The following is a 72,089-nucleotide window of genomic DNA, read 5'->3' as shown; positions in this document are numbered from 1 at the left end:
CTCAATTATTTTCTCATCTGAACACAGCACCTTCTCACAATCACTGTCAGAATCATCCAGTTGTTCATTGGCAAACTTCAGATGGGCCTGCACATGGGCCTTTTTGAGCAGTGCGACTTTGTGGACACTGCAGGATTTTAATCCATTAAGGTGTAATGTGCTACCAATGGTTTTCTTGGTGACAGTGGTCCGAGCTGCCTTGAGATTATTAAAAAGTACTCCCTGTGAAGTTTTAGGCTGATCTCTCACCTTCCTCATGATCCTAGATACCCCACAAGGTGAGATTTTTCATGGTGCCCCTGATCGATGACGAATGGCAGTCATTTTGTATTTCTTCCATTTTCTTACTATTACACCAACAGTTGTCTCCTTCTCACCCAATGTCTTACTTATGGTTTTGTAGCCCTACAAAAAGCTGTTTGGCCTTGCCCATGTTGTAGAGGTTAGATTCTGACTGATTGAGTCTGTGGACAGGAGTAATTTATACAGGCGACAATTTAAGACAGCTGTCGTTAATGCAGATAAAGAGTTGATAAGTAGCGTCTAAAGCTGGGTTTACACACTGAGACTTTCTAGCGATCCAACCTGCGATCTCAACCTAGCTGGGATCGCTACAAAGTCTCTGGTGAGCTGTCAAACAGGCAGACCTGGCCAACGACCTAACAGCGATCCAGACCTGCAGAGCGACTAGCTGGTCGTTGGGGACGTGTCAAAAAAGCAGGTGAACTTCACCCGACTTCATTTAATGCCGCACGGCTCTGTGTGCCGTGTAAATAAATAAATAATTTAAAAATCCGGCGTGCGGTCCCCCCCTATTTTAATACCAGCCAGATAAAGCAATACGGCTGCAGGCTGGTATTCTCAGGATGGGGAGCCCCACGTTATGGGGAGCCCCCAGCCTAACAATATCAGCCAGCAGACGCCCAGAATTGCCGCATACATTAGATGCGACAGATCTGGGACTGTACCCGGCTCTTCCCGATTTGCCCTGGTGCGTTGGCAAATCGGGGTAATAAGGAGTTATTGGCAGCCCATAGCTGCCAATAAGTCCAAGATTAATCATGTCAGGCGTCACCCCGAGATACCTTCCATGATTAATCTGTAAATTACAGTTAAAAAACACACACCCGAAAAATCCTTTATTAGAAATAAAAAACACTAACAAATTCCCTCATTACCAATTTATTACCCACAACAAAGCCCTCCTTGTCCGGCGTAATCCACAGTCCTCCAGCGTCGCATCCAGCTCTGCTGCATGCAGGTGACAGGAGCAGCAGAAGACACAGCCGCTCCTGTCACCTCCATGCAGCTAATGAAGAGAGCCGTGTGATCGGCTGAGCTGTCACTGAGGTTACCTGGATCCAGCGGTTGATGCAGCGGTGGCCGCGGGTAACCTCAGTGACAGTTCAGCTGATCGCATTACTCACCTCATTTGCTGGTGATTTCCCCCCCTCTCTCATACTCACCGATCCCCGATCACCGGCGCTGCACGGCGTTCACACTGCTCCGGCGGCTTTTCCTTTTTTGAAAAAGCCGGCCGCTCATTAAACAATCTCGTATTCCCTGCTTTCCCCGCCCACCGGCAAATGTGATTGGTTGCAGTGAGACACGCCCACACGCTGAGTGACAGCTGTGTCACTGCACCCAATCACAGCAGCCGGTGAGCGTGTCTATACTGTGCAGTAAAATAAATAAATAAATAATTAAAAAATCCGGCGTGCGGTTCCCCCTATTTTAATACCAGCCAGATAAAGCCATACGGCTGCAGGCTGGTATTCTCAGGATGGGGAGCCCCACGTTATGGGGAGCCCCCCAGCCTAACAATATCAGTCAGCAGCCGCCCAGAATTGCCGCATACATTAGATGTGACAGTTCTGGGACTGTACCCGGCTCTTCCCGATTTGCCCTGGTGCGTTGGCAAATCGGGGTAATAAGGAGTTATTGGCAGCCAATAGCTGCCAATAAGTCCTAGATTAATCATGTCAGGCGTCTATGAGATACCCTCAATGATTAATCTGTAAGTGACAATAAATAAACACACACACACCCGAAAAAATCCTTTATTAGAAATTAAAAACACAAACACATTCCCTCATTACCAATTTATTACCCACAACAAAGCCCTCCTTGTCCGGCGTAATCCACGGTCCTCCAGCGTCGCATCCAGCTCTGCTGCATGCAGGTGACAGGAGCAGCAGAAGACACAGCCGCTCCTGTCACCTGCACGCAGCTAATGAAGAGAGCCGTGTGATCGGCTGAGCTGTCACTGAGGTTACCTGGATCCAGCGGTGGATGCAGCGGTGGCCGCGGGTAACCTCAGTGACAGCTCAGCTGATCGCGCTACTCACCGCAGCTAATGAAGAGAGTAGCGCGATCAGCTGAGCTGTCACTGAGGTTACCCGCGGCCACCGCTGCATCCACCGCTGGATCCAGGTAACCTCAGTGACAGCTCAGCCGATCACACGGCTCTCTTCATTAGCTGCGTGGAGGTGACAGGAGCGGCTGTGTCTTCTGCTGCTCCTGTCACCTGCATGCAGCAGAGCTGGATGCGACGCTGGAGGACCGTGGATTATGCCGGACATGGAGGGCTTTGTTGTGGGTAATAAATTGGTAATGAGGGAATTTGTTAGTGTTTTTTATTTCTAATAAAGGATTTTTCGGGTGTGTGTTTTTTAACTGTAATTTACAGATTAATCATGGAAGGTATCTCGGGGAGACGCCTGACATGATTAATCTAGGAGTTATTGGCAGCTATGGGCTGCCAATAACTCCTTATTACCCCGATTTGCCAACGCACCAGGGCAAATCGGGAAGAGCCGGGTACAGTCCCAGAACTGTCGCATCTAATGTATGCGGCAATTCTGGGCGGCTGCTGGCTGATATTGTTAGGCTGGGGGGCTCCCCATAACATGGAGCTCCCCATCCTAAGAATACCAGCCTTTAGCCGTATGGCTTTATCTGGCTGGTATTAAAATTGGGGGGGACCTCACGCCGGATTTTTTAATTATTTATTTATTTATTTTACTGCACAGTATAGACACGCCCACCGGCTGCTGTGATTGGGTGCAGTGACACAGCTGTCACTCAGCGTGTGGGCGTGTCTCACTGCAACCAATCATATTTGCCGGTGGGCGGGGAAAAGCAGGGAATACGACATTGTTTAATGAGTGGCCGGCTTTTTCAAAAAAGGAAAAGCCGCTGGAGCAGAGTGAACGCCGTGCAGCGCCGGTGATCGGGGATCGGTGAGTATGAGAGAGGGGGGGACACTTCAGTCACTCGGGGGATTAGCGGTCACCGGTGAATCCTTCACAGGTGACCGCTAATCAGGACGCTACACAGACAGAGCCGCGGAGTCGCTGTAAAGTCCCCTTTACACACTGAAACTTGCTAGCGATGCATGCTGCACAGCGGGAAACAAAGGACCTAGGAATGGTCCTGAACGATTTGTAGCGATCACAACTTCACAGCAGGGGCCAGGTCGCTGATAGGTTTCACACACTGCAATGTCGCTGGGGAGGTCGCTGTAACGTCACAAAACCGGTGACGTTACAGCGATGTCGTTTGCGATGTTGCAGTGTGTAAACCCAGCTTAAGTGTCTGTAGGAGCCAGAACTCTTAATGGTTGGTAGGGGATCAAATACTTATTTCTCTCTGCAAAATGCAAATAAATTTGGACAAACGTACAAAATCAGCTAGGGATCAAATACTTATTTCCCTCACTGTACATACATACTCAAACAACGGAATCATAATAGCACCCTCAAAACATAGAGCTAAACATGAGGATATAATTATTTTATTTGTAATATTTTAAAAACAAAATTTATTAGAATTAGGAGAGGATGCTACAGAAAACATGAAGAATCTGACAAGAAACTAAAATAGTACACCAAGGTAAGTATACAAAATACTATTAAATCACAAAGCACAATCACATATACTGTATGTCATTATTGTATCAAGATATGTAAATACACCATATAAAGAACTAGAGTATTACACAAAGTAAATCTCAATGACACAATAGGTGCATATACTGTATATATAAAGTGCATTGCATATACATTTGCCCAATATAATTGCTAGTATACACAAAGATTCAAACATGACTCAATAATAGTAAAAAATAGTAAATAGTAACAATAAAAGTTGTTTCAAACATGGCCACTAGATGGCACCAACAATCAATCTAAACGGAAAAGTACCAAGTAAATTCAAGAAATATATAATTTCATAACAACAGACTGTGATCAAAGTGCCCATTATTGTAATCAGTATAAACTGATGAATGCGGTCGAGCAATTACCTTAGTGTATAGTGTCTGAGGCCCCGCCACTGCTAGGATTTTTTCGGTGTTTGTGTTTATTTCATTTCACTTACAGTATTAGTAATGGGGGGGGGGTCTTATAGATGCCTTCCATTAATAATCTAGGGCTTAGTGGCAGTTGTGAGCTGTCATTAAACCCTTATATTACCATGATTGCTACCAAACCAGAGCAATCGAGATAAGCAGGGTAAAGTGTCGGGATTGTCGCATCTAATGGATGCAACAATTTTGGGGGACTGAGGGCTGCTAATTTCAGACTGGGGGGCCAATAACCCCAAGCCTCTCAGTCTGAGTGCGGGGGAAGCAGTGAATAAGTATGAGGGTTAATGAATGGACCCAGAAGTAGTGTTACAGCTGCGCGGGAGACTCGGTAAGAATAATGCTCCTGCTTTAATCCCCCTAGCCCTTTCTACCACCATTTTACAGAACAATGTTTTGGGTCCCCATGGACTTATATGGGTTAGGCAGATATTTTAGTTCAAGTCCGGTCCCAAACATGATTTTTTGAAAAAATCCATCCAGACTCGCCAAACCCAAATATCTGTGGCTTCGCCCAGCTCTACAGATAAACTCCCACAAGGGTGTACGTTCCAAAATGGTGTTACTTGAAGGGCGATTCTGCTTTTCTGGCCCTTAGGGGCTCTGTATGGAGTCCACAAACTATTTTATGAACATTTGTGCTCCAAGAGTAAAACAGCACTCCTTCCCTTCAGACTCTCTCCATGTAGCTAAACAGTATAGGATAGGGTATTGTCAGCAGAAACAGTGAAATAAATTTCGGTGACATTTTTACCCATTTCGGTGACAAAATGTAAAATCTTGGGCAAAAACTAAATTTTGTAAAACATAAGATTATAATTATTTTTTTTCTTCAGTCCCCAATGGTATAAAGTTGTGTGACACATTTTGTGGTGTCAGTATGATCACTGCACCCTTGAAGTATGGTTTGTAAAATGGGGTCACTTATAGATGTGTTCTGCTGATCTGGCACTTGCAAACCATAACACCAAAATTTACACTATAATATGGCGCTCTTTCCCTTCAGTGCCTGAAAAGTAGTTTTTGACCAAATATATGGGGTATTGCCGTACACAGTAGAATTTGCAGAACAAATTGTGCCATTCATTTTCTTCTAGTACCTCTTTTGAGAGTTAAAACTTGGGGCCGAAGCAACATTTTAATGGAAAAAAATTGTCAATTTTCATTTCCTCAGGGGGGCGGGGCGATGTAGCCGACCAGAGAGGATACATGGGAAGAGAGCTCCTATAATCCTGATCTTATCCTGGCCATTTACACCCGGTTATCTGACCCATTTACTCACTGACCTGCTGCTGTGACAGGAGACACCATCTGGAGGCTGGCAATTCCCACTGGAGCTATTCCCTGACTCTTGCACGGCGTTGTTGGATCTCCTGAGGCTGGAGAGTATGGAGCGGCAGCCATCTTCCCTACAGCCTGCATTTTCACAGTGTGCAGCAGAGCATGACTCCGGAGAGCAGTGAGGAGTGACAGATTTATGGCCAGAGGTGAAGACCCGGGAGTGGTGAGCACAGGGAGTTAATCCCTTAGCTGTGTAACTGGCAGTCAGTGAGCAGCAGGGGCCGGTGGCTGTGTAGGAGACTTTAACCCTTAAGCTGGTGTCACACATAACGACAACGACATCGCTGTTACATCACCATTTTATGTGACGTAACAGCGACCTTGTAAGTCGCTGTTATGATCGCTACTTAGCTGTCAAACACGGCAACGCAGCAGCGGTCATAACGTCGCTACATGTGCAGAGAGCAGGGAGCCGCGCACACTGCTTAGCGCTGGCTCCTTGCTCTCCTAGCTACAGTACACATCGGGTTAATTAACGACGACGAAAAAATGAAGCAGGACATTCAGCAACGAGCAACGACCTCACAGCAGGGGCCAGCTCATTGCTGGATGTCACACACAGCGACATCGACGGGACGTCGCTACAACGTCACAGAAAATGGTGACGTAGCAGCGACGTCGTTGTCGTCGTCGCTGTGTGTGACACCACCTTTAGAGTGCTGGAGGGTCTGGAGTGTGTGCCTTGAAACACAGGCCCTGCAGATTCTTCCTGACACATGAAAACAAATAAGTGGCACATATTGAAGTCCCCACGCTGCGCAGGCCTGTATCATCCTGATAAATACACCCTGAATGCTGTGCTGCCCTTTGACTCCCTTCATTCTTATTATCCACCATATAAGTGGCTGTTTTCCGGCTCTCTGGACGTGGTGAAGAAGGGGAGACAGACATATTACTAAATATACATTATAAAGGCACAGATTCAGACGCACGGGGGCACGATAAGAAAAGGGTGCAGAATCAGCAAATCCCCAGTGTCAACATGAGTCCTCCTAAACAAAGTGGAGCTATTGACAAACTTAAGGAGTTTGCAAGGGGTGGTCAGGCAGATGCCCCTAAAGCCAAGAGAAATGCCACCCCAAAAGGTCAGGCACTATTGGATGACGGGTCAGAGGATCAAGATGATTTAACCCTGAGGCAGGTGTATGGACAGCTTCTACAAGCAATTTATACAAGCAACAGCTCCCTCACAGGGAAGATTGAGGAGGTACATTCAGAGGTGGGCCTCCTGCGTCATGACATGCAATCCCTGAGGGCCCGGACAGCGGAAGTCAAGACGCGAGTGTCTGAACTGGAGGATCAAACTGTAACACTCAAAACAAAAATGACCACAATGGCCGGATCGGCAAATGCATGGCGCCAGAAAGCAGACGATCTGGAGAACCGCATGCGTCGAAACAATATACGAATCATAGGACTGCCAGAGCGCTCGGAAGGTCAGCATCCGGAACAATTCCTGGAGGAGTGGCTGAAATCTAATCTCGGAGATGAGTTCTCCTCGACATTTGCGGTGGAGAGGGCGCACAGAGTTCCAACGAGGCCTCCTATTCCAGGCGCGCCACCATGTCCCTTTTTAGCAAGGATGCTCAACTGCAGAGATAGAGGCACAGCACTCCGTCTGGCCCGACAGAAGAGCCCACTCAAGTTCAATAATTAATATGCAAGAGGAACAAACAGTCAAATAGATAAACAGTCAAAAAGCTATAAACAAATAAACAGGTTTAGCCACCATGAGGTGCTAATTAGATGCCAATGAACAGTCAGATTAAGTACAAAGACATGAATGCATGAATAAAATCCCAGCCGGTTAAGTAAACATACCCATAAGTGCACAAAGCAGGCCTGATAAGCAGCAGAGCAGACCCCCCGGAGAGAGCCCCCACATATATGTTTCACAATCTCAGCTATAAGATTATTTCATCAGGGGGAGGTGGCCTCCCCCTGATGAAATAATCTTATAGCTGAGATTGTGAAATGTATATGTTGGGGCTGATATTGATAGAGCTGATATTTATGACCTGGAATGTCAGAGGCCTTAAATCGCCCAAAAAACGTATTAAGGTATTCTCCCAAATTAAGCAAGTCAAGGCCCAACTGGTGGTACTGGTAGAGACTCACCTCACACGGGACACAGCCAGACTAGTAAACAAACCGTGGGTACAATGGTCGGCACATGCGTTCCACACCAGCTACTCCAGGGGTGTCTCTCTATTGGTCCATAAACATATCCGTTGGGAAGTGAAGGTGGTGAGGCGTGACCTGACCCGGAGGGGCGATTTGTGTTTATATATGCGTCTATAAACTCTAGAGATTATGTGCTGTTATGTATTTACAACCCCCCGCCAGCTCGTATCTCCATTCTTAAGCAAGCAATGAGCTTTGCCCTCAATTATCCAGATGCGTATGTGTTATGTATGGGGGATTTTAATTTTGTTATGAATGAGGAGCAGGACAGGTTTCGGATGGATGGAGGGGGACAACATTCGACCACACACTTGACTGATTTGCAGCAATGTGCGGAGGGAGGTGGGTGGATTGACCTTTGGCGACTCCGGCATCCTAATACCCGAGAATATACATGTCATTCTTCTACTAGACGCACGCTGTCCCGACTGGATTTTATTTTTGGGTCGAGCAATATCGCAACCTGGGTGGATGACGTGGTACACGGGGTCAGGGGCATATCAGATCACAGCCCAGTGATTCTTACTATGAAGACTAACCAAGGTGTTGGTAAACCCTTTTGGAGGTTAAACCCCTTTTGGCTGAAACTAATAGATCAAAGTGATAGAACTCTGACCCAAATAGAGGATTTCCTGGAAGCCCACCCTGAACCCCGGAATATTAACTTGGTGTGGGACACTCTTAAAGCGTACCTTAGAGGGTGTTTGTCTTCAACCATAACATATCTTAAAAGACTGACTAAAACTGAGGATGATATAGTAGAGGGGAGACTTCGGGACTCATAGACAATATATATATCGTCCCCAACCGATGGAAATAGGGCGGCCTGGATGCAATCATATAGGTTATATATGCAACACTCTGAAACCAAGTCCAAACGCAAATTGTTCTTTACCCGACAATCATATTTTGAGCTTGGAAATCAATCCAGTAAATTATTGGCATATATGGTTAGGCAACACAACACTTCAAATACAATGTTGGGTATACGGAGGGTGGATGGCTCAATAGCTACATCCCCTGAAGATATTTTCGAGTGCTTTTGTGAATACTATAAAACCCTATACACTTCTAGAAATCCTCATGGAGTTCAAAGTTGCGTGACATATTTGTCGGATTTAGAGTTTCCCACTTTGAGTGGATCACAACGGGAGTCTCTGGAGGCGGACATCACACTGGATGAAGTGATTACTGCCATCTCGGATATGGCTAGGGGGAAATCTCTGGGTCCAGATGGCCTTCCCATAGAATTCTATCGTAAATTTTGTGACGTATTGGCCCCAATTCTTTTAGAGGTTTTCTCACATTTTTCAGCCGGCGACTACCTGCCTCCTTGTACGAAGCACATATAGTCGTGCTGAGGAAGGAGGGTAAAGACCCACTAGACTGCGGTTCATACCGTCCTATATCCCTAGTTAACGTGGATTACAAGATCTTTACCAAAATACTGGCGTCCAGGCTTAACTCAGTCATATTGAGTATAGTTCACCCAGATCAAACCGGATTTATGCCTGGGAAAAACACCTCTATAAATATAAGACGGGTCCAGTCCATAGTGCAATATAGTACACTGGTCCAGGAGAACGAGTGGGCCTTGGCCTCGCTGGACGCAGCCAAGGCGTTTGACTCGGTAGAACGGCCATTTTTATTTGCCTGCCTCCAGAGATTCGCCTTTGGGCCTAAATTCAGTAATTGGATTCATATGTTGTATAGGTCCCCGACAGCCAGGATACTAGTCAATGGTGCTATGTCTACACCCTTCTCATTGAATTGGGGCACAAGACAGGGATGCCCTCTGTCTCCAGCATTGTTTGCACTAGTTATTGAAGCTTTGGCAATTAGAATCCGCTCTCATGCACAGATCACTGGAATCACTATAGCCGACTGAACAGATCAAATAGGATTGTATGTGGATGACATGGTTGTCTTCTTAGATCGAGTGCAAGAGACTCTACCGGTGGTTATAGACACTATAGATAAATTTGGGGAGTTTTCGGGACTACGCATCAACTGGGATAAGTCGGCTTTGATGCCATTAATGCATGGGTCTGGAATTTCAATGGAGGGTAGGTCACCTCTGCAAGTGGTAACTAGCTTTAGATACCTGGGAATACACATGCAGAAAGACCACACACTAGACCTACAGACGAGTATAACACCACTTCTGGAGCTCATTAAACTTAAATATAACTTGTGGAGCAAGCTACCCCTGTCAGTGGTTGGCAGAATAAATTTAATCAAAATGATATTACTTCCAAAGCTTAGCTATACACTACAACATAGTGCAGTATCAGTACCCAAATCCTTCTTCTCAATGTTGAACTCGCTTACTACCTCTTTTATATGGGGGAAATCCAGACCCAAACTTCGGTTATCCATTTTACAGAGATCCAAAAGACTGGGAGAGATGGCTTTACCGGAGTTCTTCCTCTACTACCTTGCGGGACAGATTAGGGCACTAGAGACTTGGATGCCTGGATGTCAGCTGCCAAACTCTGAGAGTCACTTGGGCACACGCGGCTGGGACTGATTGTTTAGTGGGTTTTCTGGAATCAGATGGACTTAGAACACCACCGTAATTACCCCTCCTCAGGTTGGCAAGATTAGTCTGGTGACAAGCCAAGAGGGTGGTACACTTCGAAGGGGTGGTGGCGGAACTCCCATTATGGGGGAATAGCCACTTCCATACTCTGAGAGACCACCCCTCGGCGCAATTCTGGGCCACTCACAGCGTCAGTGCATTAGGTGATCTTTTTGTCCCGGGAACCACAACCTTCAAGTCCTTTGAACAAGTCCAAATTGAATATAATGTTCCAAGATCACAGTTTTTTAGATACCTGCAGATTCGCACAGCGATTCAATCCCACAAACAGAAAATTGGAGCGAGGAAATTGATATCATCACTTCCTATGATAGGTATGCTAAAATCACAAGGACCTCGAGGCCTAATCTCAGCTATATATACTTACCTGTTGTTGGTGGGGGTGGAGTCGGACCCCTTGCCAGCCCAGGATAGATGGAAATCTCAAATTCCCTCTCTACAGGAAGAGGAATGGGAAGAGATATTGGAATCTCCGACTGCGGTATCCCCTTCGGTTAATAATAAGTTGATTCAATGCTACATTGTCCACCAGGCATACCTTACTCCAACTCGATTATTTAGTATGGGCCGTTCTCGTACATCGGAGTGTCCGAGGTGTCATCTCTCAGGGGCAAATTTCATACATATGATCTGGAGCTGTCCCAATATATCTTCGTACTGGCGAGGAGTGACATCTCTGCTGACATCGATTGTGTCGATTCCTGTTTTGTGTGACCCTTTTTTTTTTTTTTAATCCAATCAATTTTTATTGTAGGAAGTTACATTACAAAAAAGAGAAATTCAGGTATCATTGGCAATAATACACAAAGAGGACAACGCTGTAACACGTGGTAGTATCACCTTTGATTATGATTCACATTTCCTGTCACACCACCACCAATCATGTCTGATGCAAATTGCAACTTTTTTTAGGTTAATCAATACCCAATACGTATAGAGTCAACCTACCAATTTACTCTTTAATCCTCAAAACGAGGGATCCAAACAACCAGAACCAGAGAGTAAGAAAGGAAGATAAGAAAAGGGAGGGGAGAGAGAGGTGGGGGAGAGGGGGAGAACCATGGATGGTTGCAAGGAAGCAACCAGGGAGGGGGAGGGGGGAGGGAGGGAATTGGATGGCGTTTCGGGGTAGCCCGAGCAGTAACAACAACAGAAATTTAAACACCTTGAATATTGACATGTGGTATGGGTGAACTCCCTGCGTACCACTCTCTTTGACCCTATTTGACCCATTTTTAATTATCAACAGTTTGCCCTGGAGACAGATGGCTGACAGGGGATGCATATACAGAGTTTAGCCACGTGTCCCAAATCTGAAGTATTTTGTTTTTGGCGCGGATGGAGTGAGCCAGACAGAACTCGTATTGGCATTGGAGATTAATTCGGTTATATAGTTCAACTAATGTAGGCGTCTTTGGGGATTTCCAGTGCAAACTTATGCAATATCTGGCAGCTACTAGAATGTGAACTAATAAACCCCTGGATTCCCAAGAGAACTCCTCTATACCCACGTTTAGCACTGCCAGACCTGGATTCGGATTAATAGGATTGCCTGTCAGCTCACCCATCAGGCCAAACACCTCCAACCAGAACGAGAAAACCTTGGGACAAGCCCACCAGCAGTGACCAAGAGTACCCTTTGGAGGCAGCCCTTCCAACAATGTGGCGAATAATTTGGGAGGAACTGTGCTAAGTTGGCTGGGGACCGATACCATCGCAGGTGTACTTTTTTCAGTTGCTCCAGATGATTTATACACTTGGAATATTTTTGGATATTTGCTGATGCCGAGTGCCAGTTTGAAGGAGAGGTAGAGACACTCAACTCCACATCCCATTTATTCATATAAGGAGATTTTTGCTCTTCGGGGGGGTTATTGAGCCATTTGTATATCGAGGAGATACCTTTGGATTTAATTATCTTTTTAAATACCAAAGCCTTTGTTGTAGGTAACAGAGGATTCGACTTTGGAGGAAATTTAGAGGCCAGAAAATGACTAATTTGGATGTGTTGATAGAAACAGCCCTTTAAAGAGGGGTGTTCCCGTACTATTTCATTAAAGGGGTTAACACCCAAATCAGAGTATAGATCCGCCAGCACTGTAATGCCCGATCCCTCCCACCTGGCCAGATTCAAAAAGGGGATTTGAGATTCCAACGACTTGAGGGAAATCTCTGAAAGAGGAATCTGAATCTTATGAATCAAGTCATTTCGCCAGACCTCCAGGGAGGCTGACATGGTGGGAACACACGGGGAGAACCGTGAACGGCTCAAATATTCTGCTTCCATCATTCTTCTGACCGAGCCCTGGCGGGACAGGAAATTTTCAATCTGAGCCCATCTATGTGAATTACCTGGACGCCACCATTCCTTTAGTGATTCAATTAGTAAGGCTTTATAATATGCCGATATGTTTGGGGTGCCCAATCCCCCTAAGTCATATGGGGGGTATAACACTTTACCTGCGACCCTAGCCCTTTTATTACCCCAGACAAATTTGTTAGTCAACGATTGAAGTTTCATCAGGGTTTTGTGAGAAATTTTGATGGGAAGGCATCTGAGCACATACAATATTTTGGGTAAGAAAACCATTTTAAAGGACTGTATCCTGGCCATCCAGGACAATGATATTTTTTCATACCTTCCCAATTCCTTTTCTAAATTTTGGATCAGAGGTTCCAAATTTTCTTTAATTAACATCTGCAATGGTGTCAGCTTAATACCCAAATAAGGTATCCCCCTGTCGCACCATTTGAATTGAAAGGCCCCCTCCAGCGCACTCCTGGCCTCCACTGGTACATTAAACGGCAGTATCAAAGACTTTGCCGCATTAAGCTTATAATACGACACTTTAGAAAAGTTTGATAATGTGTTCACCACTGCTGGAATCGACACTGCAAGGTTAGAACAGGAAATTATCACATCGTCTGCGTATAAACCAAGTTTATGTTCAAATTCCCCAACTCTTATACCAGAAATGGCTATGTTTTTTCGTATAGCTTCCGCCAGAGGTTCTACCACTAAAGCAAAAATAGCGGGAGACAATGGACACCCCTGGCGGGTGCCATTGCTTATTTGAAATTTAGATGACAGAAACCCCGATGCCAACACTGACGCATTTGGGTAAGAGTAGAGGGCTAGAATGGATGACTTGATTTTCCCCAAGAACCCGAATTTTGTTAGAACTCTCTCCAGATATCACCAGTGCACCCTGTCAAAGGCTTTTTCAGCATCAAGAGACAGGAATGCACTGGGTTCACCCGATATCTCCACCAGTCCAATCAAGTCAAGCATCCGTCTGGTGCTATCCTTAGATTGCCTCCCTGTCACAAACCCAACTTGGTCTGGAGCCACTAAGGTCAGGATCACTTTATGAAGTCTATCTGCCACTAGTTTGGCATAAATTTTAACATCACAATTTAGGAGTGAAATGGGCCTAAAATTACCCGGGGTGTCTGCAGGTTTCCCTGGCTTGGGTAGCGTGATAATAATCGCTTCTAAGTTGTCTGGGGAAATTGACCCTTTATTTTGCCAAAAATTTAAGGTTTTTGAGATAAAGGGGGACAGAGTGGATGTAAATTGTTTGTAATATTCATATGGCAGCCCATCGGGGCCCGGGGCAGAGTTAGACTTAGTCATTTTGATGGCATCTAGGATTTCATGTGTAGTAAAGGGAAGATTAAGTTCCTCTAATTGCTCATCTGAGACCCGGGGAAGATCCAGGGTGTCTAGGAAACCCTGTATATCCACTTGAGTCGGCTGTGACGTATTGGAATCATATTTTAGATTATACAGGGCCTCATAGTATTTCGCAAATGCTTCTGCTATTTCAATGGGATGTCTAGTGATTGTTCCGTTTGGGTCCCTCAGGAATTCTATTTTAGATTGGATCTCACGTTTTTTCGTCCTTCTTGCCAATAAGGACCTATCCCCCATAGCATAAAATGTCGATCTATTTTTTTTAAGATTATGTTCGTATTTTTGCAGGAGTAGGGATCTTAGTTGGAATCTATGGGTTACAATTTCTTTAGTCAAGTTAGGGGATGCTTTGGCTTTATTCAGGGATTCAAGGTGATGAATACGGGTTAATATATATTTAATATCTGCGTCTTTTTTCCTTTTTTGGATGGAGGCTATTTTTATGAGCTGCCCTCTGACTACTGCTTTATGAGCAGCCCACAGGGTCTCGTCAGAAATTTCCCCATTATTATTAAGTTTAAAATATTCTGTTAACACTGACTCTACTTCATCATGTACCTTCTGCCTACCAAGCAAGCTGGTATTCAGTCTCCACCTAGGAGAATTTTGAACATTAAAGCTACCCTGAACAGACAAAGAGATCGGCGCATGATCTGTCCAAGTAATTAAACCAATATCAGCTGCCACACAATTACTTATAGATTTGCTGTCGACCAAAAAAAAAATCAATTCTACTGTATGAGCGATGCCTGGAAGAGAAGAATGTATAGTCTCTTTCTGATGCGTGCAAATATCTCCAGATGTCATGAAAATGGAATTCATTGATGAGATGCTTAAGTTCCTTAGCATGTGGGATGCTGGTGTTGGAGCAATCCATGGAGCGTATTACAGGTATATTAAAGTCTCCACAGATGATTTCCGCCCCTGTGGCAGTATCTTTGAATGCTTGGAAAAATTTCCTAGCAAAGGTCAATTGTGATGAATTTGGGGAGTAGACCGTTGCCAAGGTATAAGGGACGCTGTTGATATAACAAGATAAAATAATATATCTTCCATCCGCTCCATAACTGACATTTATCAATTTAAAGGCCACTGAGTTCTTTATTAAAATGGCCACTCCTCCTCTTTTTTTTGAGTCATTAGCAAAAAAGGTGTGTTGGAACCTTGGATGAAGTAGCCGTTTATTATCTGTGGAAAGAAGGTGGGTCTCCTGAATGCACGCTATATCACAGTTAGATGCCTTCACCTCTCTCCACATCATTGACCTTTTTGCTGGGGAGTTGAGTCCGTTCACATTAATAGACAATATCTTAATTCTCATATTGGAGCCGCAGGGGGGTTTGAATTCCTAGGAACGCCATCAGGGATGAGAGGGGCTAGACCAGCAAGGAATTGAGAGAAATTTCCAGAAAAAATTAAGGAACATTTGTGAGAAGAGGAACAAAAACAAAAAAATTCCAACAACACCAGTTTGCCCCGAGTAGGGTGCCCGGTGTATAACCGCTCGCCATAGGCGAGAACATCAGGGGGGCTACGTGACATCCCGTGTCACAGGAGCAGGGACAGCAGGTGCCATAAGCAGGAAGGAGTCCCAGCTAAGCTACTGACCATTCAGGGTTAATCCTGTCTGGAGGGCCTCTATGATTCTCCTGCCCACCAGGGTTTGGTGGGTGGGCTATTCCCCAGTCATCCAGCAATTTGCCCAGCTGAGAAGGAGTATGACATATGTGAGTGCCTCCATCTTTGAAAATTATCATCTTCACCGGAAAACCCCACTTGTACTTGATGTCTTGATCTCTAAGGAGTTTAGAAAGGTGGGCAAATTCTCTTCTTTTATTAAGAGTTGCAGCAGAAAGATCTGGGAAGATTTTTAGTCCCATGAAAGTGTCTGGCAGGGCTGGATTTCCCCTCAGTGTGTGCAGCACAGCTTCTTTTGTTTTATAGAAATGAAGTCTAGCCAGGACATCTTTAGGCAGAGCTGGATCTATGCCTTTGGATTTAGGGACTCTATGAATCCTGTCCACTATCAGGTCTCTGGTGTCCCATCCAGGGAGTATAAGCTGCAGAAACTTGTGGAAGTATTCCTGGAGGTCTTTATCTGCTACTGATGAGGGAATCCCTCTGATTTTTAGGTTATTTCTTCGGGATCTGTCCTCTATATCACTGATTTTACGTTTTAGTGCCTCCACCTCCTTTTCCAAAGCTGTGTTAGCATCTATCAGATTGTTATGTGATGTTGCAAATTCAGCCATTTTAGTTTCTACATGCTCTGTGCGATCACCAGAGACCTGATCTCTTCCTTCAGCTCTCTTACTATTTCTCTGAGATCAGCCTGCAGGGAAGCCCTCAGCGTTTTCAGCAGAGATTGCATTGTTTCCTCTGTCAGAGGAATGCCTGTGCTGCCTCTCAAGCAGCTTGTATCTCCTTGTGAGGAGTGGGAGGAAGCTGAGTGGGAAGCCAGCGCCATCTTGCTTGGTGAGGAGAGATCCCTATCCCAGGGGTAGAAGTCTGTCAGTTTGGCTGGAGTGCCAGTTTTTTTAGGTCTCCCCTTAGGCATAGCTGGGGGCTGGGGTTACTCACTCCTCCTGTAGCTGGTAATCCTGTTATCTGTGAGCTGATAAGAGCCGGTTTATCCTGCTGTCAGCACAGAGCTCTCCTTCAAGCAGCTGTGGCCATCAGCGTGCAGGCCACGCCCCCCTTGTGTGACCCTTTGATATGCCTGTTTGGGGTGGTGGAGGAAGAGTCCTGGGATCATTACATGACAATCCTCAGAGAGGCATTGTTTCTGGCTATGAAATTAATAGCTCTGAGGTGGATGGGAGATTCGAATCCAACTGTGCGGTCCTGGGTTAAACTAGTCAATGCAACCATAGTCTATGAGCGGGTGGTATATTATAATAGGGGGTGCCCGGGAAAATTTAACAAAATCTGGGGTTTGTGGAATTCTTCTCCAGACACAATTGCGGAGGTTTGATGGAGATTATGCGGATAATGGTGGTTCCCGTTAAATGTTGGGATATAAAACACTGTCCAAAGGTATATTGAGATATAATAATGCAATGTGGCTGTTGTTGTTCTTTCTTCCTTTTTCTATTCCTCTTTCTATCTTGTTTTCAAAATATGGTCATGCTGATAGTTAGAGCTGTTCTTATGCTCAATATAAAATTAGATATTTATGCAAATGATAAGAAGTATGGATAATAACATTGTTCTATCTTAAGTGCTAAAGATATTATGGACTTTATATGACTGTTCATTGTTATATTCAAATATTACGATCTATATACTGAGCTATCTTTATATGGCAAATGTCAGTTGTACCATGTTTGAAATTGTTAATAAAACGAAGTTAAAAAAAAAATAAAAATTTAATTTCCTCAGCCCATTAGGTGTAGTTTCCAAAATCGAGCCACTTATCAGGATTTTCCACTGTTTAGGCACATCAGAGGCTCTGAAACCGCAACATGGCATCCACTATCTCAGCCAGTTTTGCATTCCTAAATTAAAATGGCGCTCCTTCCCTTCAGAGCCCTGCTATGTGTCAAAAACTGACGTTTACCACCATATATGAGATATTCGTGTACCCAGGAGAAATTGCACAACAAATTGGACGGTCTATTTTCTTCTGTTACCCTTGTGAAAATGAAAAAGTTGGTGCTAAAGGAATATTTTTGTGTGAAAATTTTAATTTTTTCTTTCCACATTGCTTTAGTTCCTGTGAAGCACCTAAAGGGTTAATAAACTTTTTGACTGTGGTTTTGAGAACTTTGATGGGTTAGATTTTAAAATTATGTCACTTTTGGGTATTTCTGTCACATCAGTCTCTCAAAGTCATTTCAAATGTGATGTGGTCCCTAAAAAATGGTTTTGTAAATTTTGCTGGAAAACTGAGAAAATGCTGATAAACCTTTAACACTTATAATTTCCTAAGAAAAAAAAATTGTTTAAAAAATGCTGATGTAATGTAGGTGTGTCGTAAATGTTATTTATTATCTATTTTGTGTGGTATTACTACAGTGCCTTGTGAAAGTATTCGGCCCCCTTGAATTTTTCAACCTTTTTCCCACATTTCAGGCTTCAAACATAAAAGATAAAAAAAAATTAATTTTATGGTGAAGAATCAACAACAAGTGGGACACAATTGTAAAGTTGAACAAAATTTATTTTTTATTTTAAACATTTATAAAAAAATAATAAACGGAAAAGTGGGGAGTGCAATATTATTCGGCTTCTTTAAGTTAATACTTACTCACTTGGGGTATGTGTCTATCAGTTTTGCACATGGAGAGACTGAAATTCTTGCCCATTCTTCCTTTGCAAACAGCTCGAGCTGAGTGAGGTTGGATGGAGAGCGTTTGTGAACAGCAGTTTTCAGCTCTTTCCTTTGCAGACTCCAACAGGTTTTCTTCAAGATTGGTCCTGTATTTGGCTCCAACCATCTTCTCATCAATTTTAACCATCTTCCCTGTCCCTGCTGAAGAAAAGCAGGCCCAAACCATGATGCTGCCGCTACCATGTTTGACAGTGGGGATGGTGTGTTCAGGGTGATGAGCTGTGTTGCTTTTACGCCAAACATATAATTTGGCATTGTGCCCAAAAAGTTCGATTTTGGTTTCATCTGACCAGAGCACCTTCTTCCACATGTTTGGTGTGTTTCCCAGGTGGCTTGTGGCAAACTTTAAATTACACTTTTTATGGATATCTTTGAGGAATGGCTTTCTTATTGCCATTCTTCCATAAAGGCCAGATTTGTGCAGTGTACGATTTGATTGTTGTTCTATGGACAGACTCGCCAACCTCAGCTGTAGATCTCTGCAGTTCATCCAGAGTGATCATGGGCCTCTTGGCTGCATCTCTGATCAGTTTTCTCCTTCTTTGAGATTACATTTTTGAGGGACGGCCGGATCTTGGTAGATTTGCATTGGTATGATACTCCTTCCATTTCAATATGATCGCTTGACCAGTGCTTCTTGGGATGTTTTTTTTTTATAACTGAATATTTTATTGAATTTTTCAAAACAAACAAAAGAGAAAATACTTGAATATGGCATGCAAACATGGGAGCAGTAATTTTAAACTATAAATCAGGACCCACATCATATTATTCATTGATACAGTGCCTACAAGTAGTATTCAACCCCCTGCAGATTTAGCAGGTTTACACATTCGGAATTAACTTGGCATTGTGACATTTGGACTGTAGATCAGCCTGGAAGTGTGAAATGCACTGCAGCAAAAAAGAATGTTATTTCTTTTTTTTTTTTTTTTAAATTGTGAAACGTTTATTCAGAGGGTCATTTATTATTCAACCCCTCAAACCACCAGAATTCTGTTTGGTTCCCCTAAAGTATTAAGAAGTATTTCAGGCACAAAGAACAATGAGCTTCACATGTTTGGATTAATTATCTCTTTTTCCAGCCTTTTCTGAATAATTAAGACCCTCCCCAAACTTGTGAACAGCACTCATACTTGGTCAACATGGGAAAGACAAAGGAGCATTCCAAGGCCATCAGAGACAAGATCGTGGAGGGTCACAAGGCTGGCAAGGGGTACAAAACCCTTTCCAAGGAGTTGGGCCTACCTGTCTCCACTGTTGGGAGCATCATCCGGAAGTGGAAGGCTTATGGAACTACTGTTAGCCTTCCACAGCCTGGACAGCCTTTGAAAGTTTCCACCCGTGCCGAGGCCAGGCTTGTCCGAAGAGTCAAGGCTAACCCAAGGACAACAAGGAAGGAGATCCGGGAAGATCTCATGGCAGTGGGGACATTCGTTTCAGTCAATACCATAAGTAACGTACTCCACCACAATGGTCTCCGTTCCAGACGAGCCCGTAAGGTACCTTTGGTTTCAAAGCGTCATGTCAAGGCTCGTCTACAGTTTGCTCATGATCACTTGGAGGACTCTGAGACAGACTGGTTCAAGGTTCTCTGGTCTGATAAGACCAAGATCGAGATCTTTGGTGCCAACCACACACGTGACGTTTGGAGACTGGATGGCACTGCATACGACCCCAAGAATACCATCCCTACAGTCAAGCATGGTGGTGGCAGCATCATGCTGTGGGGCTGTTTCTCAGCCAAGGGGCCTGGCCATCTGGTCCGCATCCATGGGAAGATGGATAGCACGGCCTACCTGGAGAATTTGGCCAAGAACCTCCGCTCCTCCATCAAGGATCTTAAGATGGGTCGTCATTTCATCTTCCAACAAGACAACGACCTAAAGCACACAGCCAAGAAAACCAAGGCCTGGTTCAAGAGGAAAAAAATCAAGGTGTTGCAGTGGCCTAGTCAGTCTCCTGACCTTAACCCAATTGAAAAGTGGAAGGAGCTCAAGATTAAAGTCCACATGAAACACCCAAAGAACCTAGATAACTTGGAGAAGATCTGCATGGAGGAGTGGGCCAAGATAACTCCAGAGACCTGTGCCGGCCTGATCAGGTCTTATAAAAGACGATTATTAGCTGTAATTGCAAACAAGGGTTATTCCACAAAATATTAAACCTAGGGGTTGAATAATAATTGACCCACACTTTTATGTTGAAAATTTATTAAAATTTAACTGAGCAACATAACTTGTTGGTTTGTAAGATTTATGCATCTGTTAATAAATCCTGCTCTTGTTTGAAGTTTGCAGGCTCTAACTTATTTGCATCTTATCAAACCTGCTAAATCTGCAGGGGGTTGAATACTACTTGTAGGCACTGTATATTAGAAACAAAGAATGTGACAAGACAGACAATAACAATACAATACTAGACAAGGAGACATAGGGAAGGAGGGGACGGAATAGGGAGGATGAGTATATCAAACTTCCATCAGGACCATGTCGAGCTATCATTCTTTATTGGCCCTAGTAAGTATTCCAAAGGGACCAAACACTCTCAAAATTATCCACCGTATTATTTGACATTGCGGATAGATATTCCATCCTCCTCACATCTTGGATCCCAGAATGGAGATCATTAAGTGAGGGCGGATGGGCTAACCTCCAGTTACGGGCAATCAGACATCTGGCTGCTGTGGTTATATGTAACAGTAACCGCTTCACTCTCCTCCCCAACTGGACAGGTGGAATATTCAATAGATAGAATTTAGGATCTAAGGGTAGCTTAAGATCAGCTACTTTGTAAATAAGAGCTTGTACCAACTTCCAGAAGCATTGGATATTTGGGCATACCCAGAATATGTGCGGTATATCTCCCCCTGTAGTACCACATCTCCAGCAGTTATCTGGAATAGCTGGATTTAGTTTATGTAGTAGTGCTGGGGTGTGATACCAATACATGAGTAATTTATACTGGTTTTCCTTATAGACATAGCACGAGGATGTTTTTGAGGTAGTATCCCAGATCTGTTTCCACATACATAAAGGAATGGTCTCACCAAGGAAAACCTCCCATTTACTCATATATGTATGATTTGGCTTGTCTTCTGGGTAGGGAGTAATTAAAATGCGATATATGTCCGAAATAAGACCCTTGGTGGAGACCCCAGCTCTGCATAATCTTTCAAAGAGTTTAGGGGTAGAGACTTCTAGGGAGGAAAAAAGGGAGCGCATCAGGTGTCTAACTTGTAGGTACCGATATTGGGAGTTGCCAGGGTGATTAAGTTTAGCAGCTATGGTGGCGTAGGGGAGAAGGACCCTGGAGTGTGCGTCTACTATGTCAGCAAAACAAAAGAGCTTCCTGTCGAACCATGTCTTAGTCACAGCACCTTGCATACCATCTGGCATCTTGGGGTTAAAAAGAAAAGAAGTCAAAGGAGAGCGTTCAGATTTAAGTGGAAATTTTTTAACACAGCAATCCCAGATCTTCTTAGTGAAGGCTATAGGGCCCAGCGTATGTGGGTCACGCTTATTAGATGAGGTGCCCCAGAGATAAGAGTTGGGATGCGTTGGGGCTAGCCATAGCTTCTCTATTTCCATCCATCTAGAGAAGGCACAGTGATTAGACCATGCAGGGATGTGACGTAGGTGTACTGCCCAGTAATATTTAGTGATATCAGGGACACCCAGTCCTCCCCTCAGTCTACTGTCAAGCAAAGTCATTTTTTTAATTCTATGTCTTTTATGGGCCCAAATAAATTGAAGTATAATGGACTGTATATTGCGCAACTCTTTGTATGGTACACACACTGGAAGGGTCTCAAATAAATAAAGCAGCTTTGGCACAACAGACATTTTGACAGCAGAGATTCTTCCAAATAAAGACAGTGGGAGCTTGTTCCAATTGAGTAGGAGTCTTTTTAGTTCAGTAAATAATCTAGGATAGTTATGTTGATATAAGAGCTTATACTTAGATGTTAGTTGTATACCCAAGTAAGTCAAGGATGTATCTTTCCATTTATAGTTGTAATTTTCTCGCAAGGAGGACACCCACACCAGCGGAATATTATGGGGTAGAGCCTCCGTTTTGCTCTGGTTAACCTTTACCCTGACAACCTTCTAATTTCTTGGGATGTTTAAAGTTGTGGATATCTATTTGTAACCAAATTCAGCTCTAAACGTCTCCACAACAGTATCACGGACCTGCCTGTTGTGTTCATTGGTCTTCATGATGCTCTCTGCGCTTTAAACAGAACACTGAGACTATCACAGAGCAGGTGCATTTATACGGAGACTTGATTACACACAGGTGGCTTATATTTATCATCATCAGTCATTTAGGACAACATTGGATCATTCAGAGATCCTCAATGAACTTCTGGAGTGAGTTGCTGCACTGAAAGTAAAGGGGCCAAATAATATTGCATACCCCACTTTTCAGTTTATTCTTTTTTACAAAAGATTAAAGGGAACCTGTCAGCAGAAATTTCGCCCAAAACCTAAAAGATTCCCCCTCTGCAGCTCCTGGGCTGCATTCTAGAAAGGTCCCTGTTATTATTGTGCCCCATGTGAGACCAAAATAAAGACTTTATAAAGTGGTACCTTTTTGTATTCAGATACTGTAAATGTGACACGGGGGCGGGCTCTCTAGCGTCCGTTATTCTGCCTCCTGGTCCTGTATGCCGCCCCCATCGCTCCTTTCCATAGCTGATGCACCGCCCACTGCTCCAGCCATCCCCACGCATGCCCAGTGCCAGTCTCACGGGACTTAGCAGTGTGACCACTGGTGACGTGTGCGCAGGCAAGTGATTATGGGCGGGGCTGTGATTGTTATCAGCAAGTACCCGCCCATAATCTCGTGAGCGCGCAAACCTCACCAGCGGTCACACTGTGCTCAGGGTAGTGCTAGACTGTATGGGCTGCTTCCAGGGATGACGTCCCTTTTGTCACGTGATAGTATTTTTAACACGCCCCTATCACGTGACAAAAGGGACGTCATCCCTGCAGTGGGCGGTGCATCAGCTATGGAAAGGAGCGATGGGGCGGCATACAGGACCAGGAGGCAGAATAACGGACGCCAGAGAGCCCGCCCCCGTGTCACATTTACAGTAAGTATCTGAATACAAAAAGGTACCACTTTATAAAGTCTTTATTTTGGTCTCACATGGGGCACAATAATAACAGGGACCTTTCTAGAATGCAGCCCAGGAGCTGCAGAGGGGGAATCTTTTAGGTTTCGGGCGAAATTTCTGCTGACAGGTTCCCTTTAAAATAAGCAATACATTTCATGCAACTTCACAATTGCGTCCCACTTGTTGTTGATTCTTCACCATAACATTAAATTTTTTTATCTTTATGTATGAAGCCTGAAATATGGGAAAAGGTTGAAAAATTCAAGGGGGCCAAATACTTTCGCAAGGCACTGTATCTGGTAATAGGGCATAAAAATTCAAGGGTTGAAATTTGCTACATTTTCACATTTTTTCAAGTGTTTGATATTTTTAATTAAAAAAACGCAAATCATAAGAACCTACATTTACAACTAAGATAAAGTTGTAAAACCCATGCCAGCATCCCTGCGCTATCCTGCCCCCCCCTTCTCTTGTGGGGACTGCCGTCCCTCTCACCTTCCCGGCTGCCCAGAGGCACCATCCCCGTTCCATGCTGCTCTCTATCAGGGACCGCACATTGCGCTCAGGCCTCCTGTGAATGCCCATAAGGTTCGCACACGGCCACACCCCTTTTCTTAAAGGGGCAGTACACCCTAACCCAGAAGTGCCTCTTAAGTTGGCTGAGAGGCTTCAGGTATTTACGGCACCTTCCCCTTAAGGCAGGTGCCTGGGCAACAAGACAGTTGCATTGCTATTTATTAATAATAATAATAATAATAATATTTATTCATTTATATAGCGCTATTAATTCCATAGCACTTTACATACATTGGCACAGGTCTTCAGTGCTGCTTCAGTAGAGCTATATTTTGTTGCTGATTCCTGTTTGTCTTTCAGTGCACTTTTTCATTTCCAAAAGTTTTATTTTAAAAGAGGAATTACAATTGGGTAATGGGAATAAGGAAAATACATTACAATATTTGAGGAATACATTGTAAACATATAAAGTGCACTTTTAATCTGCTGCTGCTACTATCAGGACTGTGGCGTCGGTAAGCTACACCTGCGACTCCGACTCCCACATATATTGCTTATATTTAATGAAAAATGTATTGTAGTACAATGTGAACATCAGACATTTAGTCATTTTTATGATACAATAATCAAGATATTTAGATAGAACATAAAATATATTTATTGGAATACAACTTTAGAACACAAAAAACTGTAATAAATTGTAAATATGTAATACACTATGTAATATAGATTACATATATATAACACTATGTAATAAACTATGTAAGTGGTAAAAAACAGTTTTCAACAAAAACATACTAAATAACATTTGTGCAGTCTATGAATTTGTTGTAAGAAATAGAATTGCCTCCATCAGATCCTCCTTCATAGATGACCTCAAATCTGACCTAATAATTTTAAGGCTAGAGCACAACCTCTCTACAGTAACTTGAGTTGGAGGCAAAGCCATAACCACGTGGGCAACATCTCCAATAATTTCCAGGTATAAAGGAATTGCCTCATGCACAGTCAGTTTTGATGAATGGTTGAATTTTTCTATTATTTGAGAGCAAGTGAAAAATTTTGCTGAAATCTGGTCAATCTGCTTGCTATAGGAGACGGAGTGAAATCTTTTTCCTTGTTGTAACGCTTTGCCTGCTCCATATCATCCAAATACTTGTCAAAGTTAAACTCCTCATCTGATGAGGATGAAGATATGGCAGCAGTAGCACTGGAAGGACCAAAGTCCTCTTGCGCCTGGCAGTCCTGTAGGCCACTCATCCTAACTGCTACCTCAGTCATAGCTTCTTTCCGTTAGTAACCTGTTGATCATCAAGCAGTATACGATGACTTGGGTCCACATAAACAGCTGCCAGAAGAATTTTATTTTCCAAAAGCTGTGTCTCTCTCCGTTTCATTGAAGCAGAAATGCCATCTGCGATTAAACCTCCTCTTTGGGACAGGCAAAATAGCAAGTTCTTCCACTCCCTTATGAAAATGGCAGGAGTTAAATCCTCAGCTTGTAATTTTTTAGTCACGGTAAATGGGTGATTAAGCAATTCCTTCAATTCAGCTGTCTATGTCCATTCACCTTCATTTAGGGTTACCTGAGGGTTCGCCATATCCATAAGAAATGGTTTTAGTTCAAACAATTGCTCAATCATTAAATAAGTGCTGCCCCACCGAGTGGCTTGATCGACAATTGCCCCTTTCCCAGCACGTCTATTCAAGATGGAATCAATTTTAGCGGTTCTAGCGGCAATAACCAATTTCCTCACTTTTCCAATCAGATTTCCAGTATGTCCCTCTTGCAGACTCTCTCGTATTTCCAGCTGCAGCGTGTGTACAACACAGCGCATGTGATGAATATGAAAGTGTTTTGAAACAGCTTCAACAAGATCATCTAATTCTAAAGTATCATTTTGCTGTCCTTCTGTTGTAATATCTGTTTGCTCCTCAGTTACATGAACAGCACTGTGGCCTTCCATCTCAAACATACTGAATCCTAAATTTTCTTCTAGCTGTTGTTCATTACTCTCATTCATCAGTTAAATTGTACTTATGTTTGAAGCATTGTTTTGTGAAGATCCGTTTTTGGGCTGAAAAACGGATCCTCACAAAGAATGAGCATGTCAGTTTGTGTGGAGTTTTTCTAATCTGCTTTTACTATTGAAAACATTATCTATGAGCTCAAAAACCTTTCAGGTGGTGCAGTTTTTTAAAAAGCTGATCTGCTTTTGCAGCTGAAAAATATATCCTCAAAGAAACGCAGCAAAAACGCTGTGTGTGAATGTAGCCTTAGATCAGAATAGAACAGACATGTTTAGGACATTTCATAACTTTCCCAAATTCCTATGAAATAATATTCAGCACATTCTGCATTGAACTACTGTACCCAATGTATTCTATATTTTAGGAGTCGGAGTCGGTGCATTTTATACCGACTCCACCAAAATGAATATCGACTCCAACTCCGACTCCACAGCCCTGGCTACTATAACCATCCATTCCGGCCGGCTACCACGATATCCACTGCTGCCAGTATCCACACTGGCCATCCACCACGGTACCCGCTGCTGCAAGTATGCTCATCGGCTGCGGCTACTGCATCCATCCATCCATACCGGCCAAATCTATGACATCGCTACCCCCCGGTTGGCGGTAGTAAAGACTCAGATGTTGGTCCAGTTCACTCCTTCAGGCAAGTGAGCGGTAGCTAAACCTGTGCCCACCTCATGAGCATTACAGAAGCACAATTTGTCCCAAAAAAAATCATTTGCAGAATCCCTAGGATATGTTGAAGCGTTCCAGAGTTACGACATGAAGTGACACTGGTCAGAATTAAAATTTTTTGCTTGGCCAGGAAAGTGAAAACAGGCTTTGGGGAGAAGAAAAGATTTAAAAAAAATGCTATTTTGTAAGTTTTTGTGCATCTTACATTTTTTTTAATAGGGGAAAATCTTTACTGAAATTCAGAACATAAATGTAGTTTCACCCCTTTATATGTAACAAGTCTTAATTTTTTATAAAAAGAATTTAACTTTCAAATAAAACATTTTCTAAATTCTGAATATGAAAATGGCTTCTCACTATGTGAGCTCTTTAATGTTTAATAAGAGTTGTTTTGAAAGAAAAGCATTTCTCACAATCTCAACATAGATATGGCTTCTTCCCTATGTGACGCTTTTGATGTTTAACCAAATGTGATTTACACACAAAATGTTTCCCACAGTCTGAACATGAATATGGCTTCTCCCCTGTGTGAGTTCTCTGATGTTTGACAAGAGCTGATTTACTGGCAAAACATTTACCACACTCTAAACATGAAAACGGCTTCTCGCCTGTGTGAGTTCTCTGATGTAAATGAAGACTTGATATCCGATTAAAACCTTGGCCACACTCTGAACATGAAAATGGCTTCTCCCCTGTGTGAATTTTCTGATGTAAATGAAGACTTGATATCTGACTAAAATCTTTCCCACAGTCTGAACATGAAAATGGCTTCTCCCCTGTGTGAATTCTCTGATGTTTAACAAGAGTTGATTTATCTGCAAAACATTTCCCACAGTCTGAACAAGAAAAGGGCTTCTCCCCTGTGTGAGTTCTCTGATGTGTAACAAGAGTTGATTTATCTGAAAAACATTTTCCACATTCTGAACAAGAAAAGGGCTTCTCCCCTGTGTGAGTTCTCTGATGTGCAACAAGATTTGATTTCTTTGTGTAACATTTCCCACATTCTGAACATGAAAATGGCTTCTCGCCTGTGTGACTTTTCTCATGTGTAATAAGATTACATTTGTGGCTAAAACACTTTCCACAGTCTAAACATGCAAATGGCTTTTCTCCTTCATGAATTCTCTGATGTCTAACAAGTTTTGATTTTTCTGCAAAACATTTCCCACATTCTGAACATGAAAATGGCTTCTCGCCTGTGTGAGTTCTCTGATGTGTAATAAGAACAGATTTCTGGTTAAAACACTTTCCACAGTCTAAACATGGAAATGGCTTCTCACCTGTATGAGTTCTCTGATGTCTAACAAGTTTTGATTTTTTTGCAAAACATTTCCCACATTCTGAACACGAAAATGGCTTGTCCCCTATGTGTGTTTTCTGATGTGTAACCAGAATTGATTTATCTGCAAAACATTTCCCACATTCTGAGCATGAAAATGGCTTCTCGCCTGGGCAAGTTCTCTGATGTGTAATAAGATTTGATTCATCTGCATAGCATTTCCCACGTTCAGGACATGGACATTGCTTTTCCTCTGTGTGAGTTTTCTTATCGCCAACAAGTTTTGATTGACAATTAAAATATTTCCTGAACTCTGAACACAAAAATGTCTTCTTTCCTTTGATAGTTCTAAAATCACTTCTGGGACATTTATTTTCCTCAATAGCCTGGGATAAATCAGAAGATAGGACCTGTTTAATTGGATCAAATGATAGATCCTGTTTATGAAGCACTGAGGATACAGCTGGGATAACACAATGTTCTTCATATAAGTCTTGTGGCACACCAAGTTCATATGAATCAAAGTATGAAGATGCCAGAAGTCCCTCTGATCTCCTAATACAGTCACCTGCCAAGAATAACACTTATTACTTTTTCAATAATATAAGATTGGAAATACTGGAAAATCATAAATAAGCCTGTCAGACAGTACTATTACGGGGTGTCTGCCTGGCACAATCCCTGGTAGCCACATACATTTTAGATTAGAACAGAAGAAAAGTACAATGATGTTTTAAGAAGTTCTGACTTTGTAGAAAGTGTAAAACTTGAATTGCAAATTATTTTTAATGTGGTTTTATTGAGTTGTCAAAAAAAAAAAAAAGGGTCAAGGGAGAATGTGATAAATAACAGAAAAAAACAATACTCGCCTGTTGAATCATTGTCATTTTAGGGCTACCAGTTTATTGCAATGCTCCGTTCTTAGGGGTACTTTGCACGCTGCGACATCGCCACTGCGATCTCATCGGCGTCAAATCGAAAGTGATGCACATCCTGCAACCGGTAATGACGTCGCATTGTGTAAAGGCTAGATGCGGCGATAAACAATCGCAAAAGCGTCGAAAATCGGTGATCTGTGTAGTGTCGGTCATTTTCATAATGTCTCACCAATAGGAGATACGATGTTGTTCCTCGTTCCTGCGGCAGCACACATCGCTGTGTTTATGTCCCGCCCATCTCCACCACTCCACTTCTATTGGCCGCCTGCCGTGTGATGTCGCTGTGACGCCGTACAACCCGCCCCCTTAGGAAGGAGGCGGGTCGCCGGCCAGAGCGACATCGCAGGGCAGGTAAGTGCGTGTGAGGCTGCCGTAGCGATAATGTTTGCTACGACAGCTATCACAAGATATCTCATGTGCGACGGGGGCGGGTACTATCACGCTCGGCATCGCTATCATCGGCTAGCAATGTCGCAGCGTGCAAAGCACCCCTTAGTCTATTGGCTGTTGTGAAGACGAGCCCAATATTACACATGCATTGTATCACGTTGTTGTGAGGACAGTGATGGGCTGCAATGTTCACATGTTGTATATGGCACATTATGGCTTCAGTCAAGTACAGAAAGGGTGAAGATAAGCACTGAAGCAGCATGGGCTGTGACTGGTGAGTAATGCTGCTCTCATTTATTATTTCTTTTAAAACACATACATTCCCCAGTCATGGGAAGTATTGAACCTAAATTCTGCCCCCAATTTCTATAAAAAGTCCAACTATTCTAGTGGCTCATTAAGTCAAAGCTGAATACACAGTATTTGTGCGCAGGTACCTGCTGAATATTCTGCAGCAATTTGACAGCACGTGTTCTTCAAATCGCTGCAGAAACATCGCGTAATGGATGCAGTGTTTCAGCAGAATAAATGCCGAATTCATGCGCGATGGATGCTGCCCCCACCATAGAAAGAGTGAGAGCCGCATCCAAAGCGCACAAATTAAGTGACATGCTACTTTTATGAACGCAGTGATTTGGGTCAAAATTTTGGCATCCAAATCACTGCGTTCAAATAAGCATCGTGCGCACGTATCATGCACAATCTACATAGATTGCACAGGGGACGCAGGACGCATGCATTTACGGTGCAGTGCTAAACGCAGCGTAAATGCATGCAATTATGCATTGTGCGTACAAGCCCTAACACATTAAAGACCCCTGTAAAAGACCACAGGCCCATTTCTTAAAAAAAAAAGTCAAAAGTAAATCCACTACGTTAGTCCGTAGGTAAGTTCTGCTAACTGAATGTTCATGGAAGGTGTCACAATCTTCCAAGCAGACATCTTGGAATTTTTAGTATGTGCATGTACTGTGTGTATGTACTTTTTAGTATCTGGTACCTGGGTGTGGCTATGTTGTCCATCTGGCTATGTCAGAGTTATTCTACATGCTGATTCTGGGAAGGATTGGATCACTGAGGTATTCTGACTTCCAGGAACTACTCTGCTTATTAACTGGGTAGCTAGCTTTCCTCAAGTTGCTGTCAGTTGTACACTTTGAACCTGTACTCCTGTGCTTATCTTGCTCTCTTATTGACCTGGACTACCCTTGTTTACTCTTAAGGGTACTTTACACGCTGCGATATTGGTACCGATATTGCTATCGAGCGTACCCACCCCCGTCGGTTGTGCGACACGGGCAAATCGCTGCCCGTGGCGCACAACATTGCTTACACCCATCACACGAACTTACCTTCCCTGCGACATCGCTCTGGCTGGCGAACCGCCTCCTTTCTAAGGGGGCAGTTCGTGCGGCGTCATAGCGACGTCAAACGGCAGCCGTCCAATAGCAGAGGAGAAGCAGAGATGAGCGGGATGTAACATCCCGCCCACCTCCTTCCTTCCTCACTGCCAGTGGATGCAGGTAAGGAGATGTCCATCGTTCCTGCGGTGTCACACATAGCAATGTGTGCTGCCACAGGAACAACAAACAACATTGTACCTGCAGCAGCAACGATATTAAGGAAATGAACGACGTGTCAACAAGCAACGATTTTTCACGTTTTTGCGCTCTGTGATCGTCGCTCTTTGGTGTCACACGCTGCGGTGTTGCTAACGGCGCCGGATGTGTATCACTAACGACGTGACCCCGACAATATATCGTTAGCGATGTCGCAGCGTGTAAAGCACCCTTTAACCTTTTCCCTGTACCTGTTATCTTTACCCTGTTTTTTTGATCGCTGGATCGTAACCTGGTTGTTCTCCACCTATGGATTCTAAACGTACTCTGTGTGACCAGGTGGCGAGTCTGATACGCTTGGTCCATGATCTTGCTTTGGAACACCAGAAGTTAGTCTTCACAGACCCAGTTACAGTGGCAACTCTCTAGTACCTTGAGTGCCTCTCACACTCCCCCTTCCCAAACTGTTGTCATGACTTTAAGTTTAAGTTTTTAGGGGACAAAGACCAATTTCAAATTTTTAAAGGACAGCTGTAAGCTCCTCTTTACCTTGCGTCCCCAGTCTTCAGGGGACAAGGCTCAGCGGGTAAGTATAATAATGTCCCTGGTACAGAGTTGTCTTCTGACTTGGGCATTTTCTCTTTCTCCTTTTTGCTCATGAACAGTACTCTGTGGACACCTTTTTTTAGGACTTATCTATGATCAACCTGACATGGTCCAGGTGGCAGAGAGAAGGATCATGAACCTGACACGGGGGGCTGGCCACTGCCAAAGAATATAGTACTGAATTTTGTCATTGGTCTTCTGAAGTCCTTGGAATAATGCAGCCCTCAGGTGTCAATTGCACAGATGCCTTTCAGATACTCTGAAGAACGCGCTGCCTCTACACGCTCCACCTGGATCATTGGCGGAGGCCATGATTCAGGCTATCCGCAAGGATTGGACAATTCAGGATATATTTGTTTAATTCAATAAAAAAAAATAAACAAATCATTTTGGGGGGGAACTAAAACTCAAATAATGTGATTGCAAAATTGTGAACACTCAATTTTTGATGTATTGTATTCAGAATTGGACAATCACATTTAAAATCATGATAAATAGTAGTCAGTACATGGCCGCCATCATTTATAGTGAATATGATTACCCCCATATAATGTTTTGCTGTCCAAAGACGATTTTTCTAACATTTTCTTTGTTGCACTTTACAGCAAAAGCCACGGTCCATAAACAGCTGACAACACAGCAAACGTATCTCATTGTGGAAAGTTATCAGGAGAAGAGCACTAAATATTTCCAAGCCATTAGATAAACCATTTAGCATAATCCATGGATTTGTTACACAGAGTTTTGCTGAAAACTCGCTAAGTGTCATAGCAGCATCAGACGCTATTCACACTACAGTTTCTGACACTCCACACTATGGTTTCTCTGGTGTTTCTGAGTTACACAGGCAGGCTGGGGCCTTGACCAGCTGTATGCTCCTTAATGGTCAGGTAGCAAGAGTTAAACTCTACTAGCCTGCTGGTTCTCTCTGGGATCACATGCTGTTGGAAACCTATCACATCTACTCCTTGCCTTTTTAAGATGGTGGAATATATCTTCCCACGCCGACTATAGCCTTTGCTGTGGTGGTCCGTGTGCTATTGTGTCCCAGTTCTGCTGGTGATTATATTGTTTGGTGCTCGTCGTCTTGTTGTTTCCTCTCTGCTCCTATTTTCCTCCTTACCGCTTATTGTCTTATACATTTGTATGAGCGTGCTGTGAGATTTCTTGTGTCACCTGTTTGTCTACCTCCGTTGGTTTTATCACACTCTTGTCCTGGCCATCCACTGGGGTAGAGAGGGAGGGGGTATAAGATCAGGGCTGGTCAGAAGCAGGGTAAGGTTGGCAGCTCAGACAGCTTCAACTTCAGAGGTTACTCTGGGAGTAGGGATACCTAGTACCCCCTAGTCTGAGAGCCAGTCTAAGAGCCCTGGTCCCCTGCTTTCCCTATTTACTGTGACAGGATCACTGTGAAGACGGTCATCAAAAAGTGTTTTAAATTCGTTACAACAGTCATATTACCTAGAACTGGACGCCCTTCAAAAAATGATGTGCAGAAAACAAAAAAGTTGGTTTAACAACCAAGAGGCCTGCAGGAATTTCTGGCCAGTACTATTTGTGTACCACTTGTGATAAGAATCTCTGGTATTCTTCATATGTTTGGCCTTTGTGGTAGAGTGGAAGACAGAAGCTTTTTCTTACAAAGAAAAACATCCAAGTCCAGCTATGTTTTGCCAAAACCTCTATCAAGTCTGTGAGAAGCATGTGGGAAAATGTCTTAAGGTTTGATGAGACAAAATTTGAACTTTTGGGTTATAATTAGGGATGAGTGAATGTATTTGCCACTATTCGGTATCCGATGGATAATGGGGTATTCGGTATCCGACAGCCAATATGGTATTCGCTCCGATACTTTTATTTTCATTTCTGGACTTCCTGGTGCCTTTTTCCAGCCAATGAACACATCTGATGTCGCTTGCCCTCACAGTAACGCCGCAGCCATCTTTGTTGTGGTGTTACTGTGATTGGCTTGGTCGCACAGGGCCATAGGGGCTATAAAAGCCAGCGGCCATTTTAGTCAGTCGGTCTCTCCCTCTCTCTTTCTTACTCACCGATCACGGGCGCGGCGCTGCTCGGCTGTCACACTGTGGCGGGTTCTCCAGCTTTTGAAAATGCCGGCCGCACATTATTCCATCTCGTATTCCCTGCTTCCCCCTCCCACCAGGGCTGTAATTGGTTGCAGTCGGACACGCCCCCAGGCTGAGTGACAGCTGTCTTACTGCAACCAATCACAGCCGCCGGTGGGCGGGTCTATATCGTGTAGTAAAGTAAATAAATGAATAATGTTAAACAACGACGTGCGGTCCCCCCCCAAATGATACATAGCCGAGGTAAGCACACAGCAGCGGGCCGATATACTCAGGCTGGGGAGGGCAAGGGCCATGGTTACGGTCTCCCTCTCGCAGCCGAGAATATCAGCCCGCTGCTGCCCCGAGAATGTCGCATCCATTAGATGCGACAGTCTCGGCGTGTCAGCAGCCATTCCCGATTGCCATGATGCGGTGGCAATCAGGGTAATAAGGAGTTAATAGCAACCCATAGCTGCCACTAAGTCCAAGATTAGTAATGGTAGCGTCTATGACACGCCATCACTACTCTGTAAGTAAAGTAAATAAACACACACCGAAAAATCCTTTATTTGAAATAAAACACCAAAAAGCCCCTCTGTCACCACTTTATTAACCCCTCAAATATCCAGGTCCGACGTAATCCACACTGATTCAGCGACATCTGTGAGCGAGTGCTCAAAGCAGCCTCATTCCATGAACGATGCTGCAGGGGTAACTCCAGGTCATTTCTCACGGTCGGTGATGTCAACACATTACCGCCCGCGAGAACTTCATTGTTGCCGTAAAGCACAACTCAGAGTGACATCACTGACCGTCAGTGAGCCTGCGAGAACTCGAATCCAAGCTCCCGCAGGGTCACTGCTCCATCACACATACTGATGGGGGAGAGGGGGGGGCACATACATCACAAATAAAAGCTGTAATATCCTCTATCCATCCATCCCTCTTTCTATCTATTCATTTATCTATCTATCCATTATCTACCTATCCATCTATCTATCCATTATCTACCTATCCATCTATCTATCTATCCATTATCTACCTATCCATCTATCTATCCATCCATCTATCTATCCCTCTATCCATCCATTTATCCATTATCTATTTATCCCTCTATTTATCTATCTATCTATCCATTATCTATTTATCTATTCATCTATTTATCCATTATCTATCTATCTATCTATCCCTCTATCGGATAGATAGATAGATAGATAGGCAGACCGATGTCAAACACATATATAATGTCCCACCTACCTGCATATTCTAAGCTGGCACTCTTTAGTGACTTTCATATGACACTAAACGGTGCCTAGTCTTGTATTTAGCCCAACAAATAAATAATTAAAAAAAATAAAAAAGCAACGTGGGGTCCCCACCATTTTTGATAGCCATCTAGGGTAAAGCAGATGGCTGCAGACTGTAGACCACAGCTGGCAGCTTTACCTTGGTTTGGGATCCAATTTGTAGGGCCCCCAGGCTCTTTTTTATAATTATTTATAAATAAATAGTAATAAAAAAAATGGGGTTCCCCTCAAATTGGTTCACCAGCCAAGGTAAAGCGGAGAGCTGTGGTCTGGTATTCTCAGGGTGGGAAGGTCCATAGTTATTGGCCCTTCCCAGCCTAAACATAGCAGGCCGCATCCACCCCAGAAGTGGCGCATCCATTAGATGCGCTATCCTGGCGCTTCGCCCCAGCTCATCCCGTTGCCCTGGAGCGGCGGCAAACGGGGTAATAAATAGGGTTGATACCAGATGTGTAATGTCACCTGACATCAAGCCCAGCGGTTGGTGGTGTCATGGCGTCTATTAGATACCCGACATCACCAACTGTCAGTAATAAAAATAGAAAAAAAAAATTTTGAAAAAACACTCGCCAACCATTCTCTTTAAAGGCTGCTTTACACGTTACCTGCCCCATGCGGCACGTTAAATTTGTTGCCCGTGACGCACAAACAATTAAAATCCGTCACATGTACTTACCTTCCATACGACCTCGCTGTGGGCGGCGAACATCCACTTCCTTAAGTGGGAGGGACGTTCGGCGTCACACAGCGGCCGGCCAATAGAAGCGGAGGGGCGGAGATGAGCGGGACATAAACATCCCGCCCACCTCTTTCCTTACGTATTACCGGTGGGATGCAGCTAAGATGTGTTCATCGTTTCTGGGATGTCACACACTGCGATGTGTGTTGCCTCGGGAACATTGTACAACCGGACGTTCAGTTTTTAGCTTTTGAACGAGTGTATGCCATCAACGGTTTTTCGTACAATCCGAATCGCACGTAGGTGTCACACGCAACTACGTCACTAACGATGCCGGATGTGCGTCACGACCTGACCCCGCCGAGACATTGTTAGATATATTGTAGCGTGTAAAGCCCGCTTTACACCAATTAATTGTAAAGAAAAAAAAATTCCCTGTAATCCATTTTGAAAGTTGCACGACAACTCTGGACCTTCTAGAATATGGGGGGCACGCTCAGAGAACATGTCGCCCATTTTCTAGGAGTGCAGACCCTCCATGTGAGGCGTGAGGGTGCAAAGTATCTGCACCTGCTCTCCCCGGGTCACAGCAGCAGTATCCGTGCAGCCAGCGTAGCTCTCTCTGAACACAAGAAGCTCAGCTGACAGCCACTCTCTGCACATGCTTCCAGCGTTTATTGTGAAGGAGGAGGGACACGGGGGATCAACGCTGCAAAAAGGTAAAAACACCGGGGGAACACCGGGAAAGACCGGGGGTGTATGGGGGGTGACTTAGCTGGACCCGGGGAAAAGTATTCTGTCGCATGTGTCATGGCACATGCAACAGAAATCAGAGGAAGAGGGTGAATGCGGGTGGCGCGTTTATGTGCGCTTTGTCATCTTCGATGAATCAGGAGGGGGCAGAAATGCAGTGAGGCACCTTCTACACGCTGTGCCCATACTGTTCTGCCTTTTCCCATCCATTTCAGCCTTTTCCTCAGTCACCACAGGTCACAGACGGGTCCAACATGAAATTATTCTGGTTTCTAATAGACTTGCATTGGGGGTCGAATATTTGCGAATACTCGAATAGCTGTGAGGTATTCGTCGGATATTCGGCGAAGCGAATAATAGGGTATTCGATCATCCCTAGCTATAATACCAAAGGTTATGTTATAGTAGGTACAAAGCCAACACTGCGCATCACCAAAAGAACACCATACCCTCAGTGACGTACGGTGGAGGCAGAATTATGCATTGAGGCAGACAGGTTTTTTGTTTGAGTAATTGGAACTGGAACGATTTATGAACAGTTTCAAATATCAGTTAGATTTGCAACAATAGCTTCAGGCCTCTGCTACAATGCAGAAGATAGAAAAAAGCCTAAGTCCATCTAGTTCAACCTTGCTCCACCAATTATACATTTTTGTTGCTATATAATTTATAACCGACAAGGTTGTGTGTACTGAGGAAAACATCCAGCCCCTTTTTAAGAGCCATTATAGTATCTGCCATTACTACCTCTTGTAGTCGGCATTCTACAGTGTAACTGCTTTAACTGTAAAAAAACCTTTCTTATTTAGATGCCGGTATCACCTTTCTTCCACTTGCAGTGAGTGCCCCCTGGTCCTTAGTATTGTTGTCGGAAACAATAAGTCATGTGCCAGTCCTTTGTATGGACCACACATGTATTTATACATATAAATGAGATCTCCACTGAGACATCTTTTTTTCTAAGCTGAACAAGCCCAACTTTTTTCAACCTCTCACCATCTGACTCGAAAGGGGGCTTTACACGCAACGACATCGCTAATGAGATGTCGTTGGGGGTCACGGAATTCGTGACGCACATCTGGCCTTGTTAGCGACGTTGTTGCGTTTGAAACGTACGAACGACCGCTAACGATCAAAATTACTTACCTAATCATTGATCGTTGACACGTCGTTCTAATCCCAAATATCGTTGGTGTTGCAGGACGCAGGTTGTTCGTCGTTCTTGAGGAAGCACACATCACTACATGTGACAACCCAGGAACAACACAGTACCTGCGTCCCCCGGCAACGAGGTGGGCGTGTATATCTTTCGGCTGCTCTCCGCCCCTCCGCTTCTATTGGAAGGTTGCCGTGTAACGTCGCTGTGACGCCGCACGAACCGCCCCCTTTGAAAGGAGGCGGTTCACCGGCCACAGCGATGTCGCTAGGCAGGTAAGTACGTGTGATGGATAAAAACGATATTGTGGGCCACGGACAGCGATTTGCCAGTGACGCACAACCGACGGGGCGGGTGCCTTCACCAGCGACATCACTATCGATGTCGCTGGTGTGAGGTAGCACGGTCGGCTGCGCAGCAGAAGACACGGGATCCAGGCATTAAGGTTCACAGCACACGGTTTTAATGTCCAAACAAAAGTCCATAACAAAATACATGTGCCTCTCCAGCAGAGAGCTCAGGAAGTTCTGTTCACTTCCCCACACCCGGCACACCTGCCCTTGTTCCTGATTCTATTTAACCCTTCCTTCAGCCTGTAGGGAAACAGCATTAACCCTAGAGTGGATCTACTTTCTATCATGGAGTGAGCACAACCGGGGTGAGACATACCGGCCGTCATAGATAACCCCGGTCACAGTCTCACATACTCCCCCCCTCAGTTCAAGCGTGCGGGGTTGAACTCCAGCCATCAAACACGGGCCGCGGGACAAGGCATCGGCGTTGCCCTGCAACCTACCGGCCCGGTGTTCAACCGTAAACCGGAAGTTCTGCAGAGAAAGGAACCACCGGGTAACCCGGGCATTCCGTTCCTTGGCGGACCTCATCCAGACCAGCGGAGAGTGATCCGTCACCAAGCGAAACTGCCGTCCCAGCAGGTAATAGCGTAGGGACTCCAAGGCCCACTTGATCGCCAGGCACTCCTTCTCCACTACGCTATAATTCCGCTCGGGAGGGGTGAGCTTCCTACTTAAAAAGGTGATGGGATGTTCCTCCCCCTGAACCACCTGAGACAGCACTGCACCCAGGCCGACCTCCGAGGCGTCAGTCTGTACTATGAACTCCTTCCGGAAATCAGGGTGTACCAGAACGGGCTGTCCACACAGGACCTCCTTCAGGGCCCGGAAGGAGTCCTCGGCCTGCGGAGTCCAGCGCACCATGACGGACTTCTTGCCTTTGAGAAGGTCCGTCAAGGGGGCTGATAGTCCCGCAAAGTCCTTTACAAACCTCCTGTAGTACCCCACGATACCCAGGAAGGCCCTAACCTGCTTTGTGGTCAGGGGTCTAGGCCACTTCTGGATCGCCTCAACCTTGTTAATTTGGGGCTTAATCACTCCTTGGCCTATCACGTAGCCCAAGTAGCGGGCTTCCGTGAGTCCCAATGCACATTTCTTGGGATTGGCTGTCAATCCGGCTGTTCGAAGCTCGTCCACCACCGCTTGTACCTGTTCCAAGTGGGTCTGCCAATCGGAGCTGTAAATAATGATGTCATCAAGGTACGCTGATGCAAACGCCTGGTGGGGTTCCAGCACCAAGTCCATCAACCTCTGGAACGTGGCCGGAGCGCCATGTAACCCAAAAGGCAAGACAACATAGTGGAAGAGACCCTCCGGCGTAACAAAAGCGGTTTTCTCCTTGGCGGACTCCGTCAGTGGCACCTGCCAGTACCCCTTGGTCAGGTCGAGCGTGGTAAAATATCGCGCCTGTCCCAGCCTATCAATCAGCTCATCCACCCGGGGCATGGGGTAGAGATCGAACTTGGATATTTCGTTCAATCTCCTAAAGTCATTGCAGAACCTTAAGGAGCCATCGGGTTTTGGTATTAGGACAATGGGACTAGCCCATTCACTCCGGGATTTTTCGATGACCCCCAGGCGTAACATTGTCTTTACTTCCTCCGATATGGCTTGTCGTCGAGCCTCCGGTACCCGGTATGACTTCAGGCGTACCTTCAGGTGGGGCTCGGTGACAATATCATGTCGTATCAGACTGGTCCTACCGGGCAGCTCGGAGAAGACATCGGGGTTCTGCTGAACCAACCGTCTGGACTCTCGCCTCTGAGTCTTGGTGAGGGCTTCTCCAATCCTTACTTCCGGTTCGTCCTCTCCGGAGGTCGCTGGAGCCGGATGTGAACGACCCGAAGAGGAGGGAGGTGGGGAAAAAACAGCCATCAGGCTTTCCCGTTCCTGCCAAGGTTTTAATAGGTTGACATGGTATATTTGTTCAGGTTTCCGCCTACGGGGCTGCAATACTTTATAGTTAACCACCCCGACTCTTTCCTTTATCTCGTAGGGGCCTTGCCACTGAGCCAGGAATTTACTCTCTGCCGTGGGGATTAATACCAACACCCGATCCCCGGGTTTAAAGGTCCGCATGGTGGCTTGTCTATTGTAGCGGCCGCTTTGCGCGGCCTGAGCCTCCTGTAAATGCTCCTTCACAATTGGCATGACCGCGCTTATGCGGTTCTGCATACCCAAAATGTGTTCAATCACACTTTTATGGGGGGTGGGCTCTTGCTCCCATGTTTCCTTTGCCAGGTCCAACAATCCCCGGGGATGTCGCCCGTATAACAATTCAAAAGGCGAAAACCCCGTGGATGCCTGTGGCACCTCTCGTACGGCAAACATCAAATAGGGAAGCATCATATCCCAGTCTTTCCCGTCTTTGGAGATCACCCTTTTGAGCATGGTTTTCAGGGTTTTATTGAAACGCTCGACTAAACCGTCCGTTTGAGGATGATACACAGACGTACGCAACTGCTTGATCTGGAGTAGCCGGCATAGCTCTTTGGTCACTTTAGACATGAATGGGGTCCCCTGATCCGTAAGGATCTCCTTGGGCAACCCCACCCGGCAGAACACCGCAAACAACTCCCGAGCTATAAGCTTTGCTGCAGTATGTCTGAGGGGTATCGCCTCGGGATACCGGGTGGCATAGTCAACGATCACTAGGATGTGTTGGTGCCCTCGAGCGGACTTTACGAGGGGCCCCACCAGATCCATCCCTATCCGTTCAAAAGGGACTTCTATAATGGGTAAAGGTACCAACGGACTGCGAAAATGGGTTAGGGGTGCGGTAAGCTGACACTCCGGGCAGGTTTCGCAGAACCGTTTTACCTCCCCAAAGACCCCGGGCCAATAGAACCTTTGCAATATTCGCTCCTGCGTTTTCTTGACCCCTAGGTGGCCACTCATCAGGTGTTTATGAGCCAAGTCGAGGACCCGCCGGCGATGCGGCTGGGGCACCACCAACTGTTCTACCCCCACGCCCCGTATTTCATCTACCCGGTAGAGTAAATCCTGCTTAAGAGCGAAATGGGGGTACCTTACCTGGGCACCGGGCAGCTGTGCCACCCCGTCAACTACTGTCACCCGACTCCGGGCATATATTAACGTAGGGTCCTGGAGTTGGGCTGTCCCAAACGTATCCGGGGACGCCTCCAACTCCGGCATGGGCTCGACCATCTCAGCCTCTCCTGCCAATACCTCTAGGGGTGACCTATCGGGTTCACACTCTGTCCCTATCATGGTGACCCCTACGGCAGGCGTCCCGGATTCAGGATTGTAGGGCTCAGGTCCCGGACTGACCAATAACTGAGGGGACTTAGGGGGTCCCTTCCATAAAGTCCAAAAATAGGGCAGATCCCTTCCTAGGATCACGTCATAAGGAAGAGTGTTAAGAAGTCCCACCTCATGTTGCACCTGACTGCAAGGTGCTGTGATGGTGACAATCCCCGTGGGATAGTCGCAGCGGTCCCCATGTATGCAAACCACCCCCACGGTACGCCCTGTGGCCTTTACTTTAGCCCTCAAGGTGGATCGCACAAGGGTCACTAAGCTTCCGGAATCCAACAATCCTGTAACCGGACATCCATTCACCTGTATTTGGCACAAGTGGGGCTCCGTCTCTGGGGAGACCAGGTCAGCGGTACACACCACCTGAGCATACATTGAACCCCGCCGGGTAACCCCACAATCCATGGGCTCCGTGGTGAGTGGACACTGGGCTTCCATATGTCCCACCCGCTGGCACCGCCAACATCTAATGAGGACGGAAACCCCCTTGACGGGTTGTCGTTTAGGGTACAGAACCTTCCGGACCTCAGGAATGGCGGCCGCGGCCTCAGACGGGACGGTAGGGGACTCCTGCACCGTTGTCAGCGGTGGGTCCTTGGCCCTAGGCTTGGAGGGGCCGGACCGACGGGCGGTACGCAAAGTCTCAGTGTCCCGTATCAAGTCCTGCGTAGCCACATGCCGCTCTACCAGGGACACTAATTGGTCCAGGGTACTCGGGTCACCCTGTCCTACCCACCGTTGAACGGTGACGGGTAAAGTGCGCACAAAACGATCCACTACTACCCTTTCCACCATTTGCGCCGGGCTCAGAGTGTCAGGCTGCAACCACTTTTTTACAAGATGCAACAAGTCATAGGCCTGGGAGCGTACGGGTTTGGCTTCCTCATAGAACCACTGATTTACCCGCTGAGCCCGTACATAGGTATTCACCCCCAACCGAGCCAGTATTTCGGCTTTCAGGGTCACATAGTCAATGGCGTACTCGGTACAGAGGTCCAGGTACGCTTTTTGGGGTTCCCCCGTCAGATAGGGCGACAATACCTCAGCCCACTGGGGGGTCGGCAGCTTTTTCCGCTCGGCCACCCGCTCAAACACCGCCAGGAACGCTTCCACATCATCACCCGGGGTCATCTTTTGCAACGCTTGTCTCACCGCTTTCCGGACGCTGCCGTCGTCACCCGGTCCCGGGGTTGTTGCTGCCGGTCCGGCACGGATCGACTTGGCCAGGAGCACCATCTGTTCTTGGTGCCTTTTTTCCTGCAATTGCAAGGCTTGCTGCTGACGTGCATTGGCCTGATCCATCTGTTCTTGGAGTTTTTTTTCCTGCACTTGCAAGGATTGGAGCAGGTGTGCATTGGTCTGTTGCTGCTGTGCATTAGCCTGAGCCAAATGCTTTAGTATGTCCTCCATGGCGTCGCCGGGTTTGGGCTGTAGTATAGCCGCTCGAATCCAGGACATGCGCAGCTGGGTCACCAGGGATGGATGCTACACCTCACCGGCTGTCATGCCCGCATTCTCCACCATATGTGAGGTAGCACGGTCGGCTGCGCAGCAGAAGACACGGGATCCAGGCATTAAGGTTCACAGCACACGGTTTTAATGTCCAAACAAAAGTCCATAACAAAATACATGTGCCTCTCCAGCAGAGAGCTCAGGAAGTTCTGTTCACTTCCCCACACCCGGCACACCTGCCCTTGTTCCTGATTCTATTTAACCCTTCCTTCAGCCTGTAGGGAAACAGCATTAACCCTAGAGTGGATCTACTTTCTATCATGGAGTGAGCACAACCGGGGCGAGACATACCGGCCGTCATAGATAACCCCGGTCACAGTCTCACACTGGGTATAAAACAGCCTTAAGTTCTGAATATCATTTTTCTAACGTGGAGTCAAAAATTGCATCCCATATTCCACATGTGCAAAGTGAAGTTGGAAAGAAAATCACGCAAATAGGGTATTATTGAATGCAAATTATGAGGAAATACTTAGAGGGGCTCACCTCATATAGGTCACAACCACCACAAATGCCTGTAGGCCGTTGCAGAAATCCATGTGGAAATCAAACAATGAAAATGAAGAAAGGGTTAATCTCCGCGCCGTCAAAGTCCACACGGTATAAGGTAGAACAAGATTTAATCGTCAACGTGTTTTAAAGTCATCAAGACTTCAACAGGACAAGTCTTAATGACTTTGCAATGCGTTGACCAATAAATCATAATCTACCTTATACTGTTTGGTCTTTGTGGCGGTGCAGGAGATTAACCATTTCTTCATATTCCAGATGTGGCCTTACAGGTAATTTATAAAGGGGTAACAATACGTTGGGATCACGGGATCTAATCTAACGTTTTATACATGCTAAAATCTTGTTTGTTTTTGCAGCTGCTGCTTGACATTGAGTGCTGCTTCTCTGCTTACTTGTTACCAGAATCCCCAAGTCCTTCTCCTGTTCTGTACTCCCGAGTTTTATTCCATTTAATTTATAAACAGCTATAGGATTACTCCGTCCTAGGTGTATCATTCTACATTTCTAAACAATAAATCTCATTTGCCAAGTGTCTGCCGATATAGACTTCTTAACCAAATCGTTTTGTAATATTGTACTAACAAGGTCAGTTTTCAATATCCTACAGTGCTGGCCAAAAGTATTGGCACCCCTGCAATTCTGTCAGATAATACTCAGTTTCTTCTTGAAAATGATTTCAATCACAAATTCTTTAGTATTATTATCTTCATTTAATTTGTCTTCAATGAAAAAAAGAAAAAAATTAAAATCACACTTGCAGCCAGTTGACATGGATTAAAGTTGACTCAACCTCTGTCCTGTGTCCTTGTGTATACCACATTGAGCATGGAGAAAAGAAAGAAGACCAAAGAACTGTCTGAGGACTTGAGAATCCAAATTGTGAGGAAGCATGAGCAATTTCAAGGCTACAAGTCCATCTCCAAAGACCTGAAAGTTCCTGTGTCTACGGTGCGCAGTGTCATCAAGAAGTTTAAAGCCCATGGCACTGTGGCTAACCTCCCTAGATGTGGAAGGAAAAGAAAAATTGATGAGAGATTTCAACGCAAGATTGTGCGGATGGTGGATAAAGAGCCTCGACTAACATCCAAACAAGTTCAAGCTGCCCTGCAGTCCGAAGGTACAACAGTGTCAACCCGTACTATCCGTCGGCGTCTGAATGAAAAGGGACTGTATGGTAGGATACCCAGGAAGACCCCACTTCTTACCCCGAGACATAAAAAAAAGACAGGCTGGAGTTTGCCAAAACTTACCTGAGAAAGCCTAAAACGTTTTGGAAGAATGTTCTCTGGTCAGATGAGACAAAAGTAGAGCTTTTTGGGAAAAGCCATCAACATAAGAGTTTACAGGAAAAAAAGAGGCATTCAAAGAAAAGAACACGGTCCCTACAGTCAAACATGGCGGAGGTCCCCTGATGTTTTGGGGTTGCTTTGCTGCCTCTGGCACTGGACTGCTTGACCGTGTGCATGGCATTATGAAGTCTGAAGACTAACAACAAATTTTGCAGCACAATGTAGGGCCCAGTGTGAGAAAGCTGGGCCTCCCTCAGAGGTCATGGGTCTTCCAGCAGGACAATGACACAAAACACACTTCAAAAAGCACTAGAAAATGGTTTAAGAGAAAGCACTGGAGACTACTAAAGTGGCCAGCAATGAGTCCAGACCTGAATCCCATAGAACACCTGTGGAGAGATCTCAAAATGGTAGTTTGGAGAAGGCACAAATCACAGGGACCTGGAGCAGTTTGCCAAAGAAGAATGTTATAAAATTCCAGCAGAGCATTGTAAGAAACTCACTGATGGTTACCGGAAGCGGTTGTTCGCAGTTATTTTGGCTAAAGTTTGTGCAACCAAGTATTAGGCTAAGGGTGCCAATACTTTTGTCTAGCCCATTTTTGGAGTTTTGTGTGAAATGATCAATGATTTGATTTTTGTTTCATTCGCTTTTGTGTTTTTTCATTGGAAGCAAAATAAATGAAGTTAATAATACCAAAGAATTTGTGATTGCAATCATTTTCAACAAGAAACTGAGTATTATCTGACAGAATTGCAGGGGTGCCAATAATTTTGGCCAGCACTGTACATAGTTTGGTGTCGTCCAGAAAGACTGACATTTTACTATCAATCCCATCCACAAGGTCATTAATAAAGACAAAAACAATAAACTGCACATTCCCTGTGTCTAGGATGTACGGGAATCTTTTTACACCTTATTTTTAGGATACATTTTGTTCCTTCTTCTTAGTCCCACATTGTAGCAGCTGCTGAATGAGAAGAATCTGTGACTTCTCTGCATTTAGTGGTCACTACTCACCTGGGCGGTTATCTGTAGGAATCTCCTCTTTACTCCGCTCATCACCCCTCACATATGTCTCTGTAGTATTAATATGGGGCAGATCTTCACCCTGAAACAAATATTGTAAAAGTCATAGACAGATGGAGAAGTCCCATCTATGATCAGCTCTAATCCTGTCATCTCCACCGCTCTCATTACACAAGTATAAACATATAATACTGGAGGATAAAACAAGACTGAGCACAAGACCTTCACAGCCGTCTACACATCATAGGAGATTTCATGGCCCCTTCTCTCCATCTACCTGATGATCCTGAGGAACATCGGGATCTTCTTGTTTACAGTCCTGTGGGAGAAGAGGACGGGGACATCTCTCTGGTGTTGTCCTCTTACTGGATAGAACTGGAGGAGACACATACAGGGACTGAATTCATTCCTTACATACAGATAATTATAGGCCGTGTGTATTTAGTCCTGTCTATTACCTGGTGATGTGAGGGGCTGGGGATCCTCCATCATGACGTCCTTGTACAGATCTTTGTGTCCTTCTAAATACTCCCACTCCTCCATGGAGAAATAGACGGTGACGTCCTGACACCTTATAGGAACCTGACACATACAATGATACCGTCACCCCCGATCCCTTCATAGCGTTACTGTATAATGTCCCAGCATTCCCAGCAGTGTCACCTCTCCAGTCAGCAGCTCAATCATCTTGTAGGTGAGTTCTAGGATCTTCTGGTCATTGATGTCCTCATGTATCGGGGGGTGAGGTGGAGGCCCCGTGATTGGGCTCAGGGGTCTTCCCCATCCCTCAGACACAGGGGCCTGACAGCGCTCACTAGAGGTCTTCTTCACTACTGTGTAATCCTGGTTATGGAGAGACACAGTAATAAATCTCACTCCAGACATTTCCAGAGTCCTCACCTCTCCAGTTCTGTCCATCTGTTATTCCCATAGATAAGAATGGTGTAATGTGACGTCATCAGAATCTCTCACCTCTCCAGTAAGCCGGAAGAGGATCTCTAGGGTGAGGTGTAATATCCTCTCCGCCATCTTGTCCCTGTCCATATCCATCCTTCACGGGGCAATCAGGAGAATTCTCTTCTATAGAAGATCTCCACTGAGAGGATCCGATATTGTAGGGACCTGAATGGGGAGAAGATGACGATGTAACATCATAGAGAATCCGCTGTAATAATACAATTACTGGAGATAATAAGGGGAAACATATGAGGAGACAGAAGGTGTAGATTGTGTGTGGAGGGAAATATAAGGTTAATATCTGGTCAGGACGGATCCTCAGTGATTGAGGTCACAGTGATGTCACCGTCACATGAGTTACAGTCAATCGATGGCAAAAGTGATCACGTGTCATACATAGTGACATCACCGCTGTGACCAATGATGTAGCTGCAGTGATGTCATCAGATACTGAAGGAAACACAGGAGCATCAGCCCGAGAACAACACAACCGCACTAATCCGCCTGCTGCGCCCCCTGTGCACTCTCCACAGCAGAGGATGTCGGGGGAAGGGTCCGGTCTGTCGGATTCTCCACACTCGGATCTTTTACCTCCAGCAGAAAAACAGCAACGAATACAGAACACAGGAGCCGACAGCCGAGCGTCCCTGTATACGGGAGAAACCACCGAGCCAACGACTGTTCTCCCCCAGCATCTAATGTGTATGGAGCCTGAGCCCAGTAATGGGGACTCTCCACACACCTCCACCTGCAGAGCCGCACACTAGATATATGGCTGCTCTGTGCTTCCAGGACCTGTGATGATGTCACATGGAGGGGAGGAGTCAGGGGTCACATGATCAGCTCCTCAGTGTATGCAGGACTCTGCTGTGCTGGGTGTCATGGTGCTGGATGAGGGGAAGGTTATGTGTGGGGTCAGGAGGGATTTACAGTGTGGATGTAGCAGAGCTGAGTGTGTACGAGGTGTACGGAGCAGAGCCGTGTGTGTACGAGGTGTACGGAGCAGAGCCGTGTGTGTACGAGGTGTACGGTGCAGAGCCGCGTGTGTACAAGGTGTACGGAGCGGAGCCGTGTGTGTACGAGGTGTACGGAGCGGAGCCGTGTGTGTACGAGGTGTACGGAGCGGAGCCGTGTGTGTACGAGGTGTACGGAGCGGAGCCGTGTGTGTACGAGGTGTACGGAGCGGAGCCGTGTGTGTACGAGGTGTACGGAGCGGACGTGTGTGTACGAGGTGTACGGAGCGGAGCCGTGTGTGTACGAGGTGTACGGAGCGGAGCCGTGTGTGTACGAGGTGTACGGAGCGGAGCCGTGTGTGTACGAGGTGTACGGAGCGGAGCCGTATGTTTACAATGTACAGTCCAAACCAAACATTTGGACACACCTTCTCATTCAAAGAGTTTTATTTTCATGACTGAAAATTGTAGATTCACATTGAAGGCATCAAAACTATGATTTAACACATGTGGAATAAAATACTTAACAAAAAAGTGTGAAATAACTGAAAATATGTCTTATATTCTAGGTTCTTCAAACTAGCCACCTTTTGCTTTGATTACTGCTTTGCACACTCTTGGCATTCTCTTGATGAGCTTCAAGAGGTAGTCTCCGGAAATGGTTTTCACTTCACAGGTGTGCCCTGTCAGGTTTAATAAGTGGGATTTCTTGCCTTATAAATGGTGTTGGGGCCATCAGTTGTGTTGTGCAGAAGTCTGGTGGATACACAGCTGATAGTCCTACAGAATAGACTGTTAGAATTTGTATTATGGCAAGAAAAAAGCAGCTAAGTAAAGAAAAACGACTGGCCATAATTACTTTGAAAGTGTCCCCAAGTGCAGTGGCAAAAACCATCAAGCGCTACAAAGAAACTGGCTCACATGAGGACCGCCCCAGGAAACGAAGACCAAGAGTCACCTCTGCTGTGGAGGATAAGTTTATCCGAGTCACCAGCCTCAGAAATCGTAGGTTAACAGCAGCTCAGATTAGAGACCAGGTCAATGCCACACAGAGTTCTAGTAGCAGACACATCTCTAGAACAACTGTTAAGAGGAGACTTTGTGCAGCAGGCCTTCATGGTAAAATAGCTGCTAGGAAACCACTGCTAAGGACAGTCAACAAGCAGAAGAGACTTGTTTTGGCCACAAGGAATGGACATTAGACGAGTGGAAATCTGTGCTTTGGTCTGATGAGTCCAAATTTGAGATCTTTGGATCCAACCACCGTGTCTTTATGTGATGCAGAAAAGGTGAACGAATGGACTCGACATGCCTGGTTCCCACCGTGAAGCATGGAGGAGCAGTTGTGATGGTGTGGGGGTGCTTTTCTGGTGACACTGTTGGGGATATATTCAAAATTGAATGCATACTGAGCCAGCATGGCTACCACAGCATCTTGCAGCGGCGTGCTATTCCATCCGGTTTGCGTTTAGTTGGACCATCATTTATTTTTCAACAGGACAATGACCCCAAACACACCTCCAGGCTGTGTAAGGGCTATTTGACTAAGAAGGAGAGTGATGGGGTGCTACGCCAGATGACCTGGCCTCCACAGTCACCAGACCTAAACCCAGTCAAAATGGTTTGGGGTGAGCTGGACTGCAGTGTGAAGGCAAAAGGACCAACAAGTGCTAAGCATCTCTGGGAACTCCTTCAAGACTGTTGGAAGACCATTTCCGGTGAGTATCTTTTGAAGGTCATCAAGAGAATGCCAAGAGTCTGTAAAGCAGTAATCAAAGCAAAAGGTGGCTACTTTGAAGAACCTAGAATATAAGACATATTTTCAGTTGTTTCACACTTTTTTGTTAAGTATTTAATTCCACACATGTTAATTCATAGTTTTGATGCCTTCAATGTGAATCTACAATTTTCAGAGTCATGAAAATAAAGAAAACTCTTTGAATGAAAAGGTGTGTTTAAACTTTTGGTCTGTACTGTATATGCATTTGGAGCCGTGTGTGTTCAATGTGTACGGCACAGAGCCGTGTGTGTGCAGAGAAAAACGTTGTGTGTACGACGTGTATACAGAGTGGAGCCATGTGTACACTGTGTATTCAGCAGTGTCGTGCGTGTACAATATGTATGGAGTGGAGCTGTGCATGTATGATGTCTGCGGAGCAGAGTCATGCATATGACGTGTGTGGAGCAGAGCCGTGTGTGTATGACGTGCTGAGCCGTGAGTGTATGACGTGTGTATGTGGGGGATTGCCTACAAATCACAGTACTGCCATAGTGCCATATTGGCTACTTACATTATTGTGATTGGCTGCCTCATGGCATCATCAGGTCTTATATGAGACCCGGGGACGCGATGCACGGCACACTGCAATTCAGGGAGAGTTGACATAGGAGGGATAGCTTAGATTTTAGCAGGCATACAATTGCACCTGTGGCGCCCTGGACTAGCCAGGTCGTCACAGGTACTGCAACACACACCCCCACCCCGAGACAGGCACATCAGCCAGACACAAAATCCTTGTTGTCTCCCTCCAGGGGCTGATGTCCACACCAGGTGGGGTGGAGCCAGGCGGTTGGCCCCACCCACTGAGGAGTTCACAGTCCTGGAGGCGGGAAAAGGAAGTCAGATGAGTTAGGGAAGTGCAAGTGAGAGGTGAGGAGCCCGGAGTTGTAGCTCCCGGGCTGCTACAGAAGCGTGCTCCAAAAGGGCCAGGACAGGCTGTTAGTGAGGAAGGGACTTGAGGTGACCGGGGCAGGGTAGTGGCCCGCCGGTATCGAAAGAGATCCCGGATCACTGCAGGGGAGTGGACTCCCCGTTCCCGGCCGAGGAGGAAAGAAAGAGTGGAGAAAGAGGCACCTGGCTGCAGGGAAAGAACAGGGGTCTGCTGCACCGTGTGTGGGACTTAAACACCCTCCGTACCGAAGGCTGCGGACTCCGGCAATTTCTGCTTAATTCCTGACTCTGTGTGAATTTTCTTGCAAAACGAACTGTGAGTACAACATCCCCCGGTCCAACCGGGCGCACAGCTCTCAGACGGTCTCCATCTCCTCCCTGCACCACCTCACCGGGGTCCTGGGACACCAACAACCTACCCGTGGAGGGAAATCACCACCTTGCTGCCCACCACCATCCCCGGGATCCATTAACCGGCAGCGGCGGTGCTCCGTTACCTCACCGCACACCACGGGTGGCGTCACGGACAATCTCCCTTACTTAATCCCCTTCTTACTGTGGAGCCTGGGATCACAGACCGGGTCACACCACCGTGATACCCACAGAAGTGACCCCGTGGCCCAGATCTGAGTACCCCTTATCCCGGGGCGACACACTTGGCGTCACGAACAGGATAGAACCAATCTACCTACCGGTAGAAGTGCGCTTTGCAGTCCCCGCCGGCGGCGTCAGGCCGAAAAACTTGAAGTTCCGCCATCTTTGGCGTGAAGATTTCCCGCTCGAGCGTCTTCACCGAGCACGGAAGGCGCGAAAGTGAAGCCCCGCCCCTGAAGAGAAAAGTGCTAGAAAGAACCAAGGGGGGGCGGCTGAAGGCCTGCCTCATGTAACCGAGAGTATAAAGAGCAGGGACGCCAGGACTCTGCATCCGTCTGGTTCCTGGAAGCAGTAGCCGCAACCCTGATGACATCTCACCCGGCCCTGGCAGTCCGCCCGGCCGCAACGGTGATGACGTCGGCTCTGGCAGTCCGCCCGGCCACAGCGGAGGTGACACCCGATTGGAAGTCTGCCACAGATGCGGTGCCAGCCGCTCCCAGGTACCCCGCCCCGGCTGTGGAGCAGCCGGAGTGCACCTGCAGATAGGAGCAGGCCAGTGAGAGATGGAGCCCTCGGCAGTTAGCGAGGCCGGTTGCAGCCGGCGCCGAGGGTATCCGAGTAGGCCTGGCTCTTACGCAAAAGGCTGAGCACGGGACCCGTGCCCCGTACCGGGAGCGACGGCAGCAACAACGACGGTAGCAGAACATGGACGGCTACCCACAAGTTAAAAAGTTGACTGTTTTATGGACTGTCACCCCTGTTGAACGTCCTCAAGTTCCCGGAGGAGGCCATCTGCACAGCAGGTGGGGGTGGGGTGGCAGAACAGTTTAAAGTTGAAGTAATGTGCCTCTCGTTAAGGGAAGATTTCTAAATATGCTTGTTTTATCTTTTTGCAGTTTGAAAAATAAAACCGGTGATGGACGGGCAGCCTGCGGACGGTCTGCATTTCACCAAGGGGAAATGTGATGCCCTGGACTAGCCAGGGGTCACAGGTAACAACACACACACACCCCCACCCCAAGCAGTTCACAGCAGTCATCCCCAGTGAGACCTGATTTCTTCCCTCGGGTTCAGACAGACACACCAGGTGGGCGGAGTCAGGCAGATGGGCACGCCCACGGACTAGCCAGGGGTCACACACCCTTTATTGAATTTCATATGGCACTAGAGCAGACCTGGGCAAGGGGCGGCCCGCGGGCCGAATGCGGCCCGCCTATTGTCTGTGACCGGCCCGCTCGTCTTAGCTCCGAGTTGGAGGTGTGGCCTGATCTACGATTTTATACCTCAGCCCCGCTCTCACTGTCGGCAGCTATGTATCCCGCAGTGCAGTGAGAAGCAGCTGCCACACCCCCACTCTGCCGGTCATGCCCCCTCTTGCTGCCAGTTATGCCCCCTCTGGATGCTGGTCACAGTCTCTGGATGCCTTCCATGGCGTCTATGCTGCTAGCCACGCCCCTTTTGCTGTCGTCCACGCCCCCTCTAAATGCTGGACACACACACTCCTCGGATGCCTTCCTTATCCCCTCCTGCTGCTGTTGATGCTGGCCACGCCCCCCATGCCTGCCCCTTCTTCCCAGGATGCTCACATGTGACCGGCTCATCTGCACAGGCCACTTCAAAAACGTCTGTTCTGCAACTGAGGTAAGTGCACCAGTAGCAGCAGGGAGAGATCAGACTGCATGCAGGAGGGAGAGCAGGGGAGCAGCACTTGTGTCTTCTCAGGTCCCCCTGTGCCTGCAATAGAAGAAGCAGACACACAGGGGACTCAGAGAAGGCAGCCAGAGGAGCCCTCAGGCTCTGCTGCTGCAGTGCTGCCGACCTGTGCCCTCAGCGCCCCCAGGGCCAGTATGTATGCTCTCCACTGGCCACCAGGGCCAGTATGTATGCTCCCCACTGGCCACCAGGGCCAGTATGTATGCTCCCCACTCACCACCAGGGCCAGTATGTATGCTCCCCACTGGCCACCAGGGCCAGTATGTATGCTCCCCACTGGCCACCAGGGCCAGTATGTATGCTCCCCACTCACCACCAGGGCCAGTATGTATGCTCCCCACTGGCCACCAGGGCCAGTATGTATGCTCCCCACTGGCTACCACGGCCAGTATGTATGCTCCCCACTGGCCACCAGGGCCAGTATGTTTGCTCCCCACTGGCCAGCAGGGCCAGTATGTATGCTCCCCACTGGCCACCAGGGCCAGTATGTATGCTCCCCACTGGCCACCAGGGCCAGTATGTATGCTCCCCACTGGCCACCAGGGCCAGTATGTATGCTCCCCACTGGCCACCATGGCCAGTATGTATGCTCCCCACTGGCCACCATGGCCAGTATGTATGCTCCCCACTGGCTACCAGGGCCAGTATGTATGCTCCCCACTGGCTACCAGGGCCAGTATGTATGCTCCCTACTGGCCACCAGGGCCAGTATGTATGCTCCTACTGACCTCCATATTTTCATTGAATCTTTGTATTGTTTAACTTACTGTTTGTTTATGGAGGGTTAGTATATATGCTATATACAGTATTGGGTAGAACTGAGTTTATTATATTAGTCTGGCCCTCTAAAATCATCCCAATTTCTCATGCGGCCCCATGGGAAAATGAATTGCCCACCCCTGCACTAGAGGGTGTTTTTTAGGCTGGTTTAATATATAAATAATTTTAAAAAATGGAGTGGGGCCCCCTGTAATTTTGATAACCAGACAACGTAAAGCAGAAAGCTGCAGCAGTAATATCAAACTTGGAAGGACCATGGTGTTTTTACTCAAGCCTAAAAATAGCAGTCTGCAGCAGCCTCAGAATTGGCGCATTCATTAGTTGCTCCAGATCTGGTGTGTTGCCCCGTCTCTTCGTGCTTGCTCTGGTGCATTGGCAATATTAATCAGGTTGTCTGGGATACTGTTTTAGGCCCCCTTCACACGTCCGTGAAACACGTGCGTGTTTGGTCCGTTTCCGTATGTACCGGAGACACGGCCAAACGTGCACCAATGTTAATCTATGTTTGAGGGAACACGTGCGTTATTTCATAATGTCCGTGTGTCCGTGTCCGTGATCCGTATGTGTTTCCGTTTTGCATGGAAGCATGTCCGTTTTCTGCACGGAAAATGCACACGCGGACACCATGAAAGTCAATGGTTATGTGCGCACAATACGTGACACGGATGCATCCCTGTATGCTCCGTGTACGTTTTGTACTTTTTTTCTAGCGATGTCGGTCATATTTTCTTTTCCTGTCTATGTCGTCAATCTCCCTCAGTCCGTCGGTCGGTCTCTCTGTCTGTCTGTCGGTCTCTCTCTCTCTTGTTTGTTCCTCTCTCGCTGTCTGTCGGTCAGTCTCCCTCCTCTCTCATACTTACCGATTCCCGATCACCGGCGCGGCACTGCACGGCTGTTCTCTAAACTCCGGCGGCTTTTCCTCTTTTGAAAAAGCCGGCCGCTGATTATATTCCCTGCTTTCCCCGCCCACCGGAGCCTATGATTGGTTGCAGTTAGACACGCCCCCACACTGATTGACAGCTGTCTCACTGCAACCAATCACAGCCGCCGGGGGGGGGGACTATACTGTGCAGTTTAAAAAATAAATAAATAATTTTAAAAAAACGACATGCGGTCCCCCCCCATTTTGATACCAGCCAGGGTAAAGTCACACGGCTGAAGGCTGGTATTGTCAGGATGGGGAGCTCCACGTTATGGGGAGCCCCCCAGCCTAACAATATCAGCCAGCAGCCGCCCAGAATGCCCGCATCCATTAGATGCGACTGTTCTGGGACTCTACCCGGCTCTTCCCGATTGGCCTGGTGCGTTGGAAATCGCGGTAATAAGGAGTTAATGGCAGCCCATAGCTGCCACTAAATCCTAGATTAATCATGTCAGGCATCTCCCCGAGATACCTTCCATGATTAATCTGTAAGTTACAGTTAAAAAACAGACACACCCGAAAAATCCTTTATTAGAAATAAAAAACACTAACAAATTCCCTCGTCAACAATTTATTAACCCCAACAAAGCCCTCCATGTCCGACGTAATCCACGGACCTCCAGCGTCGCATCCAGCTCTGCTGCATGAAGGTGACAGGAGCAGCAGAATACACCGCCACTCCTGTCAGCTCCACGCAGCAAATGAGGTGAGTAGCGCGATCAGCTGAGCTGTCACTGAGGTTAATCGCGGCCACCACTGAGTATGCAAGAGGGGTACTCCATTCAGTCACTCTGGTGATTAGCGGTCACCGGTGAGTCCTTCACGGGTGACCGCTAATCAGGACGTGACACAGACAGAGCCACGGTATGACAATGAAGTCGGGTGAAGTTCACCCCGGTCCATTCTCTACGAGCGACTCTGTCTGCTGTCAGCGGGTATGTATCTACGACATTGTGCATCACAAACATGCATAAATTCACACGGACAACACATACACATGTCAGTTATTTCTCTCACACATAAACGGACAACCAACACGCACACACGGCTAGCATACGGCATTCACACAGATGGCACACGGACACAAATAAAGGACACAAAAACGGAAAACGGACCCGAAAAACGGACGTAACACACGTGCGTGTTTTTTCACGGACGTGTGAAGGGGGCCTTAGGGCACATTTCAAAATTTGCATAGTGGTAATTATCCAGATTCTCTTGGGTAGAGCATTCCCGAAAACAAGTGCAGTATGAGAGAAGTCTTGGAGACAGAAGTGAGAGATTTGGATTATGGAGGATGCTAGTTTTAGATCAGTAGCAGAAGGGAGTGCATGGGTGAGGTGATAGAGATGAGGGAGGAGATGTATGGTGGTGCAGAACTATGGAGAGCTTTGTGAGTGAGAGAGATAAGTTTATATTGTATCCTGTAATGCAGGGGTGGGGAACCTTTTTACTGCCGGGGGCCATTTGGAATTTCCTACTAACCTTTGGGGGCCGCACAACATTATCAACTTGAAAAATAACCCAGCTATATTTGGTCAAACGATTAATTAACTCACCCCTACTGTGGAGGCAGGAGCTGCTTCTGTTTGGTGTGACTGTGATGTTTGGTGATATTGATCATCTTGTTTCTCACAGCTGCTTTTCCAGGTTTGTCTCGGTCTGGAGAAGCTGGGGGCATATAGATCACAGGAGGGGCTGGGGTGCATAAATTACAGGAGACACTGTGAGTACACATCACAGGAGGGGGCTGGGGCATATACATCAGTAGGGGGGCATGGACAGCATTGGCTGTGGCACGGACAGCACTAGGTGGCGGCACGGACAGCACTAGGTGGCGGCACGGACAGCACTAGGTGGCGGCACGGACTGCACTAGGTGGCGGCACGGACTGCACTAGGTGGCGGCACGGACTGCACTAGGTGGCGGCACGGACTGCACTAGGAGGCGGCACGGACTGCACTAGGAGGCGGCACGGACTGCACTAGGAGGCGGCACGGACTGCACTAGGAGGCGGCACGGACTGCACTAGGAGGCGGCACGGACTGCACTAGGAGGCGGCACGGACTGCACTAGGAGGCGGCACGGACTGCACTAGGAGGCGGCACGGACTGCACTAGGAGGCGGCACGGACTGCACTAGGAGGCGGCACGGACTGCACTAGGAGGCGGCACGGACTGCACTAGGAGGCGGCACGGACTGCACTAGGAGGCGGCACGGACTGCACTAGGAGGCGGCACGGACTGCACTAGGTGGCGGCACGGACTGCACTAGGTGGCGGCACGGACTGCACTAGGTGGCGGCACGGACTGCACTAGGAGGCGGCACGGACTGCACTAGGAGGCGGCACGGACTGCACTAGGAGGCGGCACGGACTGCACTAGGAGGCGGCACGGACTGCACTAGGAGGCGGCACGGACTGCACTAGGAGGCGGCACGGACTGCACTAGGAGGCGGCACGGACTGCACTAGGAGGCGGCACGGACTGCACTAGGAGGCGGCACGGACTGCACTAGGAGGCGGCACGGACTGAACTAGGTGGCGGCACGGACTGCACTAGGTGGCGGCACGGACTTCACTAGGTGGCGGCACGGACTGCACTAGGTGGCGGCACGGACTGCACTAGGTGGCGGCACGGACTGCACTAGGTGGCGGCACGGACTGCACTAGGTGGCGGCACGGACTGCACTAGGTGGCGGCACGGACTGCACTAGGTGGCATCACTAGGGAGACACAGAGAAGTCTGGGGGAGCATAGACATCAACAGGAGGGCACAGACTGGGGGGCATAGAAAGCAGTGGGAGGGTACAGACAGCAGTAGCAAGTTCAGAGCACTGGGGGGTACATAGTACTGAGGGGTGACACACAGCACTGGGAGGCACAGACAGCACTGACCGTGGGATGGACAGCACTGGTGGCAGCATGGACAGCATTAGGTGGTGCGGACAGCACTGGGGGGGCATAGACATCACCCAAGGGGTACAGACAGCACTAGGGGAGCACACACAGTACTAGGGGGTACACACTGTACTAGGGGTGTACTCAACATTAGGGGGTACACACTGCATTAGGGGGTACACACAGCATTAGGGGGTACACACAGCATTAGGGGGTACACACAGCATTAGGGGATACACACAGCATTAGGGGATACACACAGCATTAGGGGATACACACAGCATTAGGGGTACACAGCATTGAGGGGTACACACAGCACGAGGGAGTACACAGCACTTAGCGGGGGGCCGGCAGCGATGGGTTGCGTACTCACAGTGAGGGGGAGGAGGAGTCACACACACAGCAGGTCCGGGAGGCTGGTAAATCTGCTGCAGCTCTTCTGTGACATATCGCAGCGTGCTGCTTACCCCGCCCACCAGAGCACACTAGCACAGGCCGGGGTTAAGCCTAGAATGTATGGGCTGCAGTCAGGTCCTGGAAGTCAGGATCTGGATAGAGCCCGTACATTCTAGCATCTACCCTCAAGGCATCAGGCAGTGAGATTTAAAGGGCCGGCAGCCGTGAAAAGCGCGGCTGCTGCCAGAGCACAGCGGTCCCTGGGTATGTGCCTGGGGCCGCATAAAAAGTCGTCACGGGCCGTATACGGCCCGCGGGCCGGAGGTTCCCCACCCCTGCTGTAATGGATGGCTGAAAAGTGCAATGACTGGGACAGGGTGGGGGCATCGGTGTAGCAGCTGGACAGAAATATGACCCTTGCTGCCGCATTAAGGATGGAATAACGAATAAGGCCACGTGCACATGTTGAGTATTTGGTGATTTATTTTTTTACCTGAGTATTTGTAGGACAAAATCAGGAGTGGAAGCAATCAGTGGATGATGATTGGTTCATGCAGCCTTTATCTGTCCCCCATTTCTTTGAAATGGCTGGATTGTCATCATAAATAAGCACAAGTACCTTGTCCCCTCCATCCCACCTCATTGTAGATTGTAACTTATTTAACTGATGCTTGCGTGTATATGAACCTCTGAATTGTAAAGTGCTGCGAAATAGGTTGGCGCTATAGAATAGAAATAAAGATTATTATTAGAGGAAAATTGTAATAGAAACACGTGCACCATTTCTGCATTTTTACCCACTCTTGGTTTTGGCTTACAAAACCTGAGGTAAAAAAACCTCAGTATTTAACATGTGCACATGGCTTAATAGCGACAGTAAAGGTTTTTGCAGTTTCAAAGGTGAAAAAAGTTTGGATTATAGAGATGTGTTTAGGACGTAGGTGACAAATGCGTGTGATTGATTGAATACAGGTAATAAAGGACAGTTCTGTGTCAAATATAACCTGAAGGTAGTGAGCGAGTTGTTTGGGAACCGTGGTTGAACCAGAAAAGGAAATTGCTATGGTATGAAACAGGTACAGACGTCCATTTCGACTCAGACCTCAGCAAGATGAAGGTGGGGTACTGTTATTGGCTGGGATTATTAAAGTTGAGCTAGTTGGTTCTTTTCAGGTTGAAGATGGACTGAAAATCAATCAACTCCCAAATCAACTGCCAATGGGTAAAAGACACTTTCTTCAATTAGTGGTACAGGACACAATCTGCATTTTTCAAGTAAACCTTGAGTTTTATGCAGGACAATGCTTCATCACAACATTGAAGTCTCCACTGCTCATCTACCAGTAAAGATCATAAAGATGGAAGAATAATGTCATGGCCTCTTCCTCACCGGACCTAAACCATATTGAAAACTTCTAAAAAGGGAGATTTACGAGGAAGGAAAACAGTGACCTCTCTGAACAATGTTTGTGAAGCTGTGGTTGGGCTACCCAAAAAGTGGATATTGAACAGATGGAAAAACAGACAGACTCCATTTTAAGGCTTACAGTGGCATGTAAAAGTTTTAAAACTCCTGGTCAAAATTACTGTTATTGTTAGCAGTTAAGCAACTTGGTCAGGTGATGCACGTTTCACAGCTTTATAAAAACGCAGCCTCCTCTAACCTAGTGCCCAAAAAACAGCAGCCATGGGTTCTTCAAACCAGCTGCCTAGCACTCTGAAAATGGTGGAGGACCACAAAGCAGGAGAAGGCTATAAGAAGACAGCAGAGCGTTTTCAAGTTGTCCTTTCCTCATTTTGTAATGTAATTAAGAAATGGCTGTTAACAGGAACAGTGGAAGTCAAGATAAGGTCAGCAAGACCAAGCAAAATCTCTGTGAGAGCTGCTTGTAGGATTTCTAGAGATCTAGAGAGAGAAATCAGAACCCGTGCCTGACTGCAAAAGATCTTCTGGAAGATTTAGCGGACTCTTCAACTATCCAGACATTCAATAGGACATAGACTCTTCAGGTTGTGCTAACAGCTGCAAATTCTTATCTACAATTCATGACAATGTCCACTCTCAGTTAATAGATGAACTGACTAGGGGAGATAATTTGCTGGATCTGGTCCTGTCAAAGAGACCAGATACAATTTTAGATTTACAGGTCCGGAGTACTTGGGCAGCAGCGACCATAGTTTGGTAAGTTACAATGTAATATTCAATAGAACATTTCAAAGGGAAAGGCAAAAACATTGAATTTTATGAGGCTCTGGTGAAAACCTGGTGAGAAACCATAGTCAAGCCCCTCTAAGTTTTCTGTGTGCTGTGGCCCAGTGGGTCCACTCCCCACTCGCACCCGCGAGCATTACAGTTTGCCTAGGTCATGGATCTTGAAGTCTCCAGTGCTGTCCTGCACACTGGCCTGCAGGAAGAGGTTATTTGGAAGCTAGAACAACATGAATGGATTCTGTCTCATCTATGGGTCACTGGATAGCCGTTTTCAAGCTTTATCTTCATCTGCCGCTATACAGGCTGCAGTTTCTACTCCGGTAGCAATTCCGGCTCCAAGCCTCAGTGTTATGATCTGGTAACCGTGGAAGATTACAAAATCTCCCATAGGCAAAAAAACACCAAGAAACATGAGTAGTTGGAATCTGACTGACCGCAATCCCGACTATCAGACCACACTAGAAGTAGCCATGGAGCGTTCCTAAAATCCTAGACACCACGTCACAGCCTGAGAAACTAGCTACGCCTCACAGAATGAAATGAGGAAATCTACCTTGCCTCAGAGCAATCCCCAAAAGGAGTAGGTAGCCCCCCACATATAAAGATTATGGTGATGTAGAAAAACACAACACTCACATAGGAACAATAGAATTAGCAAAGGCGAGGCCCAACTAACTTTATACAAAGCACAGTAAAGGAACTGATTATGGTCAGGGCAAAATCCCTATAGAAAAATACCAAACTCCTGATATTAACACCGACACCTGTCTGAGTCCATGGCTCAGATTTAGCTCCATTACCTTTCCTGGCCACCAGAGGGAGCTTCAGAATAGCACCCACACAGAGACGACCTTCACAACAGTACCCGCCCCCTTGAGGAGGGGTCAGCAAACCCTCACCAGAACCACCAGGTCTGTCAGGATGGGCACAGAGGAAGGCATGAACCAATCCGTCAGAGTGAATGTCAGAAGCAAAGACCCAAGAATTATCCTCTTTACCATAACCCTTCCACTCAACAAGATACTGAAATTTTCGCCTATCAAAACGAACTAATGGCTCCCCATGTTTCTTCAACAAAGAGTAATGAAAAACATTGTGAATTCTGAACGACTCAGGAAGAGCCAAACGAAAAAATACGGGATTAAGAATCTCCAAAATCATATAGCGCCCAATAAATCTAGGTTTAAATTTAGGTGAGGAAACTCCTGTGCGGCCCCCGCATCAGCAGCTGCGCTGCTTGGATCCGGATCTGCGGTGGCTCGAGGGGCGTCCGGACCCGGGGGGTCGGGGTCGTGCGGCCACCCAAACAAAAGGGGGGCATTTACATGGGGCTGTATGGTTAAAGTTCATGACGCCACCCGTGGTGTGTGGTAAAGTGGAGTACCACCGCTGCAGCTGGGAGTACCCGATGGCAATGGTGTGGGCAGCTAGGTGTTTAACCCCTCCACGGGTAGGGGGATGCCCAGGGACTCGGTGATGGTGACTAGGACGTGCTGTTGGGGTGAAAGGGTCACTTGCGTACTCACTCAGTCCATAAAGATGACACCGACAACTTGATAAACCAAAGTTCTGGACACCGCTGCCGCTGAGAGGAAGCATGTTTGGGTCCCGTTCCCGCTAGTGTTGCCTGATGATCTGTGACCTTTCCCTTGGCACACTGTTCTCTTCTTAGTTGGCCCCTATAGCTTGAAACTAGTTGGGTCCCGCTCCCCAGTCTGGCTAACTGAGGAAGCTTGCTCTCAGGGTTCACGCTTGGGATTTTCTGGACCGTTTTAGTGGAAAGTCCTATTCCCCTCGTTGCGCTATTACCCCGATTTTGGAGCGGGTGGAGAGAAGATCTTGAAGGCTCCGTTCTCGTCGGGTCAATTGTCAGGTTGCCTGAAGCTACTCCCTGACCTAGGGTCCACGTACCCCGTTGTGCCCTGGTCCCAGCCCGGTAATGGTACAAGGCCACCGGCTGTCCTCCTCAACAATACCGTGCCCCTTGTCACGATCCCCTGAGACTAGGGGTCCATCTCCTACTAGGCCCAGACCACCGTCTGCTACCTAGTACTTCCAAGGAGCCCAGATCCTGACCTCCTCTCACTTCCTGACTCTGACTCTCACTGACTCCTGACACTCCTGACCTCCCCCTAACCAACCCCCCAGGTGGGCGACCCTATTCCACTCAGGCCGTCCACTGGTGTGTCTGGTGGGTGTGGTGTAGAGTGTTCCTAGGATTTTAATTAGCTGCTGTTGGCAACACCATTAGTTGGGGACCCATAACCAAGGAGGAGATGGATATTGCACAGAAGGGCAGATTACACAATACCCTGTGACGACCTGATAGACCAGGGTGTCACAGTCTCATAGGAATATTCCTAGAGGACAACCAAACCATGATCCCCACTTTAAGTTGGGGACCAGCTGTCCTATGCCGGTTGGCAAAACTTTGAGCATTCTCCTGGAACTGAAATAACCCACTAGAATGTGCACCACCCGGCTTCGATTTGGAACAAATCCTACAAGACTGCACGAAACTCCTGACATCTTGAGAGAAGGAAGGCCACCAAAAAGATCCACTCACAAGATCCCTGGTGCCAAAAATCCCAGGATGACCAGCCAATACAGAACAATGAAACTCGGACAGAACTCTAGTCCTCCATTGAGCAGAACATAAAGCTTCCCCACAGGACATCTCTCAGGTTTGTCCCCCTGAAAACCCTGAAGTGCTAACCTTAAATCAGGTGAAATAGCGGATAGGACCACACTTTCATTGAAGATGTTAGATGGCTCAGCAACATCCAGAGAATCAGCAAAGAAACTCCTAGAGAGGAGCAGCTTAAACAAATATTAACCAGATAAGGTCCAGTACTTACTGACTCTTAAAGGGGACACACCTGATTATATTATGAAGGGGAAACTATCTACATCCTAGCAAGTAGGTCATAAGAAGAAGATATCCCCTTACATAGATCTCTTTACTGCTTGTCTCAGGAAGCCTGGTCACTGAACATATCCCCTGGGACACCAGGGTCATACATACACCAGAACCAAGCACCTAACTTAAACGGACAAGCAGGTACTGGTTCTTAGAGGAATGCAATAAATCAATCTCTCTGCTACCTGGGAGAACCCCATCTCAACCTATAGATGAACAGGATAAAACATGGTTAAGTTTGGCCAGAAACCTGCATCAACAGAGGTATATCACACATCCAAACCCCACAAGAAAGAGATGGACAAATTTGTTAACAAGCAACAGAAAAATAAACAACAAACAGAGCAGAGCAAAGGACGACAACATACACCTGACCACAATTCAGATGTCTCTGACACAGAAGCAGAACTGCTTGATAGCCCAGACAAGCCAATCTCCAGGGCATTTATTACCAGAATACTCAAAACAGCCTTAGCACCTCTTGCAAAAGATCTATCTGACATTAAAAGAGACATTCACCAACTGGGTCACAGAGTGGAGGAGCTGGAGCAGTCTCAGATGGCCATCATATCCCATGCCCAAGAGCTGGAAGCCAACCTTCATATACATGATGATCACATCTATAAAATATATGCCGCAATGGAGGACCTGGAAAACCGGAACAGACGCAACATTCACCGGATACGGGGTCTTCCGGAAACGGTAATCGCGGACGACATCTCTAAAACAATAAACTGCCCTCTTCTCAAACTATTTAGATGCTGAAGAAAAACACCAGTTAATCATAGATAGGGCACACAGAGCACTACGCCCAAAACCCAATCCCAACGATCCTCCCAGAGATGTTATCTGCCGAATTCTAGATTTCCGCCTTAAGGACAAAATCTTCCAAAAAGCCAGATCAGACCCTAACATCCAACATGAAGGATCTAACATTGCAATCTTCCAAGACAAAGCCCCTTCTACATTAGCCAAGAAGCACCTCCTTAAACCTCTCACGGACGAACTGAGGAAACAACAATTCCAATTCCGTTGGCTGTTCCCCTTCGGTATTTTGGTCTCGGCCAAGGCTAAGAAGTTCACTACAAGATCACCCAAAGACTTCTTCAACCTTTGCGTGGAACTGGACATCCTACTAGGATCTACTCCAGATATGAATCTCCTGCAATCTGCTCTACATCTTCCACCACTCCCCTCGCAGCAGCCATGGGAAACCGTGGAATATCCGAAAAGGCAACGCCCCAGACGAAAACCTACCAGGCCTCCTCTGTCTGAAACCAGACACGAGGCTGTTTGACGGAAGGCGCCTGTTCCATCTGAATAAAGACTGCATATGTGATGAGTATACCTCTGACAAATCTGAATATTTGAACTGTTGTCTCTTGTTCTCTCTCTCTTGTCATCCTACAGATTTAAAATGTTTTTCATTTAGGTTGAACTTCTGCATATATTGTTATATTAAATTATTGGGTTCTCCCTGGCAGACCAAAATTGTCCGCTTATTTGAATGAACCCCAAGAAATCTCCCATGGTTATTTTTCACAAGGACAAGACTGCTATACACACACACCATTCTCCTCTCCTTCTATGTCACTCCTTCCCCCCTCTATACGCCTTCTCTTAATACTCTCTCTTTTGCCTTTCTCTGTGTATCACTTTTACATTGGCTCGAGATCCAAGGTGGGAGCGGGTTGAGCTGGGCATCCACACAGTTTAACTATGGCTAAACAACAGAACCTGCTGACACTCGCTTCTTATAATGTAAGAGGCCTTAACTCTCCCGTCAAGAGCTCACAAATTCTAGCCCACCTTAAAAAAGAAAAGATATACATACTTCTGCTACAAGAAACGCACCTAATGCTAGAGAAGTCACCGAACTTTGATAAAGCATTTTACAACATATGGTTCCACTCATACTCAACTACGAAAAAAGCCAGGGGAGTAGCCATTGCCTTCTCAAAACACACACACCCTTTCAATTGCTGGATACATTTTCAGACAATATGGGCCAATTTGTATTTATCAAAGGGAAAATAGCACATACACTAGTAACAATAGGAAATATCTACGCCTCGAACACTAAGCAGGATATCTGGATATCGAAGGTTTTGAAGGAGAGTACGTTCATCCTGGGAGGTGATATAAATGTGGCCCTTAATCCGGAACTTGATTCCTCCACAAACAGATCCTCTATTCCTAAAAAAGCGCTGATGCGTATACATAAATCCTTGCATTCGGCCCAACTGGTCGATGCCTGGAGACACCTCCACCCAACAGAAAGAGATTACTCTCATTACGCACCTGCACAAAATTCATATGGCCGAATTGACTACATATTTGTGTTTTTTCTTAGCTCTTTCCATGATACAACATGCCAAACTTATTACTAGTGTCCACTCGGACCATTCTATCTTAAAACTGGGAATCACACTTGGGGAGAGGGTCCGGAACAGGACATGGAGACTAAATGAATCTCTCTTTTCTCAATCTCAGTACAAGACACGTGTTACAAAAGCCCTGAAAAATTACTTTGATATTAACACTCAAGATACAGTCCCTTTTCCTACAGTGTGGGAAGCGCACAAGGCAGTAATACGCGGAGAGTTTATCTCCATATCCTCGTTCTTAAATAAATCCAGAAAAGATGAGGTGGCATCATTGTATTCCGAGATACAAAAAATGGAACTGCAACATAAAACCTCTCAGTCACCAAACATCCTCAGTCCCTTAACATAATTAAGACAAAGGCTCAGAGATATCTTAAACAAACAGTCTGCAAAGTTCTGCATGAACTGGAGGAATCGCCTCTTTGTACATGGAGACAAAGTATCTAAAGGTACCGTCACACTAAGCAACATCGCTAGCAACATCGCTGCTGAGGCACAACTTATTATTATTATTATTTCTTATTATAGCGCCATCAATTCCATGGCGCTTCACATGTGAAAGGGGTATACATAATAGGGCAGGTAAAATAATCATAAACAATACAAGACACAGACAGATACAGGAGGATAGAGGTCCCTGCCCGCGAGGGCTCACAGTCTACAAGGGATAGGTGAGGATACAGTAGGTGAGGGTAGAGCTGATTGTGTGGCGCTGCATCAGACTGAGGGTTACGGCAGGTTGTAGGCTTGCTAGCGATGTTGCTTAGTGTGACATCCAGCAACAACCTGGCCCCTGCTGTGAGGTCGCTGGTTGTTGCTGAATGTTCTGGACCATTTTTTAGTTGTTGCTCTCCCGCTGTGAAGCACACATCGCTGTGTGTGACAGCGACAGAGCAACAACTAAATGTGCAGGCAGCAGGAGCCAGCTTCTGCGGACGCTGGTAACCACGGTAAACAGCGGGTAACCAAGAACCCGATATTTACCTTCGTTACCAGCGTCCGCCGCTCTCACACTGCCAGTGCCGGCTCCCTGCTCTCTGCACACGTAGCCAGAGTACACATCGGGTAATTAACCGATGTGTACTGTGGCTAGGTGTGCAGGGAGCCAGCGCTAAGTGGTGTGCGCTGGTAACCAAGGTAAATATCGGGTTGGTTACCCGATATTTACCTTAGTTACCAAGCGCAGCATGCTTCCACATGTAGCGACGCTCCAGCGATCCTGCCAGGTCAGGTTGCTGGTGGGATCGCTGGAGCGTCGCTTACTGTGACATCTCACCAGCGACATCCTAGCAACTTACCAGCAATCCCTATCAGGTTGTATCGTTGTTGGGATCGCTGGTAAGTTGTTTAGTGGTGACTGGGCCTTTAGCTTATGGTTTCCCTGATCAAAAAAAGGAAAGCACGTACGTACATTTATTCTTTAAAAGATTCAAAACTTGCAGATACTGAAGCTATTGCTGATGCCTTTAGCAAATATTTCTCCCCCTTGTATCACATTCGAGAGCATAAGACACCAGAACAAGCAGATAAAAGCCAACGGGATATAATCTCTTTTCTGTCAGATCTACGTCTTCCAACGCTCAACACAACCCATATAACAAATCTGAACAGGCCATTTTTTATTGAGGAGCTCCAGTCGATCCTGTCAAAGTGCCACACAGGGAAAAGCCCTGGCCCAGATGGCCTACCGATCTCTTATTACAAGACCTTTAAAGAAACTCTACTCCCTCATCTCCTTCACCTCTTTAATGCTGTGCTACAGGGCTCCCCTTTTCCAAAACAATCATTAGAAGGACATATTACCCTCATACATAAGGAGGGAAAAGACCCTGAAATCTGTAGCAACTACAGACCGATTTCACTGTTGAATAATGATTTGAAATTATTTGCGAGCCTTGTAGCACACCGTTTAAGTACCATTCTACCTACACTTATCTCGCCCAAACAAGTGGGTTTTGTGAAGGGACGAGATAACTCCATACGCATATTCCATCTAATGCAGCATGCCCTTACTCACCGCAGACCCTTAGTGCTATTAGGCACTGATGCGGAAAAGGCTTTTCACAGGATCGATTGGATATTCATGAGAGAAACACTGCGGCACTTCGCCTTTCCTACCCCATTCATAGAGGCAATTTTTCAGATGTATACACACCCAACAGCACGTATTAGGATAAATGGGGATCTTTCTAGCCCATTCTAGCCCATTCAACATTAACATTAACAATGGAACTCGGCAGGGCTGCCCGCTTTCTCCATCTCTGTTCATCTTAGTGATGGAGACCCTCATTCAACGAATCCGACAGCACCCGGACATAAGAGGGGCTTCCATAGCTGGAACTACACATAAAGAGGCAGCCTTCGCCGACGACCTTCTTCTCCTGTTGACGGAACCCCTCAAAGAATTTCCGGCTATCTTGGATATCTTCGAACATTTTGGCTCACTGTCAAATTTCAAAATTAATTTCGCCAAATCGGAGGGTTTGGGTATACAGCTCCCTCAAGCAACAATGGATACCCTAAGAAATAAAAACCCCTTTAAGTGGCCCCCCCAGTTTATTACCTACCTGGGAATAAAGATATGCTCACATTGGCCTTCTTTAGTCTCTTTAAACTTTTTCCCGTTATTAAAATCTTCGTTAAAAGTAATAGCCTCATGGTCAGCCCCATTTGTCTTATGGATGGGATGTAAAACCCTATTAAAAAGCTTCGTGTTACCAAAATTTAGTTATGTATCACAGATGTTACCAATTCAGGTACCACAGACCTTTTTCCATAAAGCTAGAACCCTCTTCATCAACTATATTTGGAAGGGTAGGCGCCCGAGGTTGAATTATAATACCCTAGTACTACCTAGGTCCAAAGGAGGAATGGGGACACCAGACCCACAAAAATATCACACAGCAGCAATACTATCAATGATAACAGATTGGGCTCGCGAACCTCCAACCAAACTTTGGACCTTGATCGCAGACTCCATCAGTCCGATGAACTTCAGACCCATGCTTCACTCGGCAAAACGCTTTCTTCGAGACCCAACGACGGGTAATTTAATCTTTAAGAACGCGCTTCAAACTTGGACACAACATGCAGATTATCTTATTCCCCCACCTTCCCCGATAATCCGAATAATGGATTTGCCGAGGCTGTACTCAGATAGCACACAATCACACACTCCTGATCAGCTTCATACACTCACTACGACAGTGGAACTAGTGTTAGAGGATGGAACATTAACACCCTTGACTCAGCTTAATAAGATCATAGCCCCAAACTCACTCAACTTCCTTCAATATGAAAGACTAAAGTTAGCGGTACGGGATCACTTACCAAATGGGCTGCCCCAAAGGGACCTTTCCACTTTTGAATCTATGATTACGCAAACAAAATGCCCTCAGAAAGTCCTGTCTAAATTATATCAAATACTGGTCTTAAATAAGCTCCCGCAGAAACGGGCATTCATATCATTATGGGAAAAAGATCTAGGCAGGAATTTTACAGAAGGAGATTTTATCCAAATTTATAAAAGATCCTTTGGCCCATCACATTGCGTGAAGGTACAGGAAAACTCATACAAATTAGTTACCAGATGGTATGTATCACCTTCTCGAACTAGCACATGGTTCCCTTCCTCTTCAGAGTCATGTTGGAGGTACAATAGAGAACGAGGTACATACTTCCACATTTGGTGGCAGTGTGACCAGTTGCAGCCCTTCTGGGAAAATGTGATTACCTACACCAAGCGGATCTGTAAACTGTCTTTTAACCCCCAACCCAGCCTAATCTTGATGAACTTGGTCAGCAACCCACAAAACACTCTGAGCAATACTCTCCTCCTATTCCTACTCTTCCAAGTATACCTACTATCCAAACTTGGATGCTCAAAATCAACCATTTATATCATACTGAAGAGCTGGCAGCTTTAGATTATCACTCTCAAGATAAATTTAGACTCATCTGGGCCCCCTTGTTGAAGTTCCGAGAATCCTCCGAGTACTTTGAATTGGTGGCGTCTTGACCTGCTCCCACCCCCCTCCCCCGAGCCAGCCATGATATATTTCTTATCTAGATTAAACCCCACTCACACCTCCTGTCTCTCACTATCGTCTTGAAACCATCCTTACCTTTCTTTACACCCCCCCATCCTACTATTGACATGTTTTACATATGTTCATTTCACTAATGTTGATTATTCACAAACGTTTATTGTTGATTTCCCATGGACTGCAATGGTAAACACACCTAACTGAGGTACTTCCGACAAGGGAAGAATGATTATCCAGAACTGTGGACCGAACTTTGGATCTAAATCCTTCCCTCCAGGATTCGAGTGCCTTATATTTTCTCACATTTATTCATTGTTTTATGTTACGTTATATCAATTTTTTGCTCTGAACAATACTTGGAAGGTGTGCATTGTGTTTCATATGCTATTTTTCACTTTAATAAAAAGAATATTGAAAAGAAAAGAAACTCCTAGAGAGAGCATCAGCTTTTATATTCTTAGTGCTCGGAAGAAAAAAGAGACCACAAAATTGAAACGTGTAAAAAATAGAGGCCACCTAGCCTGCCTAGGATTCAGTCTCTTGGCAGATTCAAGATAGGTCAGATTCTTATGATTGTGAGCACCACAATTTGATGTCTCGCCCCCTCCAGGTAGTGTCTCCATTCCTCAAAGGCCCACTTCATTGCCAATAATTCCCGATTACTAACATCAGATGGAGAAAACGTCCGAGAGAAGAAGGCACAAGGCTTAAGCTTAGAAGTACTGGGATCTCTTTGAGACAAAACTGCACCTGCTCCAATCTCTGAGACATCTATCTCCACTTAAAGTGGAAGAGAATCATCAGGTTGCTGCAGGACTAGGGTGGAAGTGAACTTCTTTTTAAGCTCATGAAAGGCCATAATAGCTTCTGAAGTCCAATTCTCAACATCAGCTCCCTTTCTGGTCAAATCAGTCAAAGGCTTAACCATACTCGAGAAATTGCCTATAAATTTATGATAGAAATTGGCAAAGCCCAAACATTTTTGAAGGGATTTCAAAGGGGTCGGATGAACCCAGTCATAAATAGCCCGAACCTTGACCAGATCGATTTAAATTGAAGCTAGGAACAAAATAAACCTTAAAAAGGAAATTATCTGCACGCCAAAGAGACATTTTGATCCCTTAACAAACAATGAATGTTCCCCAAGTATCTGAAAAACTTTCGGGACCTGCTGCACGTGAGCATCCCAATCATCAGAAAAAATCAAGATATCATCCAAATAAACAATCAAGAATTTGCCGATTAGCTCCCCAAAAATATCATTCATGAATGATTGAAAGACGGAGGGGGCATTAGTTAGCCCAAAAGGCATCACTAGCTTCTCAAAATGCCCCTCATGGGTGTTAAAGGCCATCTTCCATTCGTCACCCTCCTTAATTCGAATGAGATTATACGCTCACCTAAGATCAATTTTCGTAAACCACTTAGCTCCCTTTACTCTGGAAAACAGATCTGACATCTAGGGTAATGGATACTGATATTTAACAGTGATTTTATTAAGGAGACGATAGTCAATACAAGGTCTCAACGACCCATCCTTCTTGGACACAAAGAAAAAAACGGCACCCATAAGTGACGAGGATGGTCTAATACAGGGGTCTCAAACTCGGCTGGGTGTATGGGCCGCACAGAGAAAAAAAATATTTGGGGGGCCGCATACTTTGCAGGACAAAGTGACATTTTTATTGGTACCATATATAATATATTTTTTTTTATACACATCTTTGGATCACTGATTTTGAACATTTTCACTTAATATAGCAAACGTGCACATTCTTTGTTTAAATATAAATTTTTTTTTTTACATTTTATCCCTTTCTTGTAACTAATAGTGTTACAATTATCACTATATAGAAATTTTGACCAACATCTTTTAGCAATGTTCCCCATCTTGTTGTAACGTGCCCATCATTGTCCCCTTGTAGTATTGTGCCCCATCCCACAGTAATGTGCTCATCGTTGTCCCCTTGTAGTATTGTGCCCCATCCAAGTCCACCTCCCACAGTAATGTGCTCATCCTTGTCCCCATCCTAAAGTAATGTTCCCCATCCTTGTCCCCATCATGTAGTAATGTGTTCATCCTTATCCCCATCCTATAGTAATGTCCCCAGCCTTGTCCCCATCTTATCATAATGTGCCCATCCTGTAGTAATGTGTTCATCCTTGTCCCCATCTTATAGTAATGTTCCCCATCCTTGTCCCCTTGTAGCAATCTCCCCATCCTATAGTACTGTCCCAATTCTATAGTGATGTGCCCATCCTTTAGTAAAGTGCCCAGCCTTGTCCCTATTCTATAGTAATGTTTCCCATCCTTGTCCCCTTGTAGTAATGTCCCTATCCTGTAGTACTGTTCCCATCCTAGTCCCCATCCTATAGTAATGTGCGCACCTTGTCCCCATCCTATAGTAATGTGCCCACCTTGTCCCCATCCTATAGTAATGTGCCCACCTTGTCCCCGTTCTATAGTCATGTGCCCACCTTGTCTCCATCCTATAGTAAGGTGCCCATCCTAGTCCCTATCCTATAGTAATGTCCCCAGCCTTGTCCCCATACTATAGTAATAATGTCCCCATCCTATAGTAATGTGCCCATCCTTGTAATGTCCCATCCTGTAGTAATGTCCCCAGCCTTATCCCCATCCCATAGTAATGTGCGCAGTTTGTCCTCATCCTGTAGTAATGGGTCAGCTCCCCTTACCTTCCACAGATGCCGGAGTGAAGCTGAGGGGAGTGGTCTCCGGCCCCAGATCCACAGTGATTGGAGAGATCGGTCACAAGGCCAGTCTCTCCAATCAGAGCTGGGGGTGGGTGAAACTGAGGTCACCCAGCTCCAGCGAATGATCAGGGCTACAGCTGCACTGAACATGGCTGGATTTCAATGTTTCAGCCATTTTCAATGGTTGAAACATTAGTGGCTGTGATTGGCTGAGTGGCGTTCGTCAGCCAATCACAGCTTCCGTAGGCCCGGGGGGAGACACCACCCTCCTGAGGTCCCCTCCTCCCCGAATCTAAGGTATTTGCAAAGCGATTACAGCCATCGGGGCCGTGATTTCGCCA

General features: G+C 46.2%; 1 protein-coding gene across 1 annotated transcript; it reads right to left on the bottom strand.

The window, feature by feature from the left end:
- Positions 1-24,919: 24,919 nt before the first annotated feature.
- Positions 24,920-47,317, bottom strand: LOC142312325 (uncharacterized). The gene is made up of 5 exons (XM_075351255.1): positions 47,133-47,317; positions 46,043-46,706; positions 45,862-45,959; positions 45,576-45,666; positions 24,920-28,720 (listed from the first exon to the last, which is right to left on the bottom strand). Exons 2-5 carry the CDS (start codon positions 46,173-46,175, stop codon positions 27,291-27,293), a joined length of 1,752 nt encoding a protein of 583 aa, XP_075207370.1. The 5' UTR covers positions 46,176-46,706; positions 47,133-47,317; the 3' UTR covers positions 24,920-27,290.
- Between the last annotated feature and the right edge of the window lie 24,772 nt (positions 47,318-72,089).

The sequence above is a fragment of the Anomaloglossus baeobatrachus genome, chromosome 5 (genome assembly GCF_048569485.1).
Source record: "Anomaloglossus baeobatrachus isolate aAnoBae1 chromosome 5, aAnoBae1.hap1, whole genome shotgun sequence".
Classification (NCBI taxonomy): domain Eukaryota; kingdom Metazoa; phylum Chordata; class Amphibia; order Anura; family Aromobatidae; genus Anomaloglossus; species Anomaloglossus baeobatrachus.
This window is presented reverse-complemented; position numbering and strand designations above follow the sequence as displayed.

Coding starts and splice junctions, on each gene's coding strand:
- LOC142312325 (XM_075351255.1), bottom strand. CDS start 46,175: ATGTGTCAGGTTCCTATAAGGTGTCAGGACGTCACCGTCTATTTCTCC. Junction 45,960..46,042: donor CCAGCCCCTCACATCACCAG/GTAATAGACAGG, acceptor TGTCTCCTCCAG/TTCTATCCAGTAAGAGGACA. Junction 28,721..45,575: donor TCCTACAGATAACCGCCCAG/GTGAGTAGTGAC, acceptor TATTCTTGGCAG/GTGACTGTATTAGGAGATCA.